Raw genomic sequence first — 72,089 nt, forward strand, 5'->3', positions numbered from 1 at the left:
AGTCATTTTTCTTGTTCTTCCTGGAGAAAATGGAGTTGATTTTAATTCAGGTTTGCAAGTTGGTTAGTGGACTTCACAGACAAAAGATAGTCCCCGCTCGTCCCCTCAGACACCACTCCTCAAGTATTATGCAGATAAGACTGAAGGCTTTCCCCTCCCAGAGCTGGGTGGGTGCCCAGTATGCAGGAGTTTATCTGGCACACATGTCCTTCCCTCCATATTTCACTTCTGGTTCTACTCTCTTTCTGATAGCTTTATCACTGCGGAGGGGTCAGATGCTGACACCAGCATAAGGGCCGCTTAAATCGCTCTAAACAACATCTATCATGGACCCTATAAAATAAACTTCATGGCATGCACAATACCCTGGCCTCGTGCTTGGAAATGCTCGTCTATCATATGGCTGCTTGACTCCAGAAAGCCTATTTTTGATGATATGTACATGATTCAGAGGAGGAAAGTTCTGATTTGGCCCTAATCAGTCTTTATGAATAATTTTAGATTGCTGACTGCAAGGGAGAGCTATCACTCATCAGGGGAGGCAGGTCGGCTCTTTTGCAGGTAATAGATGGCACCAGCCTACAGTTTTTTTATTGATCACGAAGAAGCTTTATCAGTAAAACCCTGTGGACAACTAAAATCTGTCATAGAATGGCTGTGATGGTCATCTTGAAGGCCTGGCACAGGGAAGGCAGAGAGATCAAACTTGTCTTAAACAGTTACATTTGAGGAATTGTAACAGTTTCTGTCTGTTTTCTGCCTTGATGATGGGCACTAAAGTACATATATTCCCATGGCAATAATGTTTTAAGCTTTCTGGAAAATCCTGCCGTTTTAAAGATTAAACATGGGCATTAGTGGGACACAAGTGATACTCTTTGACAGTGATATCACACCATTGTGATTGTGATTAATTATTGTTACCATGACAAACTGACATAAAATTCTGTGTTTGATTTTAACTTATGTTATATACCTATACATTGCATAGACCTAAACACCTAATATTTTTGTTATTTGGTGAACAAGGTGAATCATGAAGATATGGCCAGGCTGACTACAGATGCACTCTAGACTGTGCTGGCGTCCCTTTTTTTTTCTTGTTTAAACTATTTGTTTTGCAAATACCAAAATGTACCAACAGAAATATCTGTTTTAATGAACTGTGGTTATCTATTATTTTTTATTTATCTATTATTTAGCCCTTGTGGCAATCTAAGTGTAGTGTTTGTGTCGGTAACTTGTTTGTGTAACAAACAAGAGAGAAATTCCAAGAGATAAAAGTTCAAGGCAAATATTTGAACTACCACATTTCAATAATAAAAACTTTGACAGCTCAGCCTTATGTATCTTTACTGCCTTGACTTGTCTGAGGTTATAGGCACAAGGCAGGAGCTCTTGAATGTAAATCTCTCGCAGAGGAGCAAAATGGGTCTGGAGAAGCCAAAAGAGAGAACAATCAATGACCCAGAAAAGAAAAATTATTGTCCGAGCCCATCACTTAATTTCTTTAAAAGCCCATTGGGAAGTCAGAGCCGCTCAATGTGCATCCACTAAAGTTAACACTCTCTGTATGCCATACAATTTAATTATTAGGACATGATTCATTCAGTGAGTGGTCACCCATTCGATGGGTCCATTTATGGCCCAGCATATTATTTACAGCTCAAGAATCCTCCTTTTGGTCAGTAATCACTGAACTGTACAAATGTAATTTAGATACTTGATTGAGGAAGAGATTTTGCTAATTAAGAGTTTTTGTAGAGCGCATAATCATTTTGGCTGGCTATTCATCAAGAACAATGTGATGATTAGCCCTTGTGGCAGTCTAAGTGCTGCTTATCTGCTGGAAAGAAGAGTCTCTCATCCTAAAGGATCCTTTAGCATATACAGTAACTAATAAGGGGTTATAAGCCCAAAGAGTGTGTTGAGTTGGCAAACTGCAACAAATGTACTTACCAGTTAGTTAGGAGTGGCAACACGGTGGAATAGTGGTTAGCACTGTTGCCTCACACCAAGAAGGTTAAAAGGAAGATAGGAATAAGCGGGTACAGATAATGAATGAATGAGTTAGTTAGGATCTGCTTGCGATTGCACAGGTGACACTGAGCAATTGTGGAGATGAGAATGGCAGAGACACAGAAGAGTAAAAGTTAGGAAAAAAGCCCCTGGTAAAGTCCAGTCCAGCATCCAGTTCAGCGGCTCACCAGGATAGTGTCTAGCAATGTTTAAATGGATGTCTGAAAGGAAGTGCTTCATTAAGGTTATTCAAATGGCTATCAGTGTGAAATTCTACTAGACAAGTGCCTTTTTTTAATGTAACAAAATTTAAGATCTACACAGACACAGCAATCCACCGAACACACGCACACAGACACACACACACACACACACACACACATTTACAGTGCGTAATAAATTAATTAGTATTAATAAATTAATTAGTATTTTATTAATATTTTATTATTAATAATTTAGTAACTTGTCAAAAACTTTGAAAACTAAAAATTTTTATTACATTACATTAGGGTGTGGTCTAATACATTTTTTAAGCACTGTATGCTGTTGTGTGCTGAATACAATGTTAGTCTTCTGTACTGACTTCAGTGAGAGCAGAGCTTTAATTGAGATGGGTGATGGGGTGCTCGGGTTGATGGGAGACTTGGGAGATTTGGGAAGCACAGCATATAGGTTTGATTATGACTTGGAGGTAGGAAGAAGTAGTTCTGTTAGCTGTCCTGTACAGTAGTACCATGAACCACATTTATTAAATACTGCATAGGATTTACATTTTAAGTGTACCCAAAAAACAGATAAGGCATAAAAATATATTTATAGGGCTATGTGCATGCTTGCCTTCCTACAAATTTTCTTTTCTAAATCACAATTAATTTGAGACTGCACACTTTGATGAGCCACATATTGCCCCCAGTACAGTTAATATGTAATGCTCAGGAACACTGGCATACATGTTGTTCTTGTGGAGCAGATGTTAATGCATCAGCACCATTGCCAAATTACACAAAGTGGTCAGACATGGATGTGAATATTTTAAATGTTTTGCTGCAGCCCATGAAGGGCTGGTTGGTGAAGCTACCATGACACTGAAGCTCATCGTTTGTTATTCATTAAGGCAAGGCAAGTTAATTTATATAGCACATTTTCACACATAAAGACAATTTAAAGAACTTTAAACAATGCAATAAAGAAAACGTCTTAAGAGAAACATCATAAAAGCAAGTGCATTTTAAAAGTATAAATTTAAGAGAAATAAAATAAGAAAAAAATAAGAAAAAATAAAAGATAAGTGAAATTAGATAAAACTTCAATAGGACAGATAAGTTTCATATTTTAGTTTTATATAAATTCTGTACATATAAAATTAAAAGTGGTATATTATAAGCAGTGGTGAAAAACAACTTAGATTTAAAAATGCCTATGGTTAAGCTTCTATATTGACTCATATGTACACAGTTCACTCTCATTTTCATAGCTGATTGTGAGTGCAGGTGTGCAGAGGTGTCAAGCGCAGTGATAGGAAAAGGCAGTGTGCCCCTGACAGCACTGTTACAGGTTGACAGAATAGATTTTATGCAAAAACATGCATGAAAAGAAATTAATGGTGTAGTTGGCCAAATGCTCACTGTTTTTACAACATATCCCTTTAATGTAATTTGTGATATTCAGGGTAATTTTCAGAATATGGCATGTGACGCTTCGTCATCCTCAGCATTCTAGTCATGTTACTGTACCTGTACGCATGGCCATTTTTTTCCTTTTACAAATGTGAACTGTGCATAGTCAACTGTTAGAAATAAAGCTTTTATATACTAGAACTGTATGAAATGTTTATTTACATAAGGCCCTTCAACTGGTGAAGCAACTGCTAGAATTTTGATCTTGTTAAAAGGGATTGAGTATTTAGGCAGTTTTACTGAATAAAAATATACTCAAATGCAAATTTTACTGACATTTTGTAATTGACCTATACCTACATTTGTCCTTTAATTTGTACAATTCTATTTTCTAAAAAATGGTAAAAATACATACACAAATGTTTATGTCAAAAGAGAAGGCCTTCAAATCTACTATACCAGTAGAAAGTGAGAGTACAGCATATTGTTTTTGACATGAAGGCTCTGATTCTGTTTACAGCTTTTAACAGAAATCTGATTAACATAGGGATTTTAAGCAGAGTGACCTGAAGGAGGAGTAAGGAATCAGGAAGAGGAACAGACACTTTCATTAGGACAGCAATTGATGCCCGTACTCTTTAGAGATGAGAACACAGGAATAAAGAAATAAAGTCAAATGAAATAAAGGGGCAATTTCCCATCTTTAAGTTGTTTAAATATTGTTGTTTAAGTTTAAGTTGTTCTGTGCTGTAGTAGTGACACGATTATATACATACATATAGATCTATATATATGCATATATTATATATATATATATATATATATATATATATATTACAAGATGACTGAGAATTCATTTTAATAATGAACAGAACTGATGATCTGGTTTGTCAGTCAGCTAGCTGCTAAAATTACATAATGCTATAGCTCAGTGATCAAAACAAGACATGAAAATTATAAAGTGAAAATTATAAAACACTTGATAATTTCCTCAGAAATGATGGCCTGGGGGGCTGCTGAGGGCACCTCTCCTCAGCAGATAAATCCATTCAACCCTGCATTATAGCACTATTAGACATGGGTATCTCACCAACCAGTTTGCCTATCGCCAGAGCTGTGTCTTCTTACGGCTGTTCAAAAGCAACGGGACGTGTCAATCTCATCATTATATGATGCCTCAAAAAACAAACACATACAGTAGAACTGGTATTGCAAGGTACATCTATTTTTAAGGGTATTAATATAGTTGAGCTTGTTATTAAAGGTTAGTGAAGGGTTATTAGTTTGGATTCAGCCTAGTAACATAATGGACAGATGCACTTGAGTATTGTGAAGTTCCATGGTGTACTTCACCTGCTTCAGCACTTTAGAGAAGTGGTGGAGGAAGAGTAATGATAACAATGCTGATTAAACAATACACGTGTGGGTCCAAAATGACCAAACCTCTGAGGCTGCAGCTCTAAGGAGTCTGCTTAATGCATCATAATGAGACATTTTTTTCTGGTACAAAATATCCCATTATGCCACTTTCTAACTTTTCCCTATATTCTCCTTTTACTGCAATACAGTGGAAATGGTAGAAAAGGGAGGCAGTAACAAGTACACAATATGGTCATGAATTTACTTTAACATATCATGCATAATTACTTGTGTTTTAAAACCACTTTAGAAAAGGAGAGAAACTGTAGATTGTTGTGGAGCACAGTGCTTTTTATTCCTGTTACTAATGCCACCATAACACAGATAGATCCCCCCTAGAGAGTGTAAGTCTGGTGAAAATAATCTGTCTCCTACTTTGTGTGTATATGTGTTGGGAAATCTGCCACAAGGGAGCAGAGTGAAGTAGTAGCAGTAGCAGCAAGAATCACTCTTAGAGCTCTGACAAGGATTTCACTGTTGGCTCTTCACATGATGAACGGAGTGTAAAAATCGCCTCACTGTTGCAAAGGGAGGCATGGAGATGAACATGGAGGGGCAGACAAACCACCAGTGGTCACTGCTGACCAAAGCTGATGTACTTTTTGATTGTATTTGATTTTTGATGGTCCATTTGATGTTGAGCGAAACCCAGGGACTTTCCTAGGAAGCATTAGTGACTGGAAAATGTTGTGGTGGGCCAGGTCATTCTGAAGTTTTTGGTCAGGCTTTCTATGACACAGATTTTCTCTGCAATGCCCTTTACAAAGAGAAGCAGCCAGACATAACTTTTAAAGTTTGTGTGGTTCAACAGAATCCAAAGAGCAATGAAAGTCAAATGGCAACTCTCAAGTGGTGCCCAACTCTTTATATTAATTTGTCTTCTCAGCCAGCTGGAGAAGTAATTTTTGTCTTACTTCAGCCATACTGCTCTTCCTGATTCATGCATCTGATTTGCTTTGTATAGGCTGATAGCGCTGCTGTGAATGAATGGTTGAATGGAGAGGAGGCAGGGTGAAGAGTGACAAGTTGAGTGGCTGCCGCACCGATAAATAGCCTTAGTTTTATTTAGCTTCATCGGTTTAAGAGAGGCTTGGTACTCTCCCTCTCTCCGCTTAAGAGTCCCGTGGAGACTCTTATCCGTAGGCAGGTGGGTTTAGTACACAGGTCTCCTCTTTGAGTAAGCACCTCTTTTTTAGCCATACGCCTAATGGTCCTAGTCAGCATCTGGCCTCAGTGAATTTTTTTTAATGCTTGATGAGGAATTGACTTCAAGACACTGCTTTTCTTCTTATCATTTAAATTTTGTCTTTGCTGTCACTTTTTGTGCCTTTTTTATCATTTCCTTCTAAATTCTTCCACACTGATTTACCATCCATCTCAATAACTTTTTCCTAACCTCCCTATTTCCATCTTACTGTGTGTAGCGAACCTTGAACACAAGTTCAACTTACATTGTTGAGTTTTGCCAACAAAGATATTTACATCATGTGTTCCATTTACAATGCAAGTACTCTTCCTCTTGTTTGAATGGGTCTGCAGATGCAGCTCTGGCCTGTGCTGAGACCTCTATAAACTCTGGTGGAGCATTAAAGCGCAGATGTGCTCCTCAGAGAGAGCAAGCATTAGCAAGGCAACTCGGAGCCATGCCAGGGAACAGGTTGAGAAGAATGCACATATGAAAAGAGGTGGACCAGTTTGGTTGTCAGTATACATGTAGTGCAAATAGTCACAAATTAATCTCTCCTTTTCTTAGAGAATGAGATTAGGATAGTTTAGAGTGTTAAAATGCTGTTAGTGAAACAAGGACCTAAGGAGAATGACAAATATGTTTATTGGTGTCTAAAACGAAATTAATGCACACTACTTTTAGGATCAAAGACAATTTAGTGATGTATCCAAATGCCTCTTTAATCACTCACAGAACCATTAATATGGTCCGTTATCGGCGGTCAGGAAAGAGGCTTTGGGATTCATAAGAGAGTTATTCTTTCTCACAGTTTACACTGAGCTGTGTGAGATAATATTTAATAGCATCTATAAATTAGGTTTATAGGATATGTCTACAGCACCTGATCCCTACATTTTTGGCCAATTAGCACAAATACAATATGCAACAATAGCAGTACAAGTACTGGTCACATGACATGACACTACTAACCTGTATCAGCACTTAAAAAAACACCACAAGGCCATGTACGATAGTTCTGTGGCTAAAATACCAATCACTAGTGTGTATATTAAGCCATATACTGCCCAACATGGATGAATTTGAAATATCTAAATACTCAACTGTAAATCCATAGAATTCTGCAATCTACACTTTTGTTTGGGTGATTTTTTTTTACTTAATTGCCTATTAATGTTAATGTAACATTGCATAATGTATATATTATATAATGTGATTAAACTTGTGTTATATTTAGAATATTGTGCTAGTCATATTTATTGCTCTTGTTTGTCAAACAACAAAAATGATAAGGAACTTAAAAAATAATTCACAATGAATCAGAATCGCAGGATTGGGAAAAGAAAAGTATTGCAATTACATTATTTTCTAAACCCGTGGAACACTACTTCTGACTACAGCAATATTGACAGTGGTCAGCAGATCTGAAACTTCAAACCATGAAAGTGGAAGCGAAAAATTTTAAGACAGAACTCTTTATATGGTGCGGCTATTTTATAAACACAATAAATGCTGGTCTACAAATTTTGGGAAATTATCGATCTTCCAGATAAAATGTGCTACTTCTTACCTATTTTGATTAGATGAATTAGAAAACAGGTAGTCCATAAAAGTGCTGGTTGGCTAAAGCTTTCAAGGTATTTTACAATAAATATGTCTAATTATCTATACACTGGTGAGTATATTTGCCTACAGGGGGGGGTGATGATGATTATGCCTCATAACGTCTTGACAAAGTACGGTATAACAATGAAAACCGTACCATATGAAAACTAATTTATCTTCATTTTGATACTAAAGATTATTACCTAACTGTAATTTATTTCTTTTATTAGCAAACGTTACGTTATTGGTATCAGTGAAAAGATAAGTTTACAATGATTGCTGTGGTAGCATTCTCACTGCTTTATCACATTTTGCTGCCTGATCAAGGGTTGGCAATGAAAGCAGCAGATGCAACAACTTCACTTTAAACAGATATTGATAAACTGGATAAAAAAATAGCAGTGTTGGTGTGCCAGTACAAGACCAACATTAGCCCTCTGGGGTCTAAGGGTGTTTTGGGGCCCTGGACAAGTTTTGATATGCCCTGAAATTTGTGCGTTTTTCAGTTGCTTTTAAATATATTAAAATAATATAGTGTATTAGATCGTGTAATCAGCACAAACTGGGCTACAGTAATATGTGAGCAGCATGTTTATACATGATTGTGTTTTTGAGAAAACAGCATTTGTGCATGGTTAGTAAAAAATTAAAATTCACTGAAGTAAGGCCATAAAATATACAGAACATTGGTTCAGGGGCAGTCGTAACCCAAAAGTTGTAGGTTCGAGTCTCAGGACCGGCAGGAACTGTCGGTGGGGGGCATGAATAGCCAGCGCTCTCTGCTCAATACTTTGACTGAGGTGAGACCTGGGGTGGCTGTGGCTCAGGCGGTAGAGTAGGGCGATAATGAACCAGAGGGTTGGTGGTTTGATCCTTGTCCTTCCCTGGTCCACAGACTGAAGTGTCCTTGAGCAAGACACTGAACCCCAAGTTGCCCCCGGTGGCTGTTCCATTCATGTGTGTGAGCGAGTGGGAGAGACAAATAGTGTAAAAAGAGCTCTGAGTACAGTGGAGTGTAGAAAAGTGCTATACAAGTATAAGACCTTAAGACCATTTACCTTGAGCAAGGCACTGAAGCACCAACTACTCCCCAGGCGCCGCAGCATTGGCTGCCCGCTCCTCCGGGTGTGTGTTCACTGCTGTGTGTGTGCACTTTGAATGGGTTAAATACAGAGCACAAATTCCACATCATACTTTACTTAATTTCACTTCACTAGATTTCACAAGACTTTTGAGAACTGGATCTTGTAGCCTAGAATGTTTGCTTCAAAATGATGTCATCTTGTTCAAAATCATCTTGTTCATTCATTCACAGAAAACAATACACTGATTTAAATTTTCTAAGACACTTTTTGTTTCAAAATAATCCTGTGATTCACACCTGAGAAGACAATGACCCACATAATGAGCTGCATATTGAGCATTTCAGTTAGGCTTATGCGTCAGGAATTATATCCTCCATTGGGTCCAGTCGCCCTTCAAAACGCAAACATTTGTCATCTAAGGAGAAAGTAAACTCTTCTTCGCTGTCCAGAACCAACTGAAGTGCTTCTTCACGTGTAGCATGCCGTTATCCAAACACACAGAAAGAAAAAATGAGTAAATTCTATGATGAAGCTTGACGTTTTATGCCATTTCTCAGGAGCATGTACATAATTACCTGGCTCACCTCAGATCATTTCCACATGAACAGTGCGCTCAGTGCGATCACATTAGCTATAATAAGGTGAGACAGCAGAAAAAGTACTGTAGATAATTCAAGCTATTTATACTTATATTTCTCATGTCTTTAAGGCAAGTATTCGCTGAGATTGTTTTATTTATGAGTCTGTAAAGAGAGGTGACAGAGTCAGACAAGACAGAAAATGCACCGGACTGCTTTCTTTATTTTGCAAAAGCACAGCATTTTGTTGCTATTATGAGTATACAAATAAAAGTATACCCTCTACAGATTCGAATTATGTATTGCTCTTATCTGTACGATCAAAACTGACAGACTAATTTAAGTTCTTTTCGGCATTATCAGGAGAAGATGCCACAAAACGCGCCGGCATGTTTGTCAACCCTGGAGGGTTAATGCTGTGTCCAAATGTCCACCCTAGTCCTTAACCCCTGTCAGCATATAGTGCAGCACTATATAGTGGAGTACATTGTGTACTCAATTAGCTAACAGTTTCAGAAACTCATCCACTACTTTTTTCTGTTGCCAATTATGACATAGCACGGGCTGCCGGCCCATGTAGATGTCACTTCCTGTTTCAAACTAATTATTTTTATTATTTTAATAATTTAGTAGTAAAAATTTATCTCATTCTGAATGTTTTCTTAAAAGGTATAATTTAACCATCTGTTCATAATTTTCAGCTACAATCTTGAATATATATTTATAACCTTCAGGCATTTCTGCCATTTTTTCATCCATGCAGTGCATGACGGTCTATTCTGCCAGTTTAGTGACCATCGCGGCTCACTACTTTTTACAATGTATTGTGGAAATTTTGAGGGCACTACTCTTCAGTTACTAGCGATTCAGACACCGCCACGAAATGGTGAACTCACTATATAGGGCCCTATATATGGAGTAGGGTGGACATTTAGACGCAGCATAAGAGATTTATAATGTTGTTGTGAACTGTGAACTTTGCCGACCCAGACTAGACTAGAAATACTACAAGATTTGATCATCACCTTATGCTAATCCATCAGCACACAGAGTGCAGCTCACAGCTAATGTCATGCCTGAAGATAAAAGGATGTTTGGCTTTATATTTTTGCCACCATTTTTTGCCACATTAACAAGCCCTTACACTTAACTCTGTCAGGGTCCTCATGCATTTTATTTGTTATCACAAAGAATTCTGGGCATTTTATGCCTAAATGTGGAGTTCATGTTGTCATTTATGATTTTAATTAATTAATCTCTTTTTTGGCTAAGGTTGATATGTAAATAATGCAAATTAGCCACTTAGTAAGGGCATCAATTACCACCTGGCTCTTATCAGTTCCACTGTGTTGATTGTAAAACACTTGTTACGGTCGTGTGGTGATGAAGGTGGACAATCAGCAGTGGAGTCCATGTTATGGCTCGCTCTGGAACCAATTAGTACTCAATCCCCACTGTCCTCTGAGACCAATAAAACAGAGCAAAGGGTCGAGGCTTAAAACAATAATGTGCAACCAGGCCACACCTATATAATGTCTGTATTTTAAGTATAATACTAAACAAGGATCATTGTAACCACTACTAGACTACTCAAGTACTTAATTAAGCCAACATACAATTAAAAACGTGTACTATGAATGCATCATGCTGTACTATGGAGATAGCATACATGGCTAGAAACAGTCAACAAACACAGGGACAGATATAGAGTAAGGAAAGTAACGGAGGAAAGTTACTTTTAGAGGCTGGTAATCTACTCTCTTGCTGTCCCCAGTGCCTCCTGCTCTTGATAAGATGATGTCAACAAATGTGAGTATTTTTCCAGCCCTCCTCTATTTCTAGAGGAATTGACCTGGTATGATCCAGTTGTGCATGAAGATAGGCCTTTGAATAGGTCCTGTATCTCAGAATGGCAGAACAGAGACATGGGCAGACTTAGTAAGGGGAAGAGGATGAGAAATAGATGGCGGTGAAACTGATCTGTCTCTCATTATGTCCTCTGTCTTTGTCAGAAAACCCAGGAAACATCTCAGATTCATATGCAACTTTTAGAAGCTTGATTTAGATCCATTCTGCTCCATAAGCTTGCTCAATGAAACAAAAGAATTATAGCAGTATTGTTAGACAGGAACTTGTGTGTGAAGTATCACTGAGAGGGAGCAATGTGTCTACACCTGTGTGTGTGTGCGTGTCATACAATCTGCTGGGGAAGCTGTTTCTATCCCATGAAAAGAACGTAGCTGTGGTGAACCATTAAGAGACTGATTGTAACTTCTTATGTCAGCCTTTCATCCAATGACTTTTACTGCCCTGTGTGACCCACTAACCCCCCCGTTTTTTGTGCAGGTGCAGCTGTCATTGCATGTGTAGTTAACCACTACACATGACCACTCTGCATTTTATTTTTTGTCAGTCTAGTTATGGGAAAATGGTTTTAGATTTGACAGGCAGTGTAAGAGAGGAAACTTTGCAGTGAGTTTATTGAGGTTAGTAACGAAGTTATAAACCAGGCAGTTTAGTGAATGCTAGTCAAAGAGACAGTGAGTTAAACTAAGAAGGTAGGTTTAAAAAATGGCAACAGTCTATGAGCATTTTGCTCATAGACTTTATAGTGGTGTGCAATCTTCCACTCAAACTTAAACCTTCATCTTCAGAACAGTTATAACTCATTTGAGAGCCTCACTCTTAACCTCTCATATCCAAACTGGAAAAAAGAAAAAACAGTTCTACTTGTCATTGTGTACCGTCCACCTGTTCATTACTCAGACTTTTTAACTGAATTTTCAGACTTCCTATCAGATTTAGTGCTCAGTTCTGATAAAGTCATTATAGTTGGAGATTTTAGCATTCGTGTAGATGTTGAAAGTAATAGAAAATAAATATTAGATTCAGTTGGTTTCACTCAGAATGTTAATAAACCCACCCACTGTTTCAATCACACCCTTGATCTTGTTCTGACATATGGCATCAAAATTGAGCACTTATTAGTTTTTCCCCCAAATCCTCTTTTGTCAGATAATTCTTTAATAACTTTTGAATTTAAGATAAGACTGCAGTAATCAAACCCCTACTTAAAAAGCCTTGTCTTGATCCAGGAGTCTTGGCTAATTATAGACCAATATCCAACCTACCATTTTGGTTGGTTGACGAAGGACAAGAAGGCAAAGAAGGAAGAGGAATGGCAGGAGTGTAGGACTTAGAGTAGGGACTTTGAATGTAGGGACTTTGTCAGGGAAAACTGGAGAGTTGGCTGATATGATGGAGATAAGAACGGTGGATAGCTTGTGTGTTCACGAGACCAGGGGGAAAGGTAGCAAGCCCTATAGATTAGGAGCAGGGTTCAGGCTGTTTTATTATGGTGTGGATGGAAAGAGGAATGGAGTAGGAGTTATTCTGAAGGAGGATTTTGCTAGGAATGTTCTGGAGGTGAAGAGAGTGTCAGATAGGGTGATGAGTCTGAAGCTGGAAGTTGAAGGTGTGATGCTGAATGCTGAGTGTGGTTATGCCCCACAGGTAGGATATGAGTTAGAAGAGAAGGAGAAATTCTGGAGGGAGGTGGATGAGGTGATTCAGGCTATCTCTAGTGTTGACAGAGTGGTGATTGGGGCAGACTTCAATGGGCATGTTGGTGAGGGAAACAGAGCTGATGAGGAAGTGATGCAGGACAGGAATGCAGAAGGACATGGTAGCAGAATTCACAAAAAGGATGGAAATGGCTGTAGTGAACACATTTTTCCAGAAAAGGGAGGAGCATAGGGTGACATATAAGAGTGGAGGTTGGAGCACACAAGTTGATTACATCTTGTGCAGATGTTTCAACCTGAAAGAGATCCGTGACTGCAAAGTAGTAGTTGGGGAGAGTGTAGCCAGACAGCATAGGATGTTGGTGTGTAGGATGACTCTGGTGGTGAGGAAGATGAAGAGGACAAGGGCATAGCAGAGGACCAAGTGGTGGAAGTTGAAAAAGGAAGAGTGTTGTGTGGCTTTCAGGGACGAGCTGTGTTATGACCCTAGGGGTCATTATGTGTGTATGGTTGTGTGCTATTGGCCCTCCCCATTACGTGTGTATGTGTGTGGGTGTGACGGAGGATGGAGTGGGCGTGGACGTAGGAAGACCGTGGATTGGACTTCCGGGATTGGTCCAACACTTCCCGGAAGGACTATAAGAAGCCCACGGACTGCTGTTCGAGAGAGCTATTCTCCCACCTTTGCCATTCCCAGCTATTTGTTAAAGATTTCGACTTCAAGTTAGATAGTTAGTTAGATATTAGGTTTTGTTTCGTTTTGTAGGTAGTGTTAATGATAGGATTTTCGTTATTTAGATTAGAAATATTTAGATTCTTAGGCTACGTTTGTGTTTTGTTTTCTCCTGTTTTGTTTTAGGAGTTTCCAGGCTAGCGACCTGTGATTTTGTGTTGTTTCTTTTGTTTTGAGATCGTAGGGCTATTGTAGCGTTTCTGTTATTTGATCTTTTGTTTGTTTGAGACCATAGGGCTATATTTAGCGTTTGTGTTTGTTTTCCAACATTCGTGTAAAATCGTAGGGCTCACGGAGCGTTTTTGTTTGAGTAGGGCTAAATTAGCGTTTTGTTTGTGTTGAACATTCTGTATTGTATTCTGTGTTTAAACAGAATAAATATTCTTGTTAATTGTAGTTCGTCCAGTTCGTGTTTGTTGAGAGTGGAAGAGGTTTGGAGGAAAACTCCACAATCGTGTTACGCTCCGGCAACCCCTAGGCTGGGGCGTAACAAGTTGAAATAGTCTCTGGGAGGTCAGGAGGTTCTTTCAGGTGACTGGACAGCTACAGCTAAAGTGATCAGGGAGACAGGTAGGAGGGTACTTGGTGTGTCATCTGGAAATAGAAAAGCTGATAAGGAGACTTGGTGGTAGAATGAGGAAGTTCAGGAGTGTGTTAAGAGGAAAAGGTTAGCTAAGAAGAAGTGGGACACTGAGAAGACAGAAGAGAACAGACAGGAGTACAGGGAGATGCAGCATAAGGTGAAGGTAGAGGTGGCAAAAGCCAAACAAAGGGCATATGAGGATTTGTATGATAGGTTGGACACTAAGGAGGGAAAGGTGGATTTGTATAGGTTGGCGAGGCAGAGAGACAGAGATGGGAAGGATGTGCAGCAGGTTAGGGTGATTAAGGACAGGGATGGAAATGTGTTGACAGGTGCCACAAGTGTGATGGAAAGATGGAAGGAATACTTTGAAGAGTTGATGAATGAGGAACATGTTAGAAAACACAGAGTAGAAGAGGTGACTGTTGTGGAGCAGGAAGTAGCAAAGATCAGTAAGGATGAAGTTCTCTTTGGGAGTGATGAAGCTGGATAAGATCTGGAATGATTTCATGAGAGGGACAGCTCATGTGAGATGTTTTGGAGAAAAAGCCAGGGAAGCCAGATTGAGATGGTTTGGACATGTTCAGAGGAGGGACAGTGAATACATTGGTAAAAGGATGCTGAGGTTAGAGATGCCAGGAAGGAGGCCTAGAGGAAGCCTAAGATGAGGTTATTGGATGTAGTGAAGGAGGATATGAGGATAGTTGGTGTGGGTGAGGAGGATACAGAGGATAGGGTTGAAGGGAGGTGGATGATTCGCTGTGGCAACCCCTGAAGGGAGCAGCCGAAAGGAAAATAGGATCCAACCTACCATTTATTTCGAAAATCCTTGAAAAAGCTGTTGCTAAGCAGCTATCAGACCACTTACACAGAAATGAACTATTCAGAGCACATCATAGTACAGAAACAACACTTAAAAGTCACCAACAATATTCTCTTAGCCTCAGATAATGGACTTGTTTCTATACTTGTTCAGCTAGACCTTAGTGCTGCATTCAACACCATCGACCATAGCATCTTATTACAGAGAATCGAGCATGTCACTGGAATCAAAGGAACAGCGTTAAAATGGTTCCAATCTTATCGGACAGATTCCAATTTGTTCATGATGAACCTTCCACGCACACAAAAGTTAGTTATGGAGTTCCACAATGTTCTGTGCTAGGACCAATTTTGTTCACCTTGTACATGCTTCCTTTAGGCAATGTTATTAGGAAGCACTCTATTAATTACCACTGCTATGAAGATGACACTCAGCTTTATCTATCTGTGAAACCTGATAACACAAACCAGTTAGCGAGACTTCTGGTGCATCTAGAGGACATAAAGGACTGGGTGACCAGTAACTTTCTACTTTTCAACTCGGAGAAAAAAGAAGTTATTGTATTTGGGCCTAAAAACCTCAGAAACAACTTTTCTAACAATATAGCTACTTTAGATGGCATAGCCCTGGCCTCCAGCACTACTGTGAAAACCTTGGAGTTATTTTTGACCAGGATATGTCTTTTAATTCACACATAAAACAAATCTCTAAAACCACCTTCTTTAATTTATGCAATATTACCAAAATTAGGAGCATCCTGTCTCAAAGTGATGCAGAAGAACTAGTTCATGCATTTGTTACTTCATGGCTAGATTACTGTAACTCATTACTATCAGGATGTCCATACAGTAACTCCATACAAAGCCTCCAGTTAATCCAAAATGCTGCAAGTCCTGACAGGAACTAGCAAGAGAGATCATATTTCTCCTATACTAGCTTCTCTTCATTGGCTCCCTGTAAAATCCAGAATAGAATTTAAAATCCTTCTCCTCACATTCAAATCCCTTCATGATCAAGCTCCTTCATACCTCAAAGACCTCATAGTACCATATTATCCCAAAAGAGCACTTCGCTCTCCGAGTGCAGTTCTACTTGTGGTTCCCAGAGTTTCTAAAAGTAGAATGGGAGGAAAAGCCTTTATCTATCAAGCTCCTCTCCTGTGGAACCAGCTCCCATTCTGGGTCCAGGAGGCAGACACTCTCTGTGCTTTTAAGGCTAGACTTAAAACCTTCCTTTATGACAAAGCTTATAGTTAGGGCTTATTCAGGTAATCTGCTGCTATAGGTCTAGACTGCCTGAGGATTCGCCATCGGTGCACTGAGCTCCCCTACCCTACCCTAACTCTCGCCTCCCCTCCCTTCCCTTCTCCTCTCCTCCTCTCCTCCCTCTTCACATGTATATTCTACCATTGAATGTCACTAACTTTGTGTCCTCTCTCTCTCCCTGTACCTTCTGCAGGTGTCCCTGGTCCTGGAGCTGTATATTGCTGATGTGCAGTTACTGGCCCCACCAACCTGCAGTGTTTATTTGTTGTTCATTATTGCTATTCTTTTCTCTCTCCTCTATCCATTCACTCCAACCGGGCGAGGCAGTGGCCACCCAAACTGAGCCTGTTTCTGCTGGAGGTTTCTTCCATTAAAGGGAGTTTTTCTTCTCCATAAGGGATTTGTTGGGTTTTTCTTTTTTGTAAAGTGACCTGGGATGATTGAATTGTGATTTGGCACTATACAAATAAACTGAATTGAATTGAATTGAATTGATGATACACCTACTGTAGTTCACAAGATGAGACAATGCATGATCTTGGGTTCATGAAAACAAGACAAGGCAATATTGTAATACTATTTTAAATAAATCTTTAACAACAAAATATATGACTGGAAAAGTCTTATTCAATTTAACATAACAAAATACAAAACATTTTGAAATTTTTTTACTAATCATGTGTTCAGTATGAATTATCACATGCAATAAAAGACAGAAGAATCAGCAACTTCTGTGTTAATTCAGGGTATCTACACAATAAAACCAAGTTCAATTTAAGATCAATATCAAGATCTTTTTAATACCACTTTAAATCAAGTCCAAAGCCGTGACGGAAAAACAGGCTAACAAAAGTGCAAAAATACTATCAAAGTAAACACAGTCAGTTCAAATTAAAAAATATTATTTCTGTACTGAATGATATTAAAATAATCTCAGAACATGAATCAACAGACAATAACATACTAATATCCGAATACAGAAACATCTTATTTATCAGTCCTACACTTCTTTTGAAGTGTTGCATTTCTTCTGTTTTACCATTCTCCAGCTCTGCGCAAGACAGAACATTTGTTGTTTTGAACCGTAGATTTCCCTTCTTCCTGAAGGCTCTTCTCTGTGTTCTTTGTTAACAAAAAGTTTCCAGTCCATGAGTGTGGATACACAAATGCAAGTCTCTCATGCACTTTATGTGAGACGCTTTGTGCCACACATGGTATGCTTGCTGTATAGACAAGTGGTTTCCTTGCAAGTGTAGCATGTCTCTGGTGGATCACAACATTTTCATGGATTTTGCATTGCATTGGTTATTGGTTGAGTTCAGAAGCCCACTGCACATCTATTTCTGTCCAACAGGACATAGGTGTCCACTGTGTCCTGGAAAACTTTATGGAAAAGACGTGTGTGCACACTACTTATCATCACAGAGATGCTGCCTCTCTACTGAAAATTAGTGAAAAATTTGACCCTCAGATTTGCCACTAAAGCGGTTAATGTTGTGTAGCTACAGAAAAGCAGCCATCAGTGGAAGAGTGAGAGAGCACTTTATACCTGACCTTTGGGTCAAAAGATCAGACAAGAGCTGCAAACAGAAGCAGGAGCAGTAGGTGCTGCCATTGTCTTTGACATAGGCAAGAAAGGATCAACAACACTGTGAAACCAGGGCAATGGGTCAATGCAACATCAGAGTAGAGAGAAGGCCATCCTTGACTAAAGTTAATAGTCTGATCTGCTGTGCTGAGAGAGAGAGAGCATCCTGTTTTGGAGTACAATGGATTTTATAAGCTGAGAGGGATTGCTGGTTCAATCATGATTGGCCAGAGAAGAACCTCCACATTTCAGTTCTGTGCAAATGAATGGGTATGCAAGTGACTGTAGAGTCTGTGCTAGGGCCAAGCCTGTGCAAAATGGGAAGCAAATTGCTCCTATTCAAAACAATGATGATTTGTTTTGAATTTAGCCAGAATAAAGACCAATAGCATCAGGAAATACCATGCAATACAATACAAATTATACAGGATTTACCAGCTGTCAATTTGATGTTTGATGCAGACAGCTCACAAAAAGCAAACTAAAAAAAAAAAACAAAAAACACTGTACTTTTTCCCTTTTCTTTTCTACAACTTCATTAGCTGCACCTGTACACTCGAAGTCACACTGTACTCAGCCCCATTTTTTCTTTTCTGCTTATGCTTCAAATAAAAAGCTGTTTCAAAGACCATGCCATATGTGTATTTTCCACACTTTGGAACATGTAATATATTTAGCTTGGTGGTAATCACTCACACATTGGGACAACAGAGACAAAGTACTGACTGAGAGAATGGAGAGAGGAGAGCCGCTGATGTTTTAAAACATGTATGGATGATTAATTACCTGGAGGTGCTGGAGGAAAATACTACTTTTAGAGAACACAGAGAGAGCCCGCCACACTACGAGTTTCTTTCCTCCAATGGAATAATTGAAATTTGATTAAAAGCGAAGCCAGAACCTTCTTCTGCCTGTTAAGCAGAATATCCACAGTAAAATGCAAAAGTATTCTCCTTTCAATATGGTAAAAATGTCCATCATAATTTGTGCAGGGTCATTTGCCAAAGGACAAGGAGGAGAAGTCATCACTGGCTTTCCCTTTACCTGTAACCTCCAAGAAATGCATATTGCAGTAGGTGAGGTACAGTCCAATTGTGACCATACAATTACAGTCTATCAACAAAGCTGGCAGGTTGAGCACATCCCCAGGCTGGAGTTGGTAATGATGAGTTCAAACACTTGAAAGAGGTCTTTCAAGTCCCTTGTACTTGTGCAAGTGTGTGTGAGGGAGAGAGCGAGAGAATATGTAGAAGGGAGGGAGATATGGGAACAGAATTGAGGTATAAGATACAACAGAGGGCGTTAAAGTCTTGCCACTCTAAACACTGACAAGTGCATTTAAGTAAAGTCTCAGTAGCTGCTGTGCAGCCCAGTCACAGCAGGGTACTGTAGTGTTAAAAAAATGATGATTCACCCTCGGACCGGTTATTTCTTCTGTTGTCTGTTAACTTGTTTGACATTCATAGGTTATTATCTTGCATTGTATTAATTTCCTAATATTTTATAAGGTTGAATACATTGGATATTCTGCTGTAAGATTTAAATGTGAAGTGTTTTGTGTTTGCCAGTTATGTTTTCCATCTGTCTTAAGATGTTTTCAGATAGTATATAAACCTGGTGAGGCAGAAACCCTGCTCTGACATGTGCTTAAAATATAGGCTTACAGAATATGTGTTTTTCGGGTGGAGGCAACATTTTCTGCCTTGAAGCAAATTCTGCTCCATTTGTAAAACTTTATTTCCTGTCACAAACCCACATGAAAATATCAGACTGTAAACTCTATGTTTGAAAGCAGGTTCCATAAATTCCCAAATTAGTTCTCTGCAAAAGTCTAAACTGCACAGTATAGCAATGCTAAATAAATAAATGTCTGGCCTGGGTGATGGGTGGAGGTAGGACCTCAGGAAATGCTTGGGGGTCTGAGTGGTTCCAGCTTGACATTCCCTGTGATGGATCAGTGTGTCTTGGAATGTCCAAGTGGTGATCTGAAGTGTAGCTCCAATTTCAGGTGGATTAATAGGCAGGAGTGGGCCCAACTGTAACCATGCCCACATGGCCTTAATCAGTGGAGATTTGCACATGCTATCAAATCACTGGATCCCACCTATGGATTAAAGGACCCTGGGTAGACCACAGACTGTCTTTTCAGAAAGGACTTGAAAAGGTATTTATACAGTATAAACAAAAATATTGTCAAGGCTATTTGTTCAACCCCCATAATCTTTACATTATTTGCTACTCTCTTAATATTACTTGGCATCTTTCCTTTAAACCATACATATGGCACAGTGCCCCAAGAGGTCTCATGATTATACCAGTGAAAAAAAAAAAGTTATCTTTTTATCTGTAAAAAAATAGCCATGTTGAATGAACTAGGCTTTTCTCCTCATTTTTTTTTTTGGTTTTATCTCCTTTGTAGTGTTTTTGACAAGCATTTCCTTTTGTGTACTAATTTGATAAGCATGAGATTTTTTAATTTTTTTATCTTAATATACTGTTCCTTTAATAAAACACAATTTGACTTTGGTAAATATTGAAGTAAAAGCAAAAACAAGACAAATATTTAAGGAAATGATAATGAGAATTTCACTTCTCATTAAGCAGCCCAATTCTGTCCAGACTAGAACACTGGATTGCCTCTTTTTACTGCAAAAATAAGTAATGTTAGAGTAAGGCTGTGTAATAACAGGCTGTGGGAAAAATCAATACAGAAATGGTCACAAAATGTTATTCTTAACAACATATTTAAGAGATTGTAAAGTGTATTCCTGTATTAACACCTGCAGCGACTCCAAATTAATTTTGTTTGGACATTACTTGAAAATTACCTGACTGAAAAGCTGAATGAGTTAATGCAAAAACAGGTATATACTTAATATACTTGATGCAACTCCCTCAGGCAAAGTCATCACTGTGTGTGGTGTGTTCGGGCATATGGAGTGTGTTTGAATATGTGTTCTTTGCTTCCTCTAATATCATTGGTGTATCAAGTGTTTTTAAAAGACTTTATAATCTACTGTATTAGCATAGATATTTATGATATGTTGCAGACTGAAGGAGACGCTCTGCCATAAGAATCACAAAACTAAAAAAAAAAAAAAAAAATCACCCGGTTTACAAGTTAATCCACATTTTATTATGGCTGCTGAGCCTGCGAGGGGTAGATTAAAAACAACATGTTTTGGAGCAGGTTTGTGAATCAGCTATATTAAAGGGGAGCTTAGTTTGCCTTTGAGATTAAGTGTGGACTCACTATATTATCATCTGCAGATTTAAATGCGAGCAGGGTGAGTGCAACCTAATGCTTCTGCTTCCTGACACACTGTTCTATTTTGTCTTGTAGAGCATGCATGTGGACAGCTCTTCTGGTTCTGTAGACTTATACTCTGCCAGATGAACTTACTTTTTATCAGGCAGAGAGCTGTCATACCATACCTGGCATTAAAAGTTAATGGGTATCTAACAAATTCCGATATATCAAGCAAAGATGTAGATCATTGTGTAATATCAACTTTGGAAAGCGTTGTCTTCCCCAACAGTGACAGCATAGTATACTCAATTTAAACTCTGTATTTCGGAATTTACTTTATAAACTGGCAGTTGAGCCCTCTGGTCGGAGCAGTGTGTGTGTCTGACCACTGTTTGCTGTTTAAACAGTCACTGCGTAGCAGCTGTATAATAACAGTCCACACGCTTTGATCACTGTGACTGCTGCTTTAGGAGCATAGCCAAAAATGATAACAGTCAAAAGCAGGCCAGCAGATATAAACCATTGTACCTGTATACATAGGTGTTTTTTTACACACTTTGTGAAAAGACAAATACAGGGCACTTGAGCTCAGAAGAACTTTTCAGCTGTGATGATTTTGTCTGTCGGGAGAAATGGATATTAAAGATTCCACAGTTACAAAATGTCTGGACTACTTCCCCTTAGGTCCATGCAAAAACCCACAAAGACTGGAACATGCACACCCCCCCTCTCCCAAACCAACATTAAGGAAACCTGCTCTAACACCTCTCTGGGGGACTTGTCGGTTGGCAGCTTAAGGACCACACACAGGCTTCCATACACACACTCACATCCTCACAGTCACTCAAACATAAATGCACACACAAGCAAATCCACACACTCCAATTTCATATCCATAACAACATAACCTTGAAGGATAAAATGCAGGACTCATTTAAATGCTAATTTGTTTGTTAACATAACATCAAGATTCAATGCGGGACAAGTTACGGAACTAGGCTGTCACTTGATATGTATATTTTATTCTACTTTGTTATTTTTATTGGAACTTTGATTATGATAATACAAAACAGTAAATAAAACATTAATATAAACAGGAAGGACTTGAGCAACATCTTTTATGTATTCAGGTGCTTTATTACCAGGCAGGAAATAAGAATGGTGAGAATGTAAGGGAAAGCAAAAGGTTGTGGAAGCTGTGGCTATGTTAGTATTGAAACTGATGGGCCAGATCATATGCACTTCATAGTCTAAGAGCAAGCTGAAATTCCACCAACCCCTCTTTTTCATGAGCATGGACCAGAAGTAAAGGCAAGCAATGATGATTGTTCTATCTATTCAGTAAGAAAATGAGTTCATGGGAATATTGTAACCTACCTCTTTTCAAACCTGATCTCTCAGCTGTTGCTTTTATTTTGGCATTTCATTCATTTCTAACAGAGAATAATTAACCAGTCACAGACAGTAGCTTGTCTTGTGCAACAGGATTTAAATCCTGTTCAAGATGGTAATATTGCTTGATGCATCACTGTGTATTACTAAAACTGATGTGAATTCAACCAGGGTCCTCATTCTCATACACATTTCTCATACATGAATCTGGGTTTATGCCAGCAGATCCTAAACTATATATAATAGATTAGAATATTTTTGAGTCCTCCTCACACAGGTACATACAAACAGGTCTTTTGCTTCTACACACCACTGGAATTTATTTTAAACATTGTAATTCATACAACACTACAACTTCGAAGGTAACCTTAGTATTTTCAGTCATACAGCACACTGTGGTCTCACCCACCGCTACACTGGTGAAGCCGAGGGATATATACAGCATGTCTCATCATATTTTCTTGTCTTTGCTTTGGAAGCTGTGCGTTGAGTTAATGAAGACTCATCCTCTGGTGTAATGTAACATGTTTAGCTGGGAGCCCTTTCACATACTTGTCCGTGTTTTGTTATCAGTGCTCAAGCATGCCTCGTGACCCCCCTGCAATAGCTCCAGGCACCCCTAGGGGGCTATTGTTTCATGAAAGATTTGTGAAGTGATTGTTGCATCCAGGACGTGACCCATGCCAGTGGCCTGTTTATGTCTGGGGTGTGTCATGGGAACGTGTCTTTTTATTTGGTGCAGAGTTATAGATGAGTTTTGGAGACAATAATAGATGTATCTTTCATGAGCTTTGGTTGATGTCAGTTGGGACAAATTTGGTCTCGATAAAGTGGCCTATAAGGAACAGAACTATAATCAAACAACACAGATTGGAGACTTTTTCTTTTATAAAATTGCCCATCTATGTTATTGTCTCAAAATTAAGCCAGTGTATCACTGCCTTTCATGGTTGTACTCTCATTGTGAGTTATGTTGTGTCTGATGCACTGGTGGCAGAAATGATCAATTGGGGTATTGTGTGTGTGTGTGCGTATGTGTCTATGTGTGTGTTTGGACTCCAGTGGGAGCTTATCCAATCGGTGTACTCCCTTCTGTTTGTCTATTTGTCTGTCTGTCCAAAATGCTCCAGTGACACAAAGCCCTCCAGTGTGCTCTCATCAGAGACGGATGGCCTTGGTCTAAGGCAGTATAAACTCCACTCCTGCTTCAAGCAGCTACGACACCACTATTGTGAGTGAGGAATGTTAACAGGATGAACACTTTAGTGGAAGAGAGCGATTGTGGTAATGGGAAAGGGGGTTGATCTGGCAGAGCATGACTTCTCATTACCACTCACTCCCTTTAGAAATGGGATCTGTTTATTTGGCTGAGTCCTGCCTGAGGGCATTTAGCTGGCCTGGAGGCACCATGGGTAAGCATTCTGGCAAAAGTGTGGCAGTGTAATTATTATATCACTTACCACAGCTCATCAAACAGACATCACTTCTGAGAGTGGTTAACTAGTGTACCTAGCTGTGGAAAATGTTGAGGCTCGTTTGCTGGAAGGGAATACAGTAACAATGTAGGCCTGTGTTACTTGGCCCCTGCTTGTCATTTTTTGTCTTTTTTTTTTAGTGAGTGTAGTGTGTGTATGTATTTATGCACTTTTGGATGTTAGTGTCTACATTGGCGTGTATGTGTGTGATTGTTTTTGTGTGCATGTGCGTGTGGTGTACGTAAGTAATATTGGCCCACCCATATGCCTCTATGTCTGAGTTTCATAACACACACATAAATGCAAAGGCAGAGTTCACTTTCTCTCTATTTTCATTTCTGACTGAATGGGCTCACTTCAAGAGCACGTACAGGCTGAGGGAGAGCTCTCTGTCTCTGATGATCTATGGAGTAAGTGGTTTGGACGAGCCTCCTCTTGATGTGAGTCCCACTCCAACTCGACTTGCAATATGTCAATGTCGGCTGCAATACACTGAACCATATGTTGACTTGTGGGTCTCTCACAATGAAGTAAAGACTTTGTCTCATCACAGTGGCAGAACATTTTCATCATTATACATCAGGAGGATCCTCTGTGTCATCACATACAATGGCAGTATGGCGGGATTTGTACGCAAGGTGATTTGTCCCTGTTGCCATATATAGTGGCTGAGGTCTTAATTTGTTGGCAGGTATGGTTATGGATCATGTGACTACTATGTGACTTCCCTATCCAGTAGACAGTCTCTCTGGCCCTATGGCCCTTTTCAAATATGGAGTATGTTATACTGTTGTCTGTCTGTTAAAGTGATAGCTTTTACATTAATGTTTCTCATGGCTTTTAAAGACCCAAGCACTTTTATAATATTTAGTACCAGCTGTGTTGAAGCAGGGTCACTGCTGGCAAACTGTGGTAAGATGAAAAATTATGTTATGATTGAACTGAGGCTTTTTGTTTCTGACAGACTGCATCAATGACTCAGACTACATCAAGGTTTAATATTACTGTTCAGTTTCATCCATCCATCCATTCTCATCCACTTATCCAGGGACGGGTCGCGGGGGCAGCAGTCTAAGCAAAGATGACCCGACCTCCCTCTCTCCAGACACCTCCACCAGCTCTTCCAGGGGTATGCCTTGGCATCCCCAGGCCAGCTGGGAGATATAATCCCTCCAGCATGTCCTGGATCTTTCCTGAGGTCTCCTCCTGGTGGGACAGATGCCTGATACATCTCAACTAGCTCCTCTTGATATGGAGGAGCAGCGGCTGAGAAGTCGGGGTTGAAGACCTCTTATACAGTGGCCTCTGCCACATGTTTCCAACACACCCTCACTATGCGTTTGGGCCTGCTAGGTCTGTCCAGTTTCCTGGATCCATCAGATCTAACTCACCACCAGGTGGTGATCAGTTGACAGTAGTCCCTCTTTTCACCCAAGTGTCCAGAACACATGGAGGTCAAATTCAATTCAATTCAATTCAATTTTATTTGTATAGCGCCAAATCACAATACAAATCATCTCAAGGCACTTGACAAAAACTAAAACTAAGAACCCAACAAATCCCTTATAAGCAAGCACTTGGCGACAGTGGAGAGGAAAAAACTCCCTTTAACGGAAGAAAAAACCTCCAGCAGAACCGGGCTCAGTTTGGGCGGCCATCTGCCTCGACTGGTTGGGGTGAGTGGATAGAGGAGAGAGAAAAGAACAGCAACAATAAACAACAAATAAACACTGCAGGTTGGTGGGGCCAGTAACTGCACATCAGCGATATACAGCTCTAGGACCAGGGACACCTGCAGAAGATACATAGAGAGAGAACAGAGAGAGAGGAAGAGAGCACAAACTAGGGGAGGGAAGGTTAGTGATGAATGAAGTGACTACAAAGTCGACCATTGACCTTGGACCCAGGGAGTCCAGGTGCCATGTGCACTTGTGGACATGATTCTGTTCATACATGGTGTTTGTTAAACTGTCACTAGCAAAAAAATCCAATAACAGAACACCACTTGAGTTCAGATCGGGGAGGCTGTCACACCTCTGCAGGTTTCACTGTCATTGTCCATGTGAATGATGAAGTCTCCCAGTAGAGTGATGGAATCCCCAGTTGGAGCACTTTCCAGTACCCCTCCTAGAGACTCCAAGAAGGCTGGGTACTCAAAGCACAAAGGGGATTGAGAGCCTGATCCCCAACCTGAAGGCAGGGCTATGAACAAGCCCATGACAGCCCGCTGTCTCTCACCGTGGGCAACTCCATAGTGGAAGAGAGTCCAGCCTTTATCAAGAGTTTCTTTTTGTATTCGGTACTCTCAACCTACCACACAACCACCAAAGGGACCTGCTTTCGACCACTGCCCATACCACATTGCACTGGCCCCATATGGTCCCTTTTGCAGGTGGTGGGCCCATGGAAGGATGGCCCCATGTCTTGTCTTCGGGCTGTACCCGACCAGGCCCCATGGGTGGAGGCCCGGCCACCAGGCGCTCGCCTTAATGCCCCAGGCCTGGCTCTAAGGGAGGAGCGTCGGTATCCCCATTCCGGGCAGGGTCATGTGCCTTAATGTTTTTTATTCATATGGGGTCTTCATGTGACCAAATTGCTTTGGGTGACCCTGCCAAGATCATTTGGGCACTCAAACCCTTCCACCACAATAAGATGGCGACTCTTTTTTCAGTTTCACCATTTACTTTTAGCAAATTCTGCTAAAGTCCAACAGTGTACAAACATAGGATGACAAGACATTGATTTGGGGCTATTTACCTGATGTGTACAATATACAGTGTTTGCTAGATATTTATTTATTCATCCATTTGGCATTAATTTACAATAACATATAGAGAGGAGCAGGGCTGTACGCAGGAATTAAGAAATACCGAGGTCCAAACCTAAATTTGGTTTGGGATCCATCCATTCGGTGGCCAACAAAGCAGTACAATGTATTCATAACACCCAAATTAAGTTATTTTAAGCAATTATTTCATGACTTCTGTTATATGTGCCTTGAAAAAAATATCAAGGTCTGGACCTCGGGGACCTCGATGGTTCTGCTTTCTACAGAGAATTTTTTGACATTGTTTTGGCTTATTAAACAGAATTTTGAGAATATTTTATTGTATAACAGCGAGTGATAAATGGGACTTATCTGTACAAACACAGTACAGCACCTCTGGTGTAGGTCAGTAAATTACACTTATACAGGAATAGAAGAAGAATGTAATGCAGTCAATTAAAATAAATAACTTTAAAAGAGAATATGGCATACTCTCAGCAATCTTGTTTTCTGTTAGTTAAACAAGGTGTTTACATGCATTTGTGTGACTTGGTTACAGCTGGCATTCTACAGTAAACAGATTTCTTAACTGTCATGTAAATTTGAAATCTGGTTAAATTAATTGGGATAATGGATTAGAGAATCCAGCTTTTCCCCAGGTAGTTTTCAGGTGGAGAATGCTGATTTCTGTGCCAAGCATTTCCATGGACAGGTTTGTAATCTGCTTTTTACAAATGCACATGTGCATGACAAAAGACTCCAGACAGGGAAAGAAGCAGAGTGTAGCAACTGTATGAAAGTAGAGATCATTACATAGAACAATTCTCACTTATATTAAAATAAGTCCATTCCAAACTGAATGTAACACATAATTTCCTGTAGTCTAAATAAGTGTAAATAAGTCCTGGTTTTGCCTCTGATTTGACTGCCTGACTGCACTGTCAGTCTGCTTTGACACAGACACAAAAATAAAAAAATGGAGAAGTCAGGATTCAGCCTTTTCTGTCATTATGCACTTGAAATCTTGAAGCCATGTTTCCAAAATCTGTCCAGGATAGATATCTGCTACATGGATATGTGCATTTATAATAGGTATTTACACTGCATATAAACACATTCTTTAATATGTGTAACATGATTTCTCTAAGTAATCAGGTTACTTTAGCACATATAAATGCAGTAAATGACCAGTTAGCTTAATGCACACAATGGACTGTAGTAGGAGCCAACATATAGTGGGGTTCTTTCTTTTTAATGACTCAAGTTTTTTTTTTTTTGAGAATGGTAATCAACTTCAATCACAAGATTGCCAGAGATTTTAAATGCTACTGACCTGGCAGATTTACGTATTTACGCATGTGTAAAGCTTACACGAGCTTACGAATGTAATTACTGCCTTAATACAGCCAAAAGTATATATTCAGACTGTGGCATGGTTAAATTTTTCAGTATATGTAAATATGCCTGAGTGGTGAACAAAGATCAAAGCTAGGAGTAAAAGCGTAAAATGGCAGAAATAATGCATCCTGCCAACGTTTCAAGTCTGTATAGGGAGTCACACCCCAAAGTTACAGTATTGACAGGAGCACGTTTGCATGCATCCATGAGTTAAATACACATACCCACACATACATGTGTTTTAAATGAAGCAAACAGGCTGGAGTGTAATAGTAAGTGGCAGGAAGGGGGTTTAGTTTCCCCATAGGTCCTGCAGCACTGTGATGGGCACTGGGTTTAGACGCGGGTCCAGAGAGTGTATGTGTGTATTTGCACATGGGTATGCCAGAGTGAGAGTGTGTTTGAAATGGGGTTGTTTTCACAGTAATGTGGGTAAAAGGAATTGGAGCCACCCTGAGTCAGGAACAGAGAGCTGATTGTACTGCACACTGGGCTCTGTGGAGAAGGTGGGATAGCATGTTTCCCCTTAAGCTGCACCATGACAGGTGGCACAGAGACTGCTGTCATCTTATATCCCTCCCTATCCCAGAAACCAAAACCATCAAGGATAAAATCATACATATTTAATTACAGATGTTGAAATCTTCTTTATTTCAATACGTAACTGCCTGCTGCTCTTACTGATGCTGTAAGAAATATGTTTGAAAGTAGAGTCCTGAAAACTGAAAATTTTATCCCATTGTTGTGCTTCTGTGATCTTAACTGCCATTTTTCATCTGCTGTGCTCCAACTCACATCTCTCCCTCCTCACCTCTCAGGTCTGAAGTGTAATTTCCCAGCTCTAAATCCAGAAGTGCTACCAGGGGACACGTTGGGTAGATTACGAGGTTAAGGCTTCATTTTGTCCCTGGGCTGTGGAGAAAACGAAAAGCAACAAACTTGTGTGTGACCTGTGCTAGTTTGTGGTTCCAGGGAGAGCCCAGAGCAGCCCCCAAGTCCCTGAGGTGTCTGAACCACCTCCACTCACTTCTCTCACAGCCTCAAACTGTTATTGAGCTGGGGCCCTGGAGGGGCTAGCTGGAAATATTGTTTAATGTTTTTGAACAGAGAAAGGCAAGAGAGTACAGCTGCACAGGTCCAAAAGCCACAACCCTGAACATACAAGGTAATGTGTGTGTGTGTGTGTGTGTGTGTGTGTGTGTGTGTGTGTGTGTGTGTGTGTGTGTGTGTGTGTGATTTGTAAATGGGCCACTGAGCAAAACTGAAAAAACTAAGAGTTGATCAACAATTTCCTTTAGACTCTCTATTCAAAAGAGCTCTTTAGCTCTTTTCCCCATGGAGCTGGTAAACAGAATATTTGCTTTCATGTCAGGCTAAGTGAATGTATTATTATTATTTGGTTTCTATTAAAATGACTTTTCACGGTTTGTGGTCAGTAAGCTGATCAAAGCTCTTCAGCAACTATCAGAAAGAGATATGCTGACCTTATCAGGAGAGGAGAACACAGGGTGGTTTTATAGTATATCTACTGAGGCGATCTGTGAGAACTGTTGCCACTGGCGCCAGGCAATTTCTGTAAAAAAAAAAAAATTTTGGATAAAGAGGATTTTACAAAACATTTTTTTTTTTTTTAAATCTTTTTCTTTTTTAAAGGGTAATGCATAATAGTAGGTTAGAATAGGATTGACTGTATATAGCACTTAATAAACCTACTGCAAAGCAATTTAAACAATGTAGTAGTGAAACACAAAGAGAAAAAGGCAATTTTAGATCAGGTGCCAAGAAACAAATGAATCGGTAGAACGTTCTAAATAGGCCACAGTAAAAATTTGCATAGAACAAATAATTTATGGAGAAAAAGAGAGGAACAGACCAAACATATAATATGATGAGGCAAAATATTTTAATGGTAATGGAAAATCTAAACAACAAACAACTACAAAAAAAGCCTTACATATTTTTTCTAAGAGTCCAGCTGCTTTGTCTGTATTTTTTTTTAGTTTACTCCTACAGTTTAAAGTAAAAAATCAAAGGAGTAATTATAGATACAATGAGTTGATCCTTCAGTGTTCCTTATTTAATAGTGGAAGGTTTGGATAACCTTGCCAATATGATTCTCTAAATTTAGATAATAAAAATCAAAACAGAAAAACTTTATGCATTAACCTGCAGAATTGAATACAGAGATTTCAATGCTATTCTAATACTAGTTGCAGGAATTCACAGCTTTAGAATAACGTCAAATTACGATCTCTTTTGTATATGGAATTAAATTTTAAGTGAAGTAAAGGCCCTGTTGTCAACCCTAGAATGACTGTTTAACTGTGTTACCTACAGTATCTGTGTTTGTCTGCTCTACTGTAATAATATTACCATGACCCTATTTGATAAAACTTTTTAGCGCTACTTTACTCTTTGCTGCACTGGGCATTGTTCAGTTTGATGCATCATGAAGGACAAATGAACTAAATCATTGAGAGGAATCGTGGCTCATAAATGAAATTCAAAATGTTTTCCACCCATAACAGAGTTCTGTATAGAGTTAAAGAGAAAACTGTTACTGACAGCAGGACATTACACACCAATTCCCTTGGTCTCCCCCTAGCCTTCCCCTGCATTCATAAATATCCCCTCGTCTGCTTCCCCTAATTACCTAGCATGAGCATGGCTGTTTCCACTTCCCTCTCGCACATAATAGAAACTGCTTTTTAATATCCAGGCATCATAAAATGTCATGCTGACTTAACAGACACGAGGAGCAGAAGGAGCAATAACAGAAGGGTAGGCATGGCTGGGGGGGCAAAGTACATGCAGTTCAGAGTAGGGAAGGAGGGATGGGCAGTTGATATTTAACCTCAGGATAGATGCTGAATTTTTACTTCTGCTTTTTTTCTTGTTCACTGCTGTCATTCCTTGCTGTGTGCTGTCACTTCAGTCATTCCTTTCAATTTAGTTTCAGCCCTGAAATGTAAGAAAACAGATGGCGCCACCACTAATGTTAACTTTTTTTCTCTGCAGTCGAATAAAAACAACTGAGAAAAGCAGCTCTCGGTATGTGATGTGTAGTATCAATTTGTTTACTTTAACAACTTTTGTTTTTCATCATCTGTGAACCACTAAATAACTGCCAAGATCCAACTCTTTCCAACTGCGGCCTCAGTAATATGACATTTCCTACTTCTAACTCTGTTACAGTTCTGATCACCAGAAAACAACCAGTAGATATCAGATTAGTTGACTTTATAGTCAGCTTAGCTTTTATAGCTTGTCATTATTCAAGCATCTGAAGCATTTCAACAGGACCATTAGTCAACCTGTAGCCAACACAACCCACTGGGACAAAAGAGATGAATGACCTGCCAATTTCTGCTGCATTTTTTACCATCCTTAGAACAGACAGAGATGGCTTTCAGGAGTGAGAAGTTATACCCTATGTTAGCACATTATTTGTACTGAAATTAAATGAAGTCAGAATGTAAAAGAACACCTGCTTTCTGTCTGTCACTTTGCAGGACAATGTGATAGCGGTTGAATTTCACTTATTTTAAAGATGAAATACAATAATTTTCACTCCTCCTGTTGGCTAGGCCCAGACTTCTGCCTGCCTCTGTGGGCCTTCATTAATTTTTCACTGGGCAGTATGTGATGGATAGGTTGTATTTATTCACTGCTGGGTGTCTGCTATGTGAATATGACTCATTTTGGGGCATTACGTATTCATGGCTTGGGATAGGTTGTATACAGGAAGTTATAATTAATGTGTCACAGTAGGAGGTGTTGGTAGACGGCGGGTTTGTTGGAGGGCATCGTGAAGCATAATGTGATTTATAGTACAAACAACTGGGAGGATGTTTGTCTGCTGTCCAAAAATGGAAAGGTGGTGTTTACTTCTCAATCCACCTACCTGGGATCTTGAGTGTAATAGTCTTTGTGTGAGTGGCAGGAATTACTAGCATGTTAGTGTGTTAGTGTTGCACAGTATACCTACTTATAAAACTGTACTATACCTTGTTTTATAAGCATGAGTACTTGAACGACAGTTTTAATAAGAGTCGTATATCCAAAGTTATGTTGCTGCTCAACAACGGAGAGTGCTGTGTGTGTGTGTGTGTGTGTGTGTGTGCGCGCAGAGCTCCGCTTCCACTTAAGGCAGAGTGGGTATGTCATCTGGTTTTTATTCTTATAACGTTCTCTGTGATCAGCAGACAGCCTTCACAGTAGAAAAATAAATTTAAACAATTCAAACTACAGGTGCACTTCCCAACCGTTTGCATACAATGCACAAAGTAAAATATGGCATCATTTCACTTATGACAATCAGGGCACGCCTTTGGACACCGCAAAGAAATAAAAATTAAATATGTTAGTAAAATATGTTGCAAACCTATGCAAACACAGTAAACATGTCCAATTTGGCAAGCACCTCACTGACAGACGTGATGACTTGTATAGATAATATAAAGAGCAACAGGTTAGTGATTAGCGAATGTGATAGATAACGTATGCCAGGTGAAAATAGTGTAATTCATTTTATGAGAAGCAAACTTTTTTCATTTTTTGTGTGAATTTTGGTGGGAAAGTCAATCCCCAGAATATAATACAAAGTAATGTATAATACAAAGTAATGCAAGGGTTAAACCTTTTGCTTTAGTAGAAGGACAAAGGTAACTTTTTACTTAGCATAGTTGATTTTTTTTGATGGTGGGGAGGGGGGTTACAAAAACAAAAACAAAAAAAGCCACAATTAATGGGCTGCATTCTTCAAAGCATCACAACAAAGCTGTCAAAGACTCCTTTAATGCTCCTGAGAAAGACGTCCTTTTTCTTCAACTGGTGGATCCTTTGTGGCCCAGCTTATCCTAACATTCTTTGTGCACCAGTGACAAAAAGCAAATATGCTGGACACAAGTGTTGAATTTTATACAGAGTGTAAGTAAAAGATTTCAACTCAACTGAATAGATGATGCAAATTTTGAAAAACAAGGGTACTTAAGAATCTCAAGCTGGCAGAGCCTGCCCAACAAAACATAACAAAAGATTAGTTATAAATTTACTGACTCTGCACTAGAGGTCGACCGATCAATCCGCCGAGCAGATTAATCGGGTTTTTTTGTTCCCCATTTTAATTAATCGCCATCGGCCTTATTTCGCTGCACATTAGGCTGATTTATAGGCAGGCACATCTGCGACCAGGTAAGCGTTGTTGTGGAACACGTGTAGCCAAAAGTGTGACCTGTCCTATCGGTGGCACGAACCATTACAGGAGCCAACTCTAGGAGCGTTGTTCTGTGGCCTGTGTGGCACGGACCACTGGCTTGTGTGGCCTGTTGGTGGCACAGACCATTACAAAGACCAGCTCTAGGGGTACTGTTCTGTAGTCTGACTGGCACGGACCAGACAGGCCACTCAGGCCAGTGGTCTGTGTTGCGGCAGTGTGGCCTGAAGAACCTAAGAACTCTGAAAAGGCCTAAGTAGCCTGTCTAGTCCGTGGTCTGAGTGGCACGGACCACTGGCACGTCTGGAGACAGAGCTCTACGGCAGACACTACAATGATATAACCACTGTTAATGCTATGAATATGAGTCTTCTTCTTTTCCTTTCAGCTGCTCCCTTCAGGGGTCACCACAGCGAATCATCTGCCTCCATTTAACCCTATCCTCTGTATCCTCCACACTCACACCAACTATCTTCATGTCCTCCTTCACTACATCCAAGATCCTCCTCTTTGGTCTTCCTCTAGGCCTCCTTCCTGGCAGCTCTAACCTCAGCATTGTTTTACCAATGTATTTACTGTCCCTCCTCTGAACATGTCCAAACCATCTCAATCTGGCTTCCTTGGCTTTTTCTCCAAAACATCTAACATGAGCTGTCCCTCTGATGTACTCATTCCTGATCCTATCCATCCTCGTCACTCCCAGAGAGAACCTCAACATCTTCAGCTCTGCTACCTCCAGCTCTGCCTCCTGTCTTTTTCTCAGTGCCACTGTCTCTAAACCATACAACACTGCTGGTCTCACCACTGTCTTGTACACCTTTCCTTTCATTCTTGCTGACACCCTTTTGTCACACATCACACCTGACACTTTCCTCCACCCGTTCCAACCTGCTTGCACACGTCTCTTCACTTCTTTTCCACACTCTCCATTGCTCTGGACTGTTGGCCCTAGGTACTTAAAATCCTCTACCATCTGCACTTCTACTCCCTGTAACCTCACCGCTCTATTTGAGTCCCTCTCATTTACACACATGTACTCTGTTTTACTGCGGCTAAGCTTCATTCCTCTCCTTTCCAGAGCAAACCTCCACCTCTCTAGATTTTCCTCCACCTGCTCCCTGCTCTCACTACAGATGACAGTCATCTGCAAACATCATGGTCCACGGAGATTCCTGTCTAACCTCATCTGTCAGCCTGTCTATCACCACAGCAAACAAGAAGGGGCTCAAAGCCGATCCTTGGTGCAGTCCCACCTCCACCTTGAACTCCTCTGTCACCCCTACAGCATACCTCACCACTGAGGTACAGCTCTCATACATGTCCTGCACCACTCGAACATACTTCTCTGCCACTCCAGACTTCCTCATACAAAACCACAGCTCCTCTCTCGGCACTCTGTCATACGCTTTTTCCAAATCTACAAAGACACAACGCAGCTCCTTCTGGCCTTCTCTGTACCTCTCCATCAGCATTCTCAAAGCAAATATTGCATCTGTGGTACTCTGTTTGACACAAACAGGAAACTGTCCTTAGGCTAGGCTGACTTATTTCAGTTCGGCCTATGCAGTCTACAGAAGCTACAAAGGTTATGTCTCTGTAGAACATGTGCTTGAGAGATGTGGCCCCTGAACGAGTGACAGTGAATTAATCTCATATTGGGAAAAGGGAACAGTGACAAGTAAAAGTATATTTACTATAATGGAGATATCATGCAAACATCAGTTGTACAGATAACACTTACTGCACACACTGTTACTCCACTAGTAGTAACTATCATAGAACTTTACCAATGACTTATTGTAAGTGCAAGTCTGAGTGTGTTTCCCAACACCTACTGTATGTTTATTACCACATATGTGAGTGTTTGCAGTATATTTGGAGTTATATTTGGGATTCCCTGGCATAAGAACACTTTTGGGCTGGCTTTGATTTGGTTATTTGTTTATACTAATAATTCCTATGTCTTGATATTGGTCGCAGTACACCCTTCCTCTCCCAGCTCACTGTGCTCCCTCAGTCCACCTCCACTAGCTCTGGTGTAGGTTGAGGTCCTGAGTAATACCAAGCCTTAATCACACACCGTTTGTTAGTCTTTGTGGCTCGGACCATTTCCAGGTGCATGACCTGAATTTCTTGCTGGGTAGGTGGTCCTGAGAAAGAATGGCCCTGTTTATCACAGCGCAATAGTCCATTAGTGGAAAAGCCTGTGTGGATGTGTGTACAGTATTTGTGCATTTACTGGAGTAATTTAATTTCTAATTCAAAGAGACAGACAAAATTATGGTTGTCTTTTCTATCTTTTTTTATTCACTCACTCTCCTGCACAGCTCATTGCTTTAAAGGGACCTTTCCTTCTCTGTGCCAGTTCATGTAAATATGACTGCTGTCCTGTATTTGTGATGTCAGCAGATCTAGATCCCTCCACTGAGCCTTATAACCTTGTGGGGAGAGGCAGGTTTCAGGCCAAGGCAAACATGGTAAAACCAGTGTATGAGAAGTGCTAATGGTAAATGGTAACATAAACGTAACAGTTGAAGCACAAATTTGAATTTTAAGTCTTGCAAATAGGAACAGCTTTGCTAATTATTGAAGATTTTAATAAACACTGAAATTCAAAATAGAGAACGAAGGTCATTTGGTCACTACACATCTAACTGTTTGGTTTCAGCTGAGACTTGTGGAATGTTCCAGAGACCTACTAAATAAACTCACTGCTGGTTGAATCCACAACCCAGCACTCAGCAGTGGGTCAGGAGGAATTATCCCTGATCCACAGTTTGGGAAACTTCCAGAGTTTTCGCATGTCATGACCATATATTCATGTTTTCCTTTGAATGTTTTAAAGGGGTAAAGGTTCCACTTATCTCTCTCACGTTTCCCATGTTTTTCATTCACATCCGTATTCTTCCTCACACCAACATATTTTCACTGGCAGTAATCCTTTTAGAGGTGTTTATGTTGTTTATTGTCTGAAAGGATTAGATTTGGAGAGGAATAATAAGAAGTAGATAAAATTCTGAATGTGGTCTGTCTTTCCTGTTAGTTTTAACCAGATTTGTTTTTGTATTATGTTCTATAATCATATCAGTTTCCATATAGTGTAGTACTTTTGCTCAAGCTGCTAACGAGACATTGGTTTTACTGTAAATCAGCTCTGGTACAGATGGTGGTTATTTGACATAGATTATGGGGCTTAGTAAAAGTTTGTTTTAAGGATTTTGATAAAGGCCATACCATTTGTAAACCTTAATTTGATAACTAGTAAAATGTTGCATTGGGTGGCGCTAAAAATATTTGTAAGCAAGTTAGGTCAGGCATTAGAAGAAAGAAGTAAAGAAATTACCTGTTTACTACATAAATGAATGCATTTTCTCTGTCCTTTCTGTTTCAATTTAAATTGTTCAACCTATACAAGCCGCAAATATCTTAAAGTACACCACAACCTAACCTGTGGTGGAAAGGGGAAAATAATGGCAGTTGTGTTTCATGTACCAGGCAAGAAACAGTAAAATTGTCAAGCTCTACAAGTCAGTCTTTGCAGTCATTATTGAGCAACTAATGTATTTGCATACACCTAGAGTTACCTCCCTAACATCTCCAGCAATGTGAAATATTGTAAAGTTAAACAAAAAGGGAAAAGAAAACTTTTGATTTCAAGAACCATAAATTCTGAGGAATTTAGTGCCTCCTCCTTTCTTTCAAATGCAAAACAGCTTGTTATTTTTGGGAGATTTTTAAATGCATGCTGCCCGACAAATCTGAAAGGCTCTGCAATGCCCTTTTAGGTTATATGTTTAAAGATTTCTGTAGTGTTTATGGTGTATGAAATGCTCACTTGGAAAATGTCCAGTTTGCCTAGGCAGAGCGCATGGTTTAATTTAATTCCAACACATTTCAGAGGCTCCTCAAAACTCAGCTTCAAATGTAATGTGAAAGCCAGATGCTGCATTGAGCATGTGCTGTGTTGTTTTGAGTTATAGGTAAACACAGATAGACTCTGTTCCAACAGGCTCAGTTATTGCTCAAGTCAAACACAATCAAAGTGACTTTAAACAAAATACGTCCTGGACTACAATGAAATGCTGACTTGCTGAATACTATAGATGTGATAATTATCTACAGTTCGGTGGTTCACTTGCTTGTTGTAAGCTACCACTTTCAAGTAGGCTTTTTCACCCTGGAAATATACCTATGTTCTGAGAATATACTCTATTTACTCCTTTATGCTCTTGAAACATCTATACAGTATGCATTCACTTTGTTCCTACCACCCACTTGTATGCATGTACACACACGCACACAGCTTGAAACAAAATAAGGCTAAATAGGCATTTTATGACTCATAACCTACAAAGGCATTAAAATAAATATTATATTTATTTTTAAAAATATCTTTTTTAAGGCCACTTCAAGTCAAATGACCTTGTGTTGGGATTTCATTGGGTACAAGCACATTTTACTTGTTTAATCCACATTGCTTGTGGCCTTATAACCTCACAATACCTGCAATATTGACAAGTGGATGCAGTACTGTGTACATATAAACATGCCAAGAATAACTCAACACAGCCCTTTCAATTTTTTTCTACAAGTAAAAAAATCACAGCAACTGCCAAACCAGGATCTGCACAAAGTACTGCAGGAATAACTACCCTCTGACATAAAATGGTGAAATGACTGTCTTAGTCTTGTTTCAGTGACAATGATTCTATATCTCAGCAAACATAAATGTAATTGAAAATAGCATATCATTAAACAGTACGTCTTTGACATTGCAATTGAAGTGGTGCACAATTGTCCTGGAGATTCTACACATCTAGAAGACTGATAGCTTTGTATTGAAAGAAGTTTTTATAATAGAGCTGTTGATAGACCCTTTTCACAACAATGTCAGCTACCATTCTGTTTCTGGGTGTCAACATTTCCTTGTGTTCTGGTGCACAAGGATTTAACAATTTCCTGAAGTTGTATAAAAAGCCAACATCAGCACTTCACAATGTAGTATTTACACATTAACCATGTTTTAAATCACACTTGTTCACCATAATATTTGTTTTTTTCTTACTGCCTCAAATTATTGGGAATGGCTAACCAAAGGGTTAACGTTAATGTTACTGGTGCAGAAGCTGGGAAAAGGTAATCCATCCATCCATCCATTTTCTATACCCGCTTTTTCCTGAATCAGGGTCACAGGGATCTGCTGGAGCCTATCCCAGCTCTCTCTCGGGTGGAAGGCAGGGGTACACCCTGGACAGGTCACCAGTCCATCGCAGGGCCACATATAGACACACAAAGACAGACAACCTCACACACTCACGGAAAAGGTAATGTATCTGCAAAAAAAAATGAACCTGCAATGTCAATATGTATTAAAAATCCAAGGAACCTCTTTAAATATATAGTGTGTAGTTTTGGGGGGCAGGGAAGCTTTATGAATGGAAAAAACACATACTGTCTAGACGATGGTTAAGTTGGTCTTCCTTTAATGATAATATAGATAGCACAGTTTGTCCTCCACCAATGGCAGGAAATGTACCACAGATAAACTGCTCAAAATCACTACTGAAAACATTTTGATTAGGTTTAGGTACAAAACCAGACTTAGTGGTTCAGTAGCATTTTAGCCCAGCTCAATGTTTAAGTCAAAATAAGTAAGTATTTAGGGTAATTATGTGTCTCTGTGATGATGTAAAGGAGAGCCTTTGCCAATTCTTAACAGCATAGAAACTCAGACATTACTGAGTGGCACTTAGCAAATAAAAACAAGAGAATCATAAAGGTAAGTGGGAAAGTATCAGATTCCAGTGGTTGTATAAAACTTTCTTGGTTCAACAAATGTAACCACTACTAATAAGGTTCATCCATGTTAATCTTGGTAAGGCAGTACATAGTGAATTTAACTTGTTCTGGTACGTCGTTGTACATTTCTGTGTTTTCCCATGTATCTACCTGTATACCCTGTTGATTAATAAATCGATTGACCTCTGCAATGTGAAAAGGCAAAAGTCACTTTCTCATGCAAATGAATCAATCACTACCACAAGGAGAATCTATGGGTTTTAATCAGTTACTGCTTGGTGAAAGGTGAAGAATTTTGTTTTTTTTAAATAAGACTTAAGAGCTGACAAGAGTTGACATCACCAATGAGTGTGCCAGACCAACAGTTACACCAGAGGTGTGATCACAGGGCTGTTAAAACCCAAGTTGGGTTTAAAAACAAAAATAAGTTGTTTTTTTTGCAAGAGGTGGTTTAACTAGTGGCATGGGGGTTCAAGTACAATGTAACTTTCTGCTGTAATTTACCTTCATTTCTAATGTTTTTGAAAAAGCCAGTGCATTTACTAAGCCTCAATAAAACTAGTTTTAGTATGGGTATTTAAGTACTGCAAGTCCAGTGATAAACCGTATATCTTACAAATCAAAGTGATAAATTGCCAAAAAAAGCTGATCCCAATAGTTCCTACAGGTGTCCCTATACTTTGTTGGGTTCTCAAAACAAGCTGTGTGTGTATAAAGGTGTCATGAAGTGAAGTTTGATTTCCTGTTTGGACTTTTATTTTGGTTACTTGTTTCGTTTAGTGCCTATGTTAGTCATAGGTAGTTTTATGTGTCATTATTGGGATCAGTTTGCTCTTAGTGTATAACTACCCCCTAGTCACTGGCATGCATCCAACTCATGAACATAATGTTACTTTTTTAGGTTAAATAAATAACATTTTAATGTAAGATATTAATTAGCTAATACATATCTAATGTGTATGCCATAGCCAGTGACTGGTTTTAAAAATGAAATTGATTAGACACAAAGGATTTTTAGGCCTCACAGGAATTTCTTGTGCAATCTATAATGTTAACAATATGCAGACAGTTATCTGTATTATTGCCAACAGTTTTCACCACAGACTTTCAAGCCTGTCAAGCAGGATTGATCCGCATGATTTGTTTGGTACAGTTACATATTCGTTGGGTTACCAGGGGAGGAATGGGAGTTGCTTGCTGAACAATGGGTGTCATCCCCCAAGGAATGGGAGTTGCCCCATGACGAATGTGAGTTACCATTGGATTACCGAGATCAGCAAGTGGAGAGCCAGCATCTCATTTACCACTGGTGGCCAAATCAGTTGCCAGCCTCGATGTAGATAAAGCCTCCTGCTATTTCCCAGTAGTCTAAATTTTGGCACTTTCCCTGTGCCATAACAATGACCAATGCCAGACACCAGCCCAAATAAGATACTGAGCAAATAATGCCTTGATCAATCAGGGGTGAAAGCTCCGATACCTGGGAATAAAGAGTGTCACGTCTTGGTGAATAATTTTAAATCTGAACCCTGCTTGCAGGCTGTTGGCTTTATTAGGCACAACACAAAAGGGAAAAACTCAAACCAAGGTATTTGCACCGGGGAATCCAGGAACACTGGAGTGGGAATAGGAGATGCAGAACACAGGCAGCAGGATGAGACCGAGGAGACTCAGGAGAGTATGGTGATCCACAGGGAAACAGGAACCAGGAGAAGTGGAACACAGGAACCAGGAGAAGACTGAGAAGACCCAGGAGATTGTGGCCACTCACAAAGAAACAGGAACCAGGAGACACAGACTCAGAAGCCAGGATAGAGATCGAGGAGAGTAGTGTAGCCACAAACAGGGTAAGGTGACCAGGAAACATTCACGGCCTAAAGAACTAGAAACAAATAGGAATGGCGAGGTAGCAATACATTCTGGCAATTAGGTGAAGTGGAGAGCTGGTTTAAATACCTCATCCACCTGATGCCTAATCAGCATCAGGTGCAGCTCATCACCTACTGGCCCAAGTAGAACACACACGCAGGAAGAGAAGATTCAAGGGGAGGAGAAACCAGGGAACAAGAGCAAACACAGCTGAAAGCAATCAGTAATGAATATAAAGCTACATAGAACTAAAACAATTGGTGTCCACTGAACTTTGTGTTCATAATAAAATGTTAGGATGGTCTGATTGCTGGAGTACATGGGGGGTAGATATCCATCAATCAGACTGGATCTGGACTACATTACCAATCATCCGCAGTTGGTAAGGGCATGGGACTGTCTGTCTGACAAATTAGTCTGCAGCTCAGGTGCCCCACAGAGAACAGTCTTGGCATGGTCCCTCTTCACTCTGTGTACTGTGGACTTCATATACAGCTTACTGAACTGTTTCCTGCAAAAGTTCTCAGATGACCCCCCGTCGTCCTCGTCTGAAATGAGCCTGGGGTAGTACAGAGGATTGATCCAGGACTTTGTGGACTGGTGCCTGAGGAACCATTTTTAGATCAACGCAGGGAAGACCAATGGGCTGGTGTTGGACTTTCACAGGCACAGACACTCCCCACCAACATCATTGAACATCCAGGGAATGGATGGTGAGAGAGTGGACTCTAAGTACCTGGGTGTTCGCCTCAACAATAAGCTGGACTGGTCAAGTAACATAGATGCCTTTACAAGAAAGGCCAGAGCAGGCTCTACCTGCTGAGGAGACTTAGGTCTTCTGGAGTACAGGGGACACTCCTGAAGACCTTTTTTGACACAGTGGTGGAATCAGCCATTTTTTATGGAGTGGTCTGCTGGGGCAGCAGCAGCTCTCTGGACAAACGGAGGGCCAGCTCTGTACTGGGAAGTCCCTTTGCTGGAGAATGACACTAATCAGATGCATGGGATAGCATTGGGCAGCTCTGTCAGTGACAGACTGCTCCATCCCAAATGTGTGATGGAGTGCTACTGCCGGTCCTTGTATCTTGCTGCTATCAGACAATGCAACCAGCACTACTCCTAATAGACCCTGAGTTCACCTCATCACCTATAGACTGTATTTAACAGGGTTATTTATTGGTTATTTTTTCACTTTGTATATATATATTTTTTTTTTTTTCATTTTTAATATATTTTATTGTAAATGCCATGTTCTTTAATACTTTTTTCTATTCTCTATTATTTTTTTTATCTTGTGCCTTACTTGCTGTGACAAATAAAGGTCCTTTTTATCTTATGAAAATGATGCTCAACCTGTTCACATCTTTTCAGGAATGCTTTTTCAAAGTGCCTTAAATATAAATGGCTTTAGATGCCTGTTTAGCAGTGTGTTTTTACCTTTCACAAATAACTATGGTGATAAACCTCAAGCTAAATCCCATGCCCCCCTCTCCTTTTCCTCAAGTAATCCTAAATCATCTGTAGTAGTTTAACTCACCATCATTAATCACAGGTGCTTTGAGTTCTCCTGTTTCTGACAGGACAGGCTGTGAGCTGGGAGAAACACTGTTCTCGTATTTTTTTCTGGCTGTTGCACTGCACACTACAGACCTGATGTGGATGATGCAGCCAGCAGGATTAATTGGGCCCAGTTACAGAGGATCAGCAAGTTTGGTGCTATTCACGGGCTGCTCCTCCATATGGCAGCACAGAAGTTGCACACTATAATTAATAGTTCAGGTAAAAATGTTTCAAGTTGTGGCTGTAATAATTGAAACACTTTTTAAATAACAGGCTTTTATTTTCACACAGAAGTGCTTAAGCACAAGTTTCACTTTTTGAGTTATACTTGTGTCAAACAAATGCTAATTTAACATGATGTACAATTTTCATAAGACTTAACTACTGATCTCACCAGTTAAGCAGATATGCAAAGCATTCATTTACAAGTGGAACAGGTAAGCTATTTTTCAGCATTCTCAAGGCCAACTCTATCAAACCTGCACCAAGAAAAAGTAACCTTGGCATAAAGATAATTCTGAACATCCACCTCTATTTTTAGTCTAGAAAACAAAATTTGGCCTCATTAGTTTTTGTATTTATCATATTTTTATTTTACATGACTTGCCCTAAAAGTGTGTTTCCTAGCAAAAAGAGCTGCAAATTGCCCCAGGTCTTATGTGCCTCTGTGGACCCATGGATGCGTTAATGTTGTGGTCAGCACTCCTCAGACTCTTTGAATTGCAAATCACCTCTGTAACTCAAAAGTAATGCAGCAGGGAACGTCACCTTCTGTCATTTTTCTGCATTTGGGTGCATGGGGGCACCATTGTAGAAGAAGTGCAGTTATTGTTTCTGTCTCTGGTGTGACTGTGCCTTAATGTAGGAATGACTAGGGCTTGCTCTCTCAACCTCTACCTCTCTCTACCAGAAAGCTCCCTTAGCTGTAATATTGTGTGTCTGCAAGCATTACAGCATTGTGCAGTGGGACTTCTTGATTAAAGGAAGAAGAACCCTAGAACCGATACTTAAGCCTCATTCACAATAATGAAACTTAGTAGACCTAAATTTGCACTAAATGTGAGGTTGTGTCTGAGTGTGGGGTTGTGTCTGAGAGAGTGAGTGAGTGCAGGTGTGAGTGCCGCCCGGCTCCGGTGCAATGGCAGTGCTCCTGGGTGGGCCCATTGTGGACCCTAGGCTGAGTAAACCTGGTTCCCTGCTGCCAAGGTGGGGTTGGTGGGCAGAGGGCTGGGTAGGATGAGTCCAGGAGCTGGCTCCTGGGAGGAGGCCATGTATTTTCTGGCAGTTCTCCTGTCTTCGGCCCTTAGTCTGGCGGTGGGGTTGTGAGCAGCCTGGGGAAAGTGGCAGTCTCTTTCTGGGGTGCTATCAGCCAAAGTTCGGTGGCCAGTCCTCCCTGGACTGGGGGCATTGGGCCAGGAGCCTGCTGTGAATCTAGGCTCAACCTTTGGGGATCAGCAAATGCATGTGTGAATGGGACCAGGGGGTACAGCTGACCCCTGCAGTTTCCATTGCTGCCTACACTCCGGATGGTCACCTCTTGCTGGAGCCCTGGCCTGACTTTCCTGTTCCTTGTGGCCCTCTCTGGCGGAGGGGGCTTCCTCCCTTGCTTTCTTCCTGTGCTGGAGGTGCACAGGGCTCCCCGGTGGCCTGTTGGGGTGTGGAGCCTATGACTGCAGGTGGAGCCAGTGTGGCGGCATGGTGGCCTCCTGACTACTATATTTATTTACTTTTATGTTATGTAGTATCAGAGGGACAGACACTTGATATTATCAGCAGAACGGTCATATATAAATAAAGAGAAAAATGTCTTTGATATAATACCATACTTTCATGGTGACAATAAATACCACTAACATTTGTAATTGACATCATGGAATATGCAGACATCAATTTTTGGTGTCTGACAAGTTTTCTGTTATTTTCCAAATCAAAACCTAACTAGCAGGAAGGAAAACAGTCAAACAATGGATACACTTTGCTTTTGTCAGTAATGGTATTAATCAATTTTCTGTCAGACACTGTTCCAGCTACAATGTCACCTTTTGAACTCTATATGCATGTGTAAGCACCAAATGGATTACCAGCTTTTATTATCACCCTCTGCTCCACTGCTGATGCGATTATAGGGGTGTGTGTGTGTGTGTGTGTAAAATATTCTATGTTGTGTATGTTATTTTTTCTTTATCTAAATGCTCACATTGTAGTCTCCAACATAGACAACAATAATGGTTAATGTAAGGAGTATCATAACAGATAAATAATGAAACATTTTTTAAAATTTTTAGGTAGTAGGCATCCTGTGCTTGTATTCAGTAAATGTACAATTTTTCCACTTTTAATTCTGGGGTTTGGGTTTGTCCAATGCAAGTTGCAGAGGACACAATCTGACCTGGTATTTCTTAATTAGTGACAATGCTGATTGTGTGGGAGAAAACCCACTGTGGGGTCAATACAGGGCTCCTTTCTCTTTGTCAGGCTAATTAATCCACCATGTCTTTCCTCTCATTGCCTGCAGCCCATTATGACTTTAACACAGTGAAGCCCCATGGATTTGAAATATTGTCTCACCGTTTTGTGTTCTTTTCTTTGTCTCAGCTCTAAAGCACATTTTGCCAAATGAAATAATCAGAGATAAGACAAGCACATGCATTCATGTAGGGGCTATATTATTTGGAACAGGATATGTTTCCAAATAAGAGCTGTCTTTGCATTGTGAGAGCAGTCTAATCCGTTTATAATTATACAGTGAGGAAGTGAAATAGTGCTCCAACTGTTTGAATGTGTAATCCCCTTCATGTGCATAAACATGAGCACATTTCATCAACAAGGTTGGACTTAGACTTCTGGATATTTACCTGGGGCAAGGAGTGTTTCAATAGACCTGCCCTTCCCCTGTTTTTTGTGTAAATAATTCATACAAAGATGAAATCAGTGGGACCTAGGCAATGTAAAATGACCTTCAAAGTCTGTTGAAAATTGGGTAGCTCATCCATGTAAGCGGAAAATGAACCAGTGTTTCTATTTTTAAGGAACAAGGGCATGGATTCCATATCTTTAGATGGTAACCTCATTGAAAGCTGTTAAATAGGATTTAATTTTTTATCCCCAAAAATATTGCATGCCTACTTGAAACATTCTATTAAATATAGCGAAGATTTAACTTGGTGTTTCTCATCAGCTCAGATACATGGATTTCCACACAGTTTCAGGGATCATAGTAATTTTGCTTTTTTGGAAAAAGTTAAATATGTATATGTCTGTTGTATGGTCATCAAATATCTGTGGTAACCCATAGTAACACATACTGTATCTGTTTCCTCAAGCTGTAGGCCAATAACAGCCTGAGCCAATTTTCAGTGAACCCATCATGGTAGAGATACCCCTTATGTTAATAATACCTTTCTGCTGAGTTTTGAAATAACACAATTGTCATTAAACTTTTTCCCCAGTCCCATTTTGTGCTAGACAAGGGAGAGATAACGTGTTTATATCCTTTTAACTGTGCTGGAGAGATGATTTTTTTATCTTTACAAAGTTGGTGCATTACAGTTAAATGTCTTTGCTGAATTGCACAATGAGGCCTACATAATTGTTAGAGATTTAAAAGCTTACTTTGCAGCACAGATAAATTCTAAGATAACATTATTAGTGCCACCACTATCCTTGGAGAAGGCAGATGGTCGACGGAACTGTAAAAATATAGTTATTGCATTATTTGCAAATCTAATAGATAGTTTAATAATTTCCCCCTTTTATACAACAAAACCTGAGACCACTGAAAAATATTTTTATCTGTTTTGTTGGTGGCATGCAGTGGAAAATATGAAAGAAATTGTTGGGTAGATGAAGTTCATTAAGACTAATGGAGTGCAAGTTATTGTAGATTGATGACAATCAGGATGAGAGTTGATACTATAAAGAATATTTGTGAAGCTTCCCATTCTTCTTCCTGTAATCAACACGTAAATGACCCTCTGTACAGACCAGAAAACTCTGTCTTAGCCCATGCATAATAAGCTCAATAAGGTCTCTCATATATCACTCTAATTGAAAGGATCCCTCCCTGGCCGCTCCTTACAAGACACCTCACCGACACCAACAGGGTGAACAATCCCTGCTGCTCCATTTGAACTCTAGATGAACTGGAGAATAAACTGGGCAAAACACACAACAGAAACATGAGTTTAGTAATACCGCATGGAGAGAAGTTAACATTTATAATCATTTGATTGCAGGGTACTGTGTTTTCCCCAACATACATCTGTAGGAAACTGCTTACTGAACCCCATTTGTATGTTACTGTGGGCAAAATGGAAAAGAGCTTCTCAGTATTTTGCCAGTGTATTTTCTCCAGGGCACCAGATAGTCAGCCATTGATTTCAGGTTGTGGCAGTAAATCATTGTATTTTTTACAGTAGGTCGTCTGGTTAGACCAGAGCAAAATAGAAGCCATCAGGTTTGCATAACAGATGTGAGTAACTTGCCCTTTTTGACCAGAAATCAGGTTTAGTGAAAATTCAGAGTTGAGGGAAACTCAGAGTTTTCTGTTCTGTTTCTTCAAGAAAGTCTGAGTTACTACGTCTCCTTCCTCCTGTTCGGCCTGCAGAAGCTGTCAGACAGGCTGTTTCATTTCCTCATTCATACTGTTTATATCGACGCGCTGATTGGAGTGTATTTCACTGACATGATTGTTTTAATAATCAGTCAGTTTAAAGACAGTGATTTCTCCTTGCATGTACAGTGTGGATTTATTCTACATTCTGAGAAAAATATATAGGCTGCACAGTCACTGGCACTGTGTGGAGCAACTGTCATTTTGTTAATCATATCACCTCCTGTCAAGGCAACAAGGGAGGTTTTTTTTCTTACCACACTTTTTTTTTTGAGTTTTTGCAAAATAAAGTTGAAATGTCAAGAATAAAGATGAAATATAGCCTAATGTCAAGGAGGACTGCAATGATTTGCAGGCAAAATGTGTTGAAACTGCATTGTGTTTGGAACAAAAGCTACTGCATGTCGAAATAAGCTACTGAATAATGTTTAATTTCTTTAAAGTGTCAAATATGTTTAAACCAAACAAGGTTGTAATAATGAACCTGTACAATATGCCTAACCTGTTTGTTTGTATGATATTCCTTTATTCCATTTTGAGCTGCTGCCAGGTGCTTTTGGCCCATTGGATTGCACCTACATGAATAAAATCTTTAATAAAACCCCATCACATTTTCAGCTGCAGCCTACTGTTAAAAGAAACAAAGTGTAGTAAGTGTTAAAAGAAAAAGCATGCATAACGTAACTGTTTTTCAAACTTATTGACTCAGGCAGCAATTTTCTCTCATGCCAGTTCCCTCTCTTTTGCTGCATGTTGTGCATTAGAATGCATAAGAACGTCTGATTCCACTTGTGTGCAGAACGTTGACTTTATTTTCTCTGTTGCCATGCTGAATCCTTGTATCTCAGCACCATTGATGATGGCTTTTTACAGTCCTTGTGCATGCAGCTAATTTGCATACGGTTTGTAGAACTGACTCTGATCAGATGTTCTGGAACTGAAAACTCAGTTTCCCATCTCAGGGTTAATCAACTCAGAGTTCAATGTTAAATTCAGTTTGTTGAACCTGCTTTCTGGAATACACCCAGGATTGCCTTCCAAATGTGACTCATGCTTGTACTGAAAGTAGAAGTGAGATTTACGGTGAAAAGCAGTTAAAGGTCTCTCCTTTCATGAGGTTAATGTTAGAATTGTGCTCTAGTGTCAGACTTTGCACAAACAACATTTATTCATTCATTCATTCATTATCTATGCCTGCTTAGTCCTAATTACTGTCACAGAGATCTGCTGGAGCCTATCTCAGCTCTCTTTTGGGTGAAAGGCAGGGGTACACCCCGGATAGTCAATCACAGGGCCACCAAACAAAATTCATACACAGTAAAGATTAAACATCCAAGTAAACTAACAATAAACCAAACATATTTTTGAAAAGGGTGGTTTGGGGGTTGTGGGGTAGGCTAAAGTAAAACACTGTTGATTTAAACCTCTAAATGTGAATTTTTTAAAATAAATTTTTATACCACCTTTACATGTTTTGCACATAAAATTATCTTGGACTGTGGTACCTTCTGATTGACATGTTAAAAAAGACAGGATAAATAAAAGGTTAGTCAATAATAAATATAATGGTACAGCCCTAAATCACATTGCATCATCCATATGTGCAGTTGACTTTAATTATACAGGGTCTCCAGCTGTCCCATCAAGTGACGGGGGATTTTGATCACATAATGGTAGCTTTCCCTGAAGCCTGAGAAGTGAGAGGCCCCAGCATTAAGTCATTACATTAAATCTGTCTCACTCCATCCCCATTAAAGACCATTCTATCACTGTTAAGCTGGTCAAAGTGTTTCTCCATGCTCGTTTGAATGGAAAGGAGTGGTCTCAGCCTGGCTGCTCTTGATCAGACTAAATTCTGTAGTGAAGCTTGATATGAAACATGGGGAAAGCAAATGTGTGTCTGAGTTCAGTACCATTAATAGTTGTGTATGCACGGTTATGATCACAGTGATTATGTTTTTCAATTAATATTTCGTTTGTCACCTTGAGGCTATCTGTATTTGCACCCACAATTCAGTAATTTTATGAAAAATTGGGAGCCATGAAACTAGGCAGAGAGGCAGAAACAGAAAATCTGTGCCAGATGTGAAGGAGAAAGACATCCTGCTGCTTGTAACATAAACAGCAGAATTGTACCCAAGTGCCATGGTCACTGATAGAGCAGCATTCCTCCCTCAGGTCATCAAACAGCTGATCCTACATGTAGGTGCGGTGGACACCAGAAAGGGGGAATCAAAAGGTTTAAAACAGGACGTCTCTAAACTATTGGAGAAACTTGATAAAGTGAAATACCAGTCATCTCCCAAACATTGGCAGAAGGATTTATAAATTCCGTCGGCTGCTTGCACCCAACACATGGCTGTCCAAGGCCTGTGAGACAAGAGAGTGCGTTTTGTTGATAACTTTAACCTGTTTTGGTAAAGTGATGACATGTTCAAGGGAAAGGGCCCACACATGGCAGATGTAGAGTAAGATGACTAAAAGATAACCTCCTCCACTCTCTGATACTCCAGAGTGGGTCTGGATGGTCATCTGAACAGCCAAGGGGTATTCAGACAACCATCAGTGAGGAAAGCACTCCTACATCACCAGCCAAGGATCCCCCTCCAACAGCACTTCCATTAATGCCCTCTCCACTGCCCTAGGCCCCGCTCAGCTGCATCCACACCCTCTGCAGACCCTTCATTGTCCATTCCATCCCTAGCTTCACCAATGGGATTTCCAATTCACTTACAAATCTAAGGTAAATCAGGAATTAAAATGGTACCCCTTACCCCTACCTTGGAAAGGTCACGGGTGCTATCATCAATGCTGTTGAATTCATCCTCCCAGAAATCACCACCCACTTTGCCAGCAAGGACCACGACCTGCCGCTCTCTCCACCCAAACTCCACCAACTCAACCACCTAGGCCAACACCTACAGCTGTCCTTCCTCAAAGCACCCCTGTAATTTTTAATTTTATTTTCCTCTTATAATCTTCCAGCACTGTTTTTAACACCTAGGAGCAGGTAATCATAGACAATATAACACTATCTCAAACTGATGGATACTTGGTCCATTTGGTAAAATAAATGCATTTATATAATTTATATTTTAAATAATGTATATAATTTAATGTATATACACAGCGAGAAGGACCTGGGTTTGCTTCCTTTCTGTGTGGAGTTTGCATGTTCTCCCCATGCTTGTGTGGGTTTACTCCAGGTATTCCAGTTTCCTCCCACAGTCCAAAACCATGCATGTTAGGTTGATTGGTGACTCAAAATTGCCCATAGGAGTGAGTGTGAGTGTGTGAGGTTGTTTGTCTCTATGTGTGGCCCTGTGATGGACTGGTGACAGTCTGGAGTGCTGTCCATGGTGTACCGCTGCCTTTCATCCAAAGAGAGCAGATCTCCATGAGGGGAAATGCAGTTCTTATCATATCCACCCCATCCAATTTCACATTTCTATCAAAAATAGTGGTGCTATCTGTGCCTTTTTTAGGGATAATATGGTTTATTGATGATTTTACTGAGATGCTTTCAGTTTTCACTGGTGACCTGTTCAGGGTGTACCCCTGCCTTCAACCTGAAAGAGCTGGGATAGGCTTTAGCAGATCCTCGTGACCCTGGTTAAGGAATAAGCGGGTATAGAAATGGATGGATGGGCTTTCAGTTTTCTTCACAGAGTTTGACTTTTCCGGTAAGGTAATTTTAATGTACACATGGATAATGCCTGTGACAGAAATGCTAAGGAACTTACTGTTGTCCTTGAAACCTACAGCCTTAGTCAACATGTTAGTGAGTCAACTCATACCAGAGGTTACACTCTGGGCCTATTCATCAATAAGGGTGATAACATTTCAAATATCACTGTGATTGCTGTTACTTTGTCTCATCATTTTTATGTTTTTGATTTGTCCATAATTCCAAAGATGCAGCTGGACCTACATTTGTTCAAAAAAGATGCATAAATGATAACACCAGGACACTGTTTATGGAGATGATTAGGTTTGAAAATACAAAATACCACTTTTTTTTCATGTTGAAGATTTGTTGAATTCATATACTTCAAGTTTTCTAAGTGTTATGGATGTGATTGCTTCTGTTAAAGCTAAAGTGATCAGGAACAGGCAAAAGGCACTGTGGAGTAATGATGACTCGGTCAGGGCACAGAAAAGGGAGTGCCGAAAGGCCAAATGAAAATGGCATAAATCAAAGCTCCAAGTTCATTATGACATTCATAAACAAATGTGTGTTTCCAATGAAGCTCTGGGTAGAAAAACAGAAAAAGAAAGAAAAGTTTTTCTGAAATCATCAACAACAGCAGTAAAAGCTCACATTCCTGTTTGCTACAGTGAATAGATTAACAAACTGCTCATCTCCATTGCCATCAGAACTAATTTCAACATCTAAATGCAATCACAAGGTTCAGGGTACTGAACATGCAATAAACTGCAAGACAGAAACAATTCAGCAGCCATCTAGGAGACACTTGTTAGAACTGACACTTTACACCTGTCAATGACAAAACAATCCATCTTCAGTCTGAGTTCATCCACCTGCTGCCCCGATGGTTTACCCTCTAGATTCCTAAAATCTGTATTAAGCAGTCTGTTACCACAACTCACTCAATTAGTTAATCACTCATTACATTTTGGAGCATTTCCATTGCCTTGAAAATTGCTGTCATCAAGCCTCTCCTAATGAAGAGCAGTCTTGATGCCATAGTACACATGGCCCATATCAAACCTGCTGTTTTTAGATCCAGTCCTTGAAAAAGTTTTATACCAACGACTTACCAACTTTCTCCTGCTAAACAACTGCTTTGACGATTTTCAGCCAGGTTTTAGGCCCTGATGAGACTGCACTCATCAAGCTGAGAAATTACATTCTTCTGAAAACCAACACTGGCAGAGTCTCTGTCTTAGTACTGTTGGATCTGAGTGCTGCTTTTGACACAATGGACCATGTGATCCTGTTAAAAAGGTTAGAGGACTGCATAGGCATCTCTGGTACTACCCTTAAAAGTCCTATCTTGAAGACTGGAAGTACTTTGTTGAAATTGGTAACTGTGTCTCAGACCTAATGGCCTTGACATGTGGGGTCCTCCAGGGGTCTATCTTGGGACCCCTTTTGTTCAGTCTTTACATGGTTGCTTTAGTCCAGTTAATACACATCAATATGTGTCCTACCCTAACTATGCAAATGACACTCAGATTTACATATCACTCACAGCAGGTGAATATGGGCTGGTCGATTCACTGATGACACTGCATTGAACAGATCACTGTGTGGATGCAAAACAACTTTCTCCAAATAAACAGTGACAAGACTGAGGTAATCATCTTTGGGCCACAGAAACAAAGAGGAAGTGTCAGCAGTCACCTTGAGTCTCTAAATCAAAAAAGTCAGGTTAGAAATAGGGGTAATGATGGACTTTTAATTTAACAGCCACATTAAATCACTAACAGAATCAGCATTTTACCACCTCAGAAACATTGCCAGAATCAAAAGGATCATGTCTAAACCAGACTTGGAGAGACTCATTTATGGATTTATCTCCAGCAGGTTAGATTACTGTAACGGCCTGCTCACGGGGTTCTCAAAACCAGCTGTAAGGCAGCTGCAGTACATTCAGAACGCTGCTGCTTGGGTCCTGACTAGAACCAGGAAGTACAACCATATTACTCCTGTTCTCAGATCTCTGTACTGGCTTCCTGTCACTCAGAGAATACATTTTAAAACAGCACTGCTTGTAAATAAGTTTCTTCATGACTCAGCACCACAGCACATCTCTGACATGTTGGTGCTATACGAACCATCTCAGACCCTGAAAACATTAGGGACAGGCCTTCTGCTCATGCAGAATCAGGACTAAACAGGGAGAAGCAACGTTTCAGTTTTATGCAGCTAAAATCTGGAATCTTCCTCATGATGTTAGACAAGTCTCATCTTTGACAATGTTTCGGTCCAAGCTAAAAACTTTACTTTTTAGCTCTGCATATGACAATTGAAAGTGTTTTACCTGAACTCATTCTCCTTTAATTTTATTTCAGATTAATTTTCTATACTATTTGCTGTTTTTTTTTTATTTTTGCCTATGTACTTTTAACTTGTCTTTATTTCTGTAAAGCACTCTGAATTACTTTGTGTCACCACATATGAAAACACACATTCCAAACTGACCTGCAGTCAACACTGAGTCACAGAATGCCTATGATCTGTGTGTACTGCTCAAGCTGCTGTGGTAAGACACCTGTGAGACTATCCTCAACCTGGGAATGCTCTAGATTTATTACCTATTGATACACACACCCTTGCTGAACACACCCCCAAAGACACCCACAGTACATTGTTGACTCATGAGTTGCACAGCCTCGAGCCCATTATTCATTTTTTTAAAAGAATATTTCCCGTTTCTCCATGCTCCTTTTCTGTGATTTCACATCCTGTGTCAAATAGATAAAGTACACTCTGTGCAGCCAAATAAAGAAACAGTGGTTTTCCCTGCCATTACAGGTTTTCTCGATGGGAGAGAAAAAGAATGTCATGGTTTTTTTTTTTTTTTTTTTGGCCAATGTTTGGAAACTTGCTCTTTGCTGTTGGTATTCAGTCAGTTGTTGGAACACAGAAGACTGTCAGCTTTTGTCTGACAGGGATTTTCAAGTGCTTTGTAATTTTGATTTATTTTCTACTGTCTGTTTATTAACCTTATATTTACTTTTTTCATTCTCCTGTGTTTCCCATTACCTCATCTCTTAGTGCTTTGAGGAAATAGAAACAAAATTGGCTATATTCAATGATTATACTCGTTTGCTGTACATAGAACATTTTCTCAGAGCAATTTTACCAGTCTGGCAAAAACCAAATATTGTGATGGCATGGCTATACATCGTTCACTGCGATTCAAGTCTATTTCCTCTTGTGTAAAGTATGTACAATGTATGGATGTTTGCTGTGAAGACATTGCAATAGTATGATGACAGATGTAATAAAAATAAACCTGCCTGTCGGGGCTTACTTGTTCATTCATCAGCCCATCTGAGTGAGCCTTCTGGGCTGGTTCAGGCTGGGAAACTCCATTTGTCACCCACTAAATGCTGCCAATGTGCACAGAGTCTTGACTGCCTGTGTCCTTTAGAGAGAGTATATGTAGGTTTTATTTATGCCTTTGGGCAAACACACAAGGAAAAGTGTGGACAAAGGGGGATAAGTAAGAGTTTCATGTAGTTCCGGAACTGTTCTTAATTGATAAGTTGCATTGACATAAGATTTGAACCAACTTTGCATTGAACATCATTCCTTCTTGAAGGTTTGGTCAAACAAAATAAATAACTTGACCTATTTACATAGTTTTAGAAAAACACACATAAACATATAAGCTAATTTAATAAAATTGGCAGATTAAACAATAATACAATATTTGCAACATTAATTTGATCTATATCAAGGCATTTATTGATTGATCTATCATCTTGTCATCCCTCATAAGGGACAAAGGCATTCCTATCATATTTATCATAGATTTAGAAGTGATGAGTAGTCAGCGATTTCACCAAGGTAGCATAATGGTACCTTCTGAAGTGCATAAAATATTAAATAAACTTGTGCATACTATAAACATTTATGTATGCCCCATCTGCCCCACCTTTACTGAGCACTGTGCCCCTTTCCACAGTCAGAGGCCTTACATTTTCTTGAAATGTAATATAACATATTAGCTTGTATATGTTTATACAAACTATTCTGTATAGTGTTTTTTCATGTTAAAATTCTCAGGTATAGTCAAGTTAAGATGAGGACAAGCAAACCCACATTGACTGAATATAATACAAGAGAAGTTGAGTTTTCCCAAATTAATAAACAGGAAAACAAAAATTTTACCAAGCATTATAATTGTCAGAGCAAGAAATAAGACATTTTTTTTCAACAGTGGAGTCATACATTATTTATCTGGAGAGTTTATATCAGATTGTAGATACTGAGGCCGAGCAGAGCAGCCATTTTATATCCCAGTCCCTTCCCTTTGTTTTATGATAAATGTTCTCAAAGTGCTCTGCATTTTGCCCAGAGTGCACATAAACTACACAGTAGCTAAGGCCATAACTCTCCTATAGCCCCTATCACAATTGCAAGCACCACTCCACAGATTCTTATTTGGGGTCCCAAAACATCTTCATAGTTCCACCAAGTCTTCCTCCTTTAAAGTAAAAAACCTTACCAAGCAGCATAACTGCATTATTAACCACATCAGGGTAATAGTACTACTGACATTATACGGTTTTCTTTTCCATCTAGTGGTACAGATTGGTACATTTATATGACATCCAATTCCTTACACTTTGCATTTCTAGTGTTACAAACATATGTTTATTGCCTCAAATAGTGCATGATGAAGATTATCCTGCAGTGTAAACTAGTTTCTTGGCTTTCTTTCCTATTGCAGCAGTCCCATAGGAGACAAATATGCCGAGCTTGTTTAGACAGTTATTGTAGATCGCTGCGTTAGCTGCTTTTGTGCTTTTATACATTATCATGAGGCATGTCAGAAGTGTTCAAAAGTGCTACAGTGTACTGTATGATGTATGATGTATTTGGCTCATGTTCTGAGTTACAATAAAACAGACAAAATATAAATGTTTTACTGTTTATTTGCACTTTCTGAATAGATTATTTAATGTATAGGGTATAATCCCATAACGTGCAGGCAGTGTAAGTCTGTTATTAACCAGAGCGAAACCTTGAATGCTCTTTTCTGAACCGTTTAGGTAGAAGAAACCTCTGCTAAACTGCCTAATGATGAAAATTGCTGATTAATCCCACTGAGAAATATCCAAGGTTAAACTGGGTCCTTTAAACAATTCCAACAACCTACATGTTTTGGAACAACTTTTTGAATGATTAGATCTGGGTGACACCGCATTTATTCATTCGACTTTTCAACAGAGTAGTTCAATAAAGATTATCAGTCTTTTCCTGCTGTATGGGAAAGAGTGTGCTGTCAGTCATGGCTCAGAACTGTGCTTTGATTGTTTGAACCAGGTTTTAATCACATAGTTCTCAGGTTTACTCTTCCTAGAGAAAATAACATATCTCTCATTAAAATGATGCATTTCAGTCAATAAAAGAGACTTAAAATACTTCATCAATTAATGGTCACAATGGGCATTGTACATTGTGACCATTGTGACCAATATGAAAGGTTTAATATTGAGAGAGGCCAAGGGTCTGCTCTCATTATTACCATGCAGAGATGTAGGGTCAGAGTTCACCTGACCTGCAGCTGCAAAACTATCTCATCAAACTAGTAGATAGAGGATCATTGACTATTCTATAAACCCTGCTTAAATCAATTAAGCCCAAACCTGGGGTTTGTTGTCTCTGTATTTTAATGAGAAAGAACTGAGTAAAAAAAAAAACTCCTTTATCAACTTCCCCAGCTCCCCAGCTCTATGCAAAGATAAATTATAAGAAGCTGAAATTAGCCCTTACTGTATACATCCATGTCAAAAAACTAAGAAAAAAAGCAGAAATAATTAAATAAAAACACAAATAGTTGATAGACATTTAAACATTAATGAGATTGAGATAAAGTACCACCTGAGAACATAACTCCGGTGCTTCACATTCTACTAGGTTCTCCTTGGTAGAGATGTCTATCCCTCATATCTACCAGTCTAATGCAGGATTGCCTTCAATAGGTTGCTTAGCCCAAGGTGGCAGCCACCCAGACACATCTTGTCTTGTCATTTATTTAATTTGTAGATGATGGCCTAAACACACACATTAATTCAGGGCCATTTACCTTACTGTTAGGTCAATGGCATTTAAAAAAACACTTCAGCTTTTCTGAATTTGTTCTAAAATTGTAATAACTAGCATATGACTGAAGGCTGTAATATTACAAAGGTGCAGTGCAGTATATGTATTTATGGTGTATAGTGTTTGACCAATGTGGAGCAAGAAACTAGAGCTGTGTGTCATGTAAACCTTGTTCTGTCTGGGCATGTTTGCTCAGCTGGAAATAATGTTGGCCCACAGGATGGCTGGGTAAGAGTGTTTCTCATCTGCATATATGCTTGACAGGGAATTTTGAAGGAACTGTTTTGACAAAGGAGTGTGGGAAATTTTAATGAAGGATGAAAGAACAATTTCTGTCCAAACTTTTGAGAATAAGAACAAAACCTCCTTTCCTTTATATGTCACTGTTCTGCAGTGAGCTTTAACATATTTTTATCTTTTGACAAATGGAATTGATGCAGAAAGAGGATAGAGAGAAGTGGACATGTTTAGATTGTACACGGTTGTAATTGTGACCCAGAAATTCACATACATTTAACAATTAAACTGAAGTCAATTCATCTTTAAAAGAAACCACAGGTGAGAGACAACACAACATTTATTTCTTCATTCACGCCAGAAAAGTATTTTTGATTGTTGCTGGAAAGTAGGAAACCAAGAGAAATACCCTTTTGAAGATGTTAATAAAAATTAATGTCAGTTGGGAGCAGAGAATTAAATCTGAACTTGGAAATATAGTTCAGTCAAAATAGTTATGTTTCAAGGCTTTTTTGTTGAGAGTTAACGGTGCAGCCTGAGTGGCCACCATGACTTTCCATGGATGCAGTTACACTGTAATTTTCAGGGATTAGTGGCAGAGCTGAATTCAGACAGGGATATTCTGGCAACAAGTGTTGCTATGCGACTACTGAGCAGCTGTTAAAAAAGCAGTTGAAGTTAACTTCAAATTAGCTGTTGTGCAATATTAAAAAGACTGGCGTCTGGTCACTTTCATAGCACCCAAAGGCTTCAACACAAGGCATTCTCCAGCTTTGCATGAGTGGACCTAAAGACATGTGGGTAATGTTTGTGGATGTGATAATGATAGTTGTTGGTTGCGCTGACGTCACATGGTCCCACGCCTGGAATTCTGTCTGGATCAGCTCTTACCACTGTTTCCTGGTGGTTTAAGGATGGCTAGTCAACATCATGAGGGGATCCAAAGGCTGCTGGTCCTCCTGGCAGGGGGCCCATTGTACTCTGTTCTCTGCTTTAGTCCTCTGATGAACCTCAACTGTGCTGGCCCAAGGCTACCCCCAAGCACCCAGTACTGGAGCCAAAACTGTGTCTCATTTATAATAAACAACTCTGTGTACTGTGTTGACATGTTCATCAACCCTCAACACCTCCCACTGACTTGTATATCTATCTAGCTTTCTTTTTCTATTTCCAGTGATCAGATTTAGATGTTGAGTCTTTTTTTCAGAGTTTTATATTCTCTGCTGAGATTACAAACTCTATTTCTCCCAATTGCAGAGAGTGGTGGAGTACTGGAAATCTTATGCGCTGCTTTTTGTTTCAGGGAGACAGTTTGAGGGAAGGATGTGGGGGAAGAAAAGTGATGAGCAAATGAGGGATTTAGGGAGAATAAGGGTTGAGGTTGAAGGATTGGAATGCTTGTTTTTTACCTCCTGCCCTGACTTGTGGTCTATGGAGAGTTGGGCAGGCTTCTCAGGACAAATATACCATTATGTTTTGCCATCTGTTCCTTTAGAGATGTACAACCCACCCTGAATCTGAAGGAAAGCATTTTAATACATCACTTGGGAACCAAATAGATTTTACATAATGACTTTAATACTTTAATTGCAAATGCAGGTCCATATTAGATGGGGCATATGTGCACCTAGTGCACATATGACCCAGAGAGGCAGGTCCTCTAACCTTGAAGACCTTCAGTACCCTTCTCTATACTGCCTTGCTGGGAGGTCAGAAAATGTAACCTGCAGGCAATCGGTTTAACCTCAAGAGTTCTGAAAAAATATGATTGATTATTTAGGTTTTTAATGAGAAGGTGAGATATATTTGTGACCCTTTCTGCATGTTTCATTAACACATCAAGCTAGTTTAGCATAATAATCAACATCTGAGGCTCACATTGTATCTGAGAAGGAAAGAACACAAGACAACAAAACTATACAAGCCCCAAGAGTAATTTCTGTGTTTATGCTTTCACTCCAAAGCATCCTTGTTCCATGTCTCCTCAGTCTGTCTATGCCCTCCGTATATGCCCTCTCCTGGGGCCTGTGGGAACCTTTTGATATGCCCCCTCTCTGTTGGCAAGGTTGTATTTCTTCATTAGGCCCTCTGGGGGCTGCCAGAGTCCCAGAGGATGTCAGAGTACATTAATTCTAATCAGGACATGGGCCCTCTCAGGTGTGAATGGCAGCCAGCAGCTGTCAACAGGGCTCTCTAAATCCAACCACAACTCATATATCACCCATTGCATGCGCACACACATATACAAGCCCACGTGTGAACTCACATGTACATTTGCAGTGATAACAGTGTATGGAAAATGTAAAGCCAGACACACATGGTGTTGAAAGAGCCATCACACACACACAGGAAGATTTACACTGAAATCACTGGTATATGAACATATCTCAATTTAGGACCTGACCCATGATAATTACAAAAGCAGCCATATATCTTAAAGTCTTTAGGGGAACAGAATGCCGTCTCTGCTTAATTTTCCATGTGAGTAAATTTGCTGGGTGCATTTGAAGAGCCTTAGTGATTGCTTCATAGCCTCTCCACTGAGCACCCTAACCACCATAAGGATAGATCACATAATCTTTCTCTCTCTGTGCTGCTTCTATTCTTTTTCTCTTTCATAGCATGACATAGCCTTGTATGTGTTTTACCAAGATATTTTCTCAAGTAATTACATAAAGTAATTCCTCCCAGTGCGGTTGTTATGGCTCCCACCAGACGTGTATACAAATTACTCATATTTGCTCTGTGGTCAAAGCTGTGAGACTATGGGTTTACATTATGAAAGTCCGCCTATTAAAGCCATTTGTTAAGGTCTTCACTCCTGGGAAGAAGCAGCTCCATAGGACACTAAATGAGAGGTTAGCTTCAGAACTGAGCTGTTAATTACTTCATTTTGTTATAGAAAGCTTCACACTGGATTCTGACTAGACAGCCAAACCTTAATCCACATGTAAACACATACAGTACTCCAAAGCAGTGGAAATTGCTCCTTCTGCTTAAGGTAGTATGTACATGTTAAAAGATGTGATGGGGTAAATCCAGGGGACTTTAAGGCCTGTCCAGGATGATTTCTTTTTCCCATTATTATTTGGTCATCATTTGATGATATTGGCATCTTGGGGCCATATTTTCCAATGTCTGTGGTTGTTCAATGAATTAGTTCTCTACACTCTTCATTACTGACTCTGGATGTGGCCTGCCACGTTTTCAAGCTATTTCCTTTGGTGTCTTTATTTACTAATTGTCTCTAATTATGGAATGGCTTGATTAAAATAAGCATTATTCAGTTAAGGCTAAAAGACTGAGAACTGGCTTCATGGCAGAATTTTGTATTTGTCATGTGAGAGTTCAGGCAGAGGTAAATCCTTGCAGAAACTTCACAATAAGCATCCTACTCTCTGATGGAGTTAAGTTCACCTTTTAAAGAAAATGAGGTTTTTGCCAAGAGGTGAACCTTGTACTCTCTTTCTCCCCTAGTTTGTGCTCTCTCCCTCTCTCTCTGTTCTCTCTCTGTATCTTCTGCAGGTGTCCCTGGTCCTGGAGCTGTATATTGCTGATGTGCAGTTACTGGCCACACCAACCTTCAGTGTCTATTTGTTGTTTATTGTTGCTGTTCTTTTCTCTCTCGTCTATCCACTCACCCCAACCGGTCGAGGCAGATGGCCGCCCAAACTGAGCCCAGTTCTGCTGGAGGTTTTTTCTTCCGTTAAAGGGAGTTTTTCCTCTCCACTGTCGCCAAGTTCATGCTCATAAGGAATTTGTTGGGTTTTTAGTTTTTGTAAAGTGCCTTGAGATGATTTGTATTGTGATTTGGCGCTATACAAATAATATAAAATTGTATTGAATTGAATTGGCCAGATGCACCACCAATCAGAGTTGAGTATCAAAGGACTCAAATGTATACAGCTATATACGGCTATAAACTGTACCCTGTTTAAGTCAGTCAACTCAGAATGCTATATTCATCTATCCATCCATTATCTATACCCGCTCAATCATTAACCAGGGTCACAGGGATCTGCTGGAGCCTATCCCAGCTCTCTTTCATGTGGAAGGCAGGGGTACACCCTGGACAGGTCACCAGTCCATCGCAGGGCCACATATAGACACACAGAGACAAACAACCATACACACTCACACTCACACCTATGGGCAATTTTGAGTCACCAATCAACGTGACATACATGTTTTAGACTGTGGGAGGAAACTGGAGTACCCGGAGTAAACCCACGCAAGCACAGGGAGAACATGCAAACTCCACACAGAAAGGCCGGGTTGCGAACCCAGGTCCTTCTCGCTGTGAGGCAATAGTGCTAACCACTCAGCCACCATGCTGCAATATATAAATTAAATTATATACATTATGTAAAATATAAATTATATAAATGCATTTATTTTACCAACTGGACCAAGTATCCATCAGTTTGAGATTTCAGTGTTATATTGTAATATATTGTATTGTGTTATATACTGGTCTGAGGAGCTTGTCATTCCTCCCATGCTCTTTTGTTGGTGGCTTGGCATAGCTTTCATTCCCTAAACAGAGGGAGGGGAAAGATAATTTAGAGAGGAGAGAAGGAACAAAAGAGTAGCACTGTCTCCCTCAAGGTCACTCTTCAAATCAAGCAATCCATACTGGAAGCCAAGTTGGGGTTGTACTGGCTCAGAGCACCCACACACATTGGGGCCCAGCTAGCACACCCTATCACTCTCTCCACTGCACCCACCGGGGGAGCCAGGCTTTGGGTTACAAATTAACAATTACCATGCTCTGACTTGGGCTTTAGCAACCCTTTTTTCTTAAACTTTGTTTATCTTGTGTCACGGTTTGGTTTAAGAGTGAAATGCCTTTTCCAGCCAGTGTTACTCAATACAGCAGTCACACAAAGGAGAAAACTGAGAACCTTGCAACAGTTGCTCTTTCTATGAGTTCCTGTAGTTATAGTAAACGTGTACCTTGCCTGTCTGGAACTTTTTTAAAGCATGGTGTGAAAGTTCAGAATTGTTGGACCACACCTTAGGCTTCATCGTTCCCAGCTGTCATTGAACCTGCAATAGGCCGCCGACTCACTTCATGCATTTCATCTGTGCACTGGAGCTTGGCATTCTGCATTTAGATTCAGGAAAGGGAAAATCAAAGTGGCCAAATTAGCCATCTACATGCCCACACTTTAAATAGCTGTGTAATTGTTTGAGCGTGTGGCACCATGATTATATTTCAAGTGGTTGAAATTCCTGATTGTATGTTACAGTGTTCCTGTTTAACTTATTTTCTACACTAAGCCACATGTGTGGCACAAGAGTAGAAAAAAATATTTAAATAAGTTTTCTGTGTATTTTTTAAACAAAACATAATATGTGGCAAAGGCCTTGGAGTGGAAAACTAGCACACCAACTATAACAGAATTTGTTTGATTGCGTACAGCCTCTCTGGTTACATATTACTGGTAACGGTTATGTTGTACAGTAAAGTGCTGTCTCACCTGTGGTTTCTTTTAAAGATGACTTGACTTAGTTTAATTGTATTACTCTCAGAGTGATGGAAGTGAGGAATTCAGTTTTGAGAAGTCTGTTACTGCAGCAGCTGTATGATCCTCACTGTCTCCTTGTTACTGTAGTGCAGTGTCAGTAATGCTTTGGACCGTGGCCCAGCCAACCATGCAATGTGACAGGATAGTCCCATTAAGGTTTCCTAATCAAGTCTCCTCCTCTCGTCCTATCCCCTTTTTTTGCTTCACAGAGAACCAGTGTTTTGGCAGAAAGCTTTGTGCTAAGGATTCAGGGCCATGTTTGTGTTGGATGTGGGCCAATCACCTCTTATATCTGCCCTCCTTTCCCATATGGGATGGTTGCTGCAAAGCAGTTAAATGCAGGGGCAGTCATTACCATGGCTCAAAGAGACTCTGTCTTTGCATCACTTCATAATCAGATATGAGAGAAAATTAAATGGAAAAGAAACGATTTATGCATTATTTTTAAGGCCCATACTTATCATGCTCAAAGAACTTATAAGTGAAGGCGTAATTTCGACTGAACATATACCACTTGGAAAAGTAACATAAGATAATACTAGGTTGGTCATCATTACTAAGTTTATAGTTACCAGAGTAGCTGGTTATTATGCATGTTTTCCTTTGTAGTTTTTGCCCTGGTCCAGGCTGCAGCTCTGAGCCAGTGTCTCCATACCAGACAGGGTGGGAACTACAAGGTTACTACAAGGAAGCTATATGGTGGGTTGGGGAAGTTGGCTTGGCTAGAACTACCTGCAAGCTATTTAAAGCAGTGAATGCACTAAAACGGGTCAGTTTGCATCTACAAGTGTTTATTTATAGTGCATTTGTTTAGTTATTTCATTGTGGAAGTACCTACAAAATGTACAGGCAGGGAAAATGAGCAACCTGAAGTACTGAAGTAAAAGTCAAAATGGAGCTAATTTTGTGAGCTGCACCTCAACAATTGACTAGGTGGAGACTGCGAGAGCATATGAAGGTGACTGTCAGTATTAAAAGAACACTCAATGAATGACATCCTATAAGGGCTAAAAAAGCAGAAATTATTACATTTGGGAAAAATATCTGTGTCCACCGGGTGACTACAAATAATATAATAGTCATTTTGTGAAAGATGTCTCCCAGTTTATAATTAAACAAGTGCATCAACTTCAATTTTTACCTTTTTATTTAATTTTCATATGCTGTGGATATGTGGATATTTTTTATATGACAATGTAGTAAAATGTGAGCATTAGTTTTGTCTGACATTAAGATATACTGTATCATTGTCTATATATTTTTATGAATAGTAGCAAGCATATTTATAGTGACTTTATCCACAGTACAGAACTAAAACATAAAAAATTACAAAAGCTTAGCGATAATCACAAAAGGAAACCCTTTCAGAGCATGGAGTACACTGCCTGATTCAGTGCCTGCCCACATTTAACCAGGCATTCCAGGCAGAGTGCAATTGATTTTGGCAGTGGATGGAATAAAGATTGATTGAATCTGAATGGAAAGGACCACGCTGTAGGATCGACCATGAAGTATCCCTTGAGCTGTGGACGCCTTTGCCAAGAAAGTACTCACAGTTATTCTAGCGTAAGGGGCAATGCGATTAAAGCCCATAGCTTACACACACAGAACACTGGGGGTGGAGAATGTGTCCTATGGAGAAATTACTCATGTGACCATTAGACTGTAGTTTTACTGTTAATTAGAAGATTTTCTTGTATCTACCTCACTGTGGTCTTTGATAATGAGGAAATGGAAACAGGCATGGAGAGACTAGATGTACTGAGTTGAACATACGGTAATAACAGACACTGAGAAAAAACTCAATATATGTGGTCGAGTCTGTTTTTTCTGTATATGGCGTCTGTTCAGTGTAAACCTGCTCTCATCAAATCGATGTTAAACAGGTTCTGGCTTTTGTTGTTGGTGTAGTGAAGCAGTGAAGCTGGCCAAAGAAGAGAGGCATCACTTATACAGTATGCAGCTAACCTTTTTCATTGCTGTTAAGAAGTAGCTATAGTTACTTTGAATCAAAACTGTAGCTCAGGGAAACTACTAACAAGTGTGCTTGTTAAAAGCACAACACTTGTTTTTCTACAACTGTTGGATTACACTATTACTGGCATATCAATTGTGTTGCCTTCACAAACTTCACCTCAGCATAAACATCATCAGGGAGGTTCCTGTCATCTCTCTATTTGCTCAGTGTGTGATGTGTCATTTTAAATGTGTGTATTTACAGCATGCTCGCCTTTCTAGCCAGGGACCTTGTCTAACACCTGTCAAAAAGCAGCTTCACTAGAGACAATCAAAGAGTGGCGTGTGGCATGTTTGATGTGTACTCAAACATAATGTGCTATGAAAACATACCCATGCTCTGGCAACTCTAGGTCTTGCTCTGTCTCTCTGGCACTGGCTCCTCTCCACTCGTGTGCCTGCAAGGCTTGTGTTTATCCCGTTTTATACTTCTTATGCACACACACTGAAGTGATACTGTGAACAGATGAACAGGCCTAGAGGTACTAAACAGATCCATCTGTTGCATATACTGTACACTATGAGTTCTGTTTTATGTTGGTGACTCCGACAAGTCTAATGTCTTGTTGTATTTGTCACAGTGCACAGTCAATATATGAAAAACAGTAAAATTATAAGAATTCACACCAAAACAATGTTGAAATTATAATAAAATGCCCTTCTCATGCTTTAGTTACCCAACCCTGAAACTCTGATATAGTGGTTCTTGGAAAGCACAACTTTTACAAATTTAGTAAATTGTGGTATCAATTATGTCATTTTGAGGTGACATTGTACAGCAGAAAAATGTAGCTGGGTCCCACGTTTTGCTGAACAACCCTATATTTTTTCTTTTCTTTTTCTTCTTTCTTTTTTGTAACATGACTAAAGAGGCTGTGTTTTTTTCACATCCAATTAAAGTCACAACACTTCTACAACATTTTCCACTTTTTGGCTTTGATGATTTATATCGTAATTTTGTTCTATACAAATAAAATTGAATTAAATTACTGTGACTAATCAATTAATCAGACCTTTGCAAAAGAATATAAAGAAATTAATTTTCAACTTTTTATTGTCAAAATATGCTCCTTAAACAATGAGTTTGCTACACATGTAACAAAAATAAGATGAACTCAAATAATTTTCGTGTGTCAATATTTAAACAGGTCTTACATTTTGTTACATTAAAAAAAGCACTTTACTAGAATTTCATGCTGAAAGGAAAAGTGAGTGAGGGGCACATTAACCCAAAATGTGGTCCAACACGTTTTCAGACATGCACCTGAGCTTTGCTAGTCATTATCCTGGTGAGCTGCATGTAAAAACACAATTGTCTGAGGAACACAGACCAGACATTACCCAGACTTTTTTTTTCTCTCTTCTACTCTCTTCTAAAAAGTCAGGGCAGTGTTGGTATGTGAGCTCTGCTTTATACTCTTTATACTCTACAAAGGTAACACTGCACATTGTCAGTAGTTTATGTGTGAAAACAGAGTGATTCCAACCTGCACAAAGAGTGCACACAGCAGTGTGTGTGTGTGGTGCCAGGGGAAATACAGACATGAAGCCTAAAAATGCGGAGGTTGTTGAAGTGTGACTTAGGTCTCTTGCCTGTCTTAAAGACAGTGTGGACTTGTCTGTTCAGTGAGATGCGCATGTTACTGGTCAATTGGTGTGAGAACCATAAACATTTTACTGAATGGCTGATTATCTGACCACATAACAAATAAACTAGAAGAAGGCGCAACTGCTATCCACATAACAGTGTAAAAATTGTTTACTATGTGCAGTGGCAGACATTATCATCATTAGACCTAACTAATCAATGAGTGCAAGTATGCTCACTGTCAAGTATTTTGATAATTGATTTTTATCGATTTGATCAATTCATTGTTGCAGCCCTACTCCATAGGTCCACACATTGCACAAATCAACATCACTATTTTTGCCAAGCATGAAGAACATAAAATTGCATTTTTACATTTTTGATGTCTTACACATACAAAAGCTTATATTTTAACAGGTTTACCCACCTTTTATCTACACTATCACTACCGTCATCTTTTAAGATAACCTTTGAGACAAGGCCATGAAAAATGTTTAAGGAAAACTGTAGAGCTAACTCATAAAAGTAAAGCAGGGCTCTATGTACTACATCCATCATTCAGAACAAAAATATTTTCCCTGGCAGCACAGACTGTGTGAGGAGCAACACGTGCTTGCTTTCATGAACCCCCAGTGCTCAGCCTCCATGTTCTCCTCCTTTCTGTTCCGTGAAATGATTCTCTGGTCTGTTTAAGACATCTTAAATATTCTTGTGTAGTTCATAGATGCTTTACACTGGTATGTTGCTCTCTAGACCTGACCACTTTTTTGCACTATTAAATAGCATGTGTTTTGCCAGGGAGAGTGAGCCCATTCACCTGAGTGTGTATGATTTTGTGGTATTATTCCTACCACATTTTATTTTTGTGAATCTTCCCTGGTGGCCCACTTGATTATTGTGAACACCACAGTGCTATTCAGTATGTCCTTGCTTTCAGGTCCAGTTGGCAATATTATTTTACCTTATGTTCCCAATATCCAGATCTTTAATGTAACAGGTTATTATCTTCCAAGTTCAGCAGGCCTGGTTCTTGATGACCCCTTTGAAATGATCAGATGTTTGGTGGGTTTACTGGGCACCTCAAGTTTGTTTCATGATTTGTTTGACGCAAGAGGAGACAAGCCTGAGAACAAAATTTCTGGATTCCAGTTTGTGAAAGTAAGCTTAAATTCCATTTTATATACCATTTACTGGCATCTGTAACAATAGAAAATCCACAGTCCATCTTAGCATTCTCAGACAAAAGCAACAATGTCAACACTATTTTTATTTTGGTTTATTAGGTAAGACAATTGTACAATTGCAGATCAGAAGCATTATATTGTTTGTGATGTTTGCCTGAACGCTTTTTTTCCTTTTTGTCTGGAATCCAAACCTGCAGTAAAATTTACAGAGGGGCCCATAGTGTGTTATGCAAACAAGTTGGGAGTAAACCCTCAACACAGTCACAACAGTGACTAGTCACAACTACTGCTTAACATTTTTTGAGCTATGAGCACAAGCAATATTGTAGACGCTGTTGCCATGTGCAATCTTTCAGTTCAGTTGATTCTTCAAGAATTGTTCTTCTCTGTCTTGACTGAATATCCCGGTACATTCTCCGAGTGTCCTTTTGTGCTCAGTTTGGCCAGCTTTAGCCATCAGTTGAGAAGAAGATTGTATAACCCGGCCTGGGAGGCTGTGGAATCTGTCTTTTTGCCCAGAGCAGACCATGTGTGTGTGTGCAGGGGAGCAGTCCAGGGCAAATGAACTTGTTCCAAACTTTCTCAGTTTCATGGTTTTTCTTTATCTAACTCCTCCTCTCTAAGTGCCTTTCTTTCTGCTCTTACTCAGTTTTGAAATGACCCTGGTGCTAGGTTGGGCTACTGTTTGCCCAGCTGCATGGCTTATTTACCTGGGGTAAAGGAAAGTCCCATTAGACCTTTTGTAAAACACAGAATAAAATGTAATCTGAAAAAGAAAGGAGAGAATGGAGTGAGGGTAAATCCGTGGTCTGCCAGAGTAAGAGGAAATTGAAGGTATTGGACTGCTCCCAGGATAGCCCTGTTAAACCTTTGGGACAAGGCCAATGAAAGCAGCATATTAGGAATTTAAGACACACACACACACACACACACACACACACACACCCTCACACACACACACACACACACACACACACACACACACACACTTCACATCTCTCCTCTTACCAGTATTCTCTTTGTTCCTCTCTCTTCTCTTCCATTATATAAACCCTGTACACATGTCCCACAATTCTTTTCTATTCCTATGTTCAGGGTTTAGCAGGAAAAATGTACTGACTCATGGAAAGGACTTCCTTGCCCTTGGGCTTGTGGTGTGGTTGAGCAGAGGGAAGTTCTCAGGTTCAAGTCAAGATGGCACCTGTGGCTGTGTGGGATCCCATTGCTGCGTTGTTCCCCTCCAGAGGTTAGAGCTGGAGATTCCCTTGAGAGTGCTCAGTCAGCACCACAAAAGTTCAACAATCAGTCTAGTTATATTCCAGACATCAGACCCAAACTTATTGCAAAGCTGAGCTGCTGGATATTGTACAAACTGTCTTGGCTACATCATTCTAAATATTTTTTTACACACCAACATTGTAATATCTAACCTGCATGGCAGTACACTGCAGAAAACTCAGGAGGTTACATTTATTTTTTTGTTAATTAAGAGATAGAAATAACTACATTTAAGATTTCTTCCAAAAGAACTTTAGTTTAAGAAGTCTCCCAAGACACAAACAGCACAGAATGAGTGTTGATAAATAAACTTGAATTTAAATGGGATGCTCTCTGAATTTACACCCCAACTTCAGTGTGTTGTCTTGGTTATGTATTTGATATTATTTCCTTAGAGTCTCTTTAATAAAGTGCATGCATTTCTTTAAACCTTCTTTATGGTGGGGTATTAAAAGCACAGAGCTTCGTTCTAATCCAGCTGGGGTATTGCCCCAGACGCTAAGTGTCTTTATAGAGCAGTGACATTAGCTTGTTTATTGGTTGCAGGGGCGTAAAGATGCTATTGTTTTAATTGCTCGTACATGCTCCTGAGATTACAGAGACTGCAGATGCCAGCATATTGGAAATGGGATAACAAAACGAAAGTAAAGAAAGCCAAAATATACATTAGCTATATTTGATTTGTTTTGCACTCACTTGACAAAATTGCTTACAGTGTTACATGTACATATACATGTATATCCTTTATGCATTCAAGAAAGTCGCGGTAGTCAGACAAGTCAAGCAGAATACTTAGAACATATAAAACACATAATTGTGTTAGGTCAGTTTCATACTGGTCAATGATGATAATAGGTTGGTCAATTTTCCTCCAACATGCGTGAGAGATGGGGAGTGAAATTGAAAGACAGCAAAAAAGCAATGCTGAGATTGCTAACATAGAATAAACCAGTTAATAAAACATAACTGCATTAGGCCTGACACATTTCTGCACATCACACACAAACATTGTCATCTTGTATTATCCCCATCTCATTCCATGTCGGATGCCTTCGGCACTCTTTTACATATGCACATGCTGAACTTTTGACCAAGGCCCTCTGGTGTGACATTAGCCAAGAGAGTGGTGGGGAGGGGGAGAGGGAACCAGCAAATTTAACAAGTTCCTAAGAGCTTTGGGCCTTGTTTTGCGTGCCAATAGGGTAATTTCACAGCATTACTGAGGGACTGTTTAGTGCCATGAATGTGACTGAGTCCCTGCTCCCTCTCTTGTCAAACTCCTTCCCAAGTTCCCCACCATCCCTCTACCTCTGACTGTCCTGTGTTTCCCCCGATCCCAACAAGCCTTCTCAGACAGCTGGCAATGAGGCTGTAAGCCGTCTCCCAGCTCTTGAAGGATGTCTCCCTATGCAGTTAATAAGGGTCCCACTTCTCCTGTTCACCATGAGGATAGACATTTAATCAAGTGCCTAACAAGTGACACCATAGATTTGTGTTGACTGTCCTCTAGTTGCTCACCTCCTTGCCCTCTTTCACATCTCCAGTTTCCCTCCAGTCTCAGAGGGAGAGTCTCTGTATGCAGCCTGCCAGTGTGGAACAGGATTTCCCCGGTAAAGCATTGTTAGGCAGGGAAGTGGCGAGCGAGGAGTAAAGGGACTTTCACTTGCGGAACAGGGCGATGTGGTGGCAGCGTTACCGTGACAGCCATACGCCTCCGTGGTTGCTGGGGCGGAACACAACGGGCAGAGGTCCCACAAACCAGTCCCCTTTAGCCGCCTCCAGAGCAAATGAGCTGCCAGGCCAGACTAATGGAGTCCTAATTGGTGATTAGGAGAGAGGGAAAGGTGAGGGAGTGTCTAGTGGCAGTCTGCTGATAGTAAAATGAAGCAGCAGTATGCTATATTCATTGTTTCAATGATATAAAAATGCAGTGATTGTTTTATGCAGATTCTGCACCAGCACAAGATGAGAAAGACAAATTCAAACCATAGTGATATAAACAAATTATTAAATAATTACACTGGTAGTGAAATACAAATGGGGCACTGTGTTACTTCAATTAAATATTTCATTCTTCCTCAGCAGTATTTATTTATGTTATTTGTATGATGTGACGAGGTGATATGTAGTTTAGTTTTCAGGAGCAAATGAGGTTGTAGCTGCACCACTAACCGTATAGCAGTGTCCATCAATCAGATCTCATCAAAAAAGCTTTGGTGAGCACTATTTGATAAGAAGAAGAAGAAGAAGAAGAAATTTTATTTAAAAATGCCTTTCTGGGCACAAGGGCATACAGAGGAAACATCAATAAATACAAACAGTATACACACATTAATAAAATATAACCAATTGTACAATACAATAAATAAAAATAAAAATGATATTAAAAGATGATTAAATGAAATAAGTTATTTTGGATGTGTGGAAAACTGGGCACTATAGTTCTGATCTTTTACCATCAACCTCTATATAAATATGAAGAAAGAGCCCTTAGGTGTGGATAGCATTACATACTTGCTTTATATGGCGCAATGAAAAGGAAATGAAGAAGCAACATCCTGACAGAATATCAACTACTGAAACATGACCGTTGCTTAGTTAGAGAATGACACAATGTGGCTTTGAGAGGTTTTTGTGAATGGACGAGAGCCCTGGCTGATACTGATTTGATAGATAGAGTGACGTCTGCTGGGATTCAAAGCGTAGTGGGCTAAGGAGGACAAGGGCTGTGATGACTGCCTGTCTGCTTCCTGCTACTAATCCACCACATTAGCTGTGTGTGTTACCCTATTTATAGCCAGGCCAGGATGTGAATAGACTGTTTGGTTTCACTTTTCATACAGATGGTAATTATAGTCTTCTTTTGCTCCACATCTAGTCCCTCTCCTGCACTGAGTGTGCTGATGGGATGTATGATAGAGCACTCAACATTGTCCCTTCATGGTGTGTTGTCTGGATAAAATTATTTTGATTGATTTTTATTGAAGAGATCCATAAAGTTTGAGCTCTACCTAAGTGAGGCTTAAATTATATTTGAATAAAACATTAGTTTGCCATGGCACAAATATGTGCTTGTGTTTTTTTTATAA

Source organism: Mastacembelus armatus, chromosome 3 (genome assembly GCF_900324485.2).
Source record: "Mastacembelus armatus chromosome 3, fMasArm1.2, whole genome shotgun sequence".
NCBI classification, from domain to species: Eukaryota; Metazoa; Chordata; class Actinopteri; order Synbranchiformes; family Mastacembelidae; genus Mastacembelus; species Mastacembelus armatus.